Source organism: Hyperolius riggenbachi, chromosome 3 (genome assembly GCF_040937935.1).
Source record: "Hyperolius riggenbachi isolate aHypRig1 chromosome 3, aHypRig1.pri, whole genome shotgun sequence".
In the NCBI taxonomy this organism is placed as follows: Eukaryota; Metazoa; Chordata; class Amphibia; order Anura; family Hyperoliidae; genus Hyperolius; species Hyperolius riggenbachi.
The window spans coordinates 341823848-341895936 of NC_090648.1; the positions used below are offsets into that span (position 1 = coordinate 341823848).

General features: G+C 43.7%; 2 protein-coding genes across 2 annotated transcripts; one reads left to right on the forward strand and one right to left on the reverse strand.

The window, feature by feature from the left end:
* Nucleotides 1-2402: 2402 nt before the first annotated feature.
* Nucleotides 2403-17119, forward strand: PMCH (pro-melanin concentrating hormone). Its single transcript, XM_068276943.1, has 3 exons — nt 2403-2651; nt 6159-6348; nt 16943-17119. The coding sequence occupies exons 1-3, from the start codon at nt 2403-2405 to the stop codon at nt 16990-16992; spliced, it is 489 nt and encodes a 162-aa protein (XP_068133044.1). The 3' UTR covers nt 16993-17119.
* Nucleotides 17068-51563, reverse strand: PARPBP (PARP1 binding protein). The gene is made up of 9 exons (XM_068276944.1): nt 51394-51563; nt 45213-45368; nt 44027-44248; nt 35766-35920; nt 26676-26856; nt 23345-23523; nt 20899-20980; nt 20001-20163; nt 17068-17498 (listed from the first exon to the last, which is right to left on the reverse strand). Exons 2-9 carry the CDS (start codon nt 45360-45362, stop codon nt 17236-17238), a joined length of 1395 nt encoding a protein of 464 aa, XP_068133045.1. The 5' UTR covers nt 45363-45368; nt 51394-51563; the 3' UTR covers nt 17068-17235.
* Nucleotides 51564-72089: the final 20526 nt, after the last annotated feature.

The following is a 72089-nucleotide window of genomic DNA, read 5'->3' on the forward strand; positions in this document are numbered from 1 at the left end:
AATCTTGACAATTAACAAGGTTGCCCAAACTTTCGCATCCCACTGTATACTCTGTAAAGGTCAAAATAAGATATTGATGCTTTATAAATTCTAAATAATAATAAAACCTCCATTAACCAGTTCGGCCTATCTGGACGAGCTTCCTCGTCCAGATAGGCACTGCTGCTGCCGCCGGCTGGTGCGCGCGATCGGGCTCCCGCTACCCGCCGCTAGCCCCCTGATCAGTGAATGGGAATATAATTCCCATTCACCGATCTACCTTCCCCGCAGAAATACCGACGCTTTCTCTCCAGAGAGCGCGGTATTTCTGCCCCCAGGAAACATCTCCCCAGCATTTTAGTTCCTTCATTGTGGCCATCTTGTGGCCAAATAGTAAACTGCACCAACATACAATTTTAATTAAAAAAAATATTATTTTACATTTAAAATTAGCAGTTTCCCCCCCACACCAAAAATTACCCACATACACTTTTTTTTATTAAAAAATAAAATAAAAAATACAATAAAAAAAAACAAAAACAACATAAATAGTTACCCAAGAGGGTCTGAACTTTTTAAATATGCATGTCGAGAGAATATGTTATTATATTATTTAAAATTATAAGCTTATAAAGAGTGATGGACGCAAATTGAAAAAATGCACCTTTATTTCTAAATGAAATATCGGCACCATAAATTGTGATAGGGACATCGTTTAAACGGTGTAATAACCGGGACAGATGGGCAAATAAAATACATGAGTTTTAATTACGGTAGCGTATATTAATTTCAAACTATAATGGCCAAAAACTGAGAAATAATGAATTTTTTTCATTTCTTTCTTAATCTTCCTGTTAAAATAGATTTAGAAAAAAATAATTCTTAGCAAAATGTACTACCCAAAGAAAGCCTAATTAGTGGCGGAAAAAACGAGATATAGATCAATTCATTGTGATAAGTAGCAATAAAGTTATAGGCGAATGAATGGGAGGTGAACGTTGCTCGGATGCATGAGATTTTCGGACTGCGGTGCTGAATCGGTTAAACTACTCATGTAAGATATTTCACACACACTAGATACTTAGTATGTTTTTAGGACCATTATTTTTGGATTGCTCTGTATCTTCACAAAGAAAGAGGGCAGTCTATGAAAGGAGTAGAAAAGGTCAAAGAGCAGTATGTGTAAATTTGTTGTGGGATTATGAAAGCAATAATGTAGTAATAAAAGTCCAACTCATTAAATATATGTGGAGTTACCTTGAAAGTTGTAATGTCTGATTACAGGCAGTCCCCTACTTACAAACAACACGAGTTACAATGTTTCATAGATACGAACACAGTTGTCTTCATGTACAAAACATACAATACATTTTTTTTTTTATTATATATTCTTGTTATTACATGTTACAAAATGTCCAAATCTAGAGGTGTCCGAACGTAAATCATTTATCCCCGTTTTATCATCATGTTTAACAAGACTCAGCTTACAAACAATCTCCCTGAACAGAACCTGTGTGTAAGTAGGCTACTGCCTGTACGGAGAGTGGAGTTACATTTTACTATTGTTGCAGAATTCCCACGACTGGCAGCTCTAAGGCTGAATTATCTTATATTATTATGTATTTACTGTATATCGCACTGACACCATCCTCAGCGTTTTACATAGTATGTATAGTCTTGTCCCTAACTGTCCCTCAGAGGAGCTCACAATATAATCCTGAGCTAGAACCACTGGCCATACATATATATGTCCATTGTAGTCTAGTTAAAAATACAACATGAAGCATTATACACCAATTAAAAACAGGACTGTACATTACAAATCCTGAATAATGCAAGAAATTCTGAATAAAAAGCATAAACCATGGAACACTAGACAATAGAAGAGGGCTTATATGGAAAGCTAAGACACTAAAAATGAATGTCATTTTCTAAAGTATTTGAAGGTTTTTCGTCTGAGCGGATGGATTAGTCAAAGCTGCTTCAAGAAAATGACCTTCACAGAAGGAGGTTCGGAAAAAATGAACTCACTTTCTAAAGACTGGTCCAAGCAATTATAAACCAGACGCTTCAAGTGCACAACCTTGATAGGAATTGTATGATAACGAAAATATTTTACACTATTTGATGGACAGTATCCTGCTGCTCTGTTGGGGGAAATGTTTTTGTAGCACTAAATTAGTAATGCACTTAGCAGGATAAAGTTTGGAACAGTATATATTCAAGTACTTCCTTAGGAAAGCTATTCAGAAACACAATAGGTTGTTTGAATAGCTTGCCCCAGCAGCCTTCAGATGAGGTGAGCACTAAGTCTTTGTGAAATAAATATTAATTATTCTGTAAAACATATAAAAGGGACAAGCACTCTCATAATATGGCATTACCAAAAAGACACTTACACCTGCCAGGCAGCTAGACATACAATGGTAAGAATGACTAACTTAGGGTATCATCTGATAATATCTTTATCCATTCTATCCCAGGGCTTCCTGTTTTCATTTTCAAAGTCCATCCGCAAGTCAGAGAATGATGATGTTTTACTTGACACAATTGCGCTAAGAAAAGCGCTGCGGAATGGAGACACGATAGACAAATCTGTAGCTGGGGAAGCAGACCATTACACAATGGACGACAGCTCAAATTTAAATGAGGAAGAAGAAAGAAGCATAAAGGTAAGAGGCAAAAGAAAACCTTGTATGTTTATATATTACGAACCAATGTATGCAGGATAACACCGGCTTAAAGCACACCTGAAGTGACATGTGACATGATAAACATAGGTATATAAAGTACTAGCTCTACTAAGAAATTGTCTGAAGTATCTTTATGTTTTCCAGTACAGTAAGTGTTTAAAAAAAAAGTTGTTATCTATGCAAATTAACTTGTCCAACAGCTTGTGAAATGCAGTCCATTTCCTGAAAAGTAAATAGTAGCCAAACCAAATATCTGCATGAGAAGCGGCTTCTGATAAGGTTTTGGTGCTGAAAAGTTTAAAGAGTCATTACTTCTATGTGTTTTTCATTCAGCAAAGAAGATTTGTCACAGCTGCCATTTAGAATCCAGTCTTAAAAGACAACTGAAGCGAGGAGAATATGAAGGCTGCCATATTTATTTCCTTTTAAACAATGCCAGTTGCCTGGCAGCCCTGCTGATCTGTTTGTCTGTGGTAGCGTCTGAATCACACCAAAAACAAGCATGCAGACAATCTTGTCAGATCTGACAATACAGTTGGGTTGAATGTAGGGAAAAGGCAATTTTGATTCTTGAGTTGAGTTTCTTCTGATTTTTTTCTGTATTATTTGGTGTCTCCTGTTTTATGGATTGGGCAACTATCCATTTTAGGGGCAGCTGTGGTGTGGTGGTTGTAGGAGCTGAGGCGTAGCTAGGTTTTTCAGCGCCTGGGGACAAATACAGTTTTTGCGCCACCTGGGCTCTCCTGTGGTGCATAGGTAGCCTATTACGGGTGAGTATATTTTTTTGCCAAAACTATAAGCAATAAGTGGATGGTGAACTAACTCAGTAATGAATCTGTGGGGCCAAATGACATATGTGGAGCATTGGATCATGGGCAAAAAAAAAAATAAGTGCACTGAAAGTAGGTACTTTATCAATGATGAGGAAAGGAGGGCTGCTGGGAGGCGGAAGGTAAATAAGGAGTTGGCAGAGAGCAGGTTAGAGCAGGGGAGAAGATCTGCAGCTTCTTTATTCTTTCTAAGGTGCTGCAGCGATTGGGTGGCATTGGGGAATGGTGCGGTCCGATCCAGCACCCCCCAGATGCTGTGCCCGGGGACAGATGTTCCTCCTTGCCCACTCTTAACTACGCCTCTGTGCGGGAGCTGTCATGTCTGTCCTAGTGCCTTTTGACAAACATGTTATAAATAATATATGATCTTTTAAGCCAAAGTATGAAATTATAATATCATTAAAAGATATTGGTTCAAATAGGAAAACTATGATGCAAACTGAACTCCAGACAAAGGAGTGTTTCAATGAAGCCCTTAATGACATCTGGAAAGGGATGGAAAAATGGCTGAGAGCTCAACAAAGAAGAAATCTGACAATATTGTGTGAACCACCTGACCTGTTGCATGTTTGTTCAGGGTCTATAACTAAAAAGTATTAGAGGCAGAGGATCAGTATGATAGCCAGGCAACTGGTATTGCTTAAAAGGAAATATATATGGCAGCCTCAATATACCTCTCACTTCAGTTGTCTTTTAAAATGAAGTCCTTAAAGGGAACATCCGAGCACTTTAAAAATAAAAATCCACTTACCTGGGGCTTTCCGCAGCCCCCTGCATCCATCCTGTGCCCTCGCCCCAGCTCCGGTGGCTCCTGATACTCTTCGGTGGAGATGCCGACCTCGCCAGGTCGGCTTCTCCTGCGCTCCAACATGCGGCCTACTGGTCACGCTGACTTCATCCAAACTGTACTGAGCAATACAGGCAGGATGATGTCAGTGCAATTCTGAGAGCCGCTCGCGCAGGCGCAGAGAACATCTTGCGCCGGAGGGGACCCCAGGCCACCGGCGGTGAGCGGAGCTGTGGCAAAGGCACAGGACGGCTGGCAGGGGCTGGAGGAAGCCCCAGGTAAGTGAATTTTTTTTTTCATAGGGCTCGGATGTGTCCTTTAAACTTAAAATAACAATATGAGACTCAGTTCTATGTTCATTTTAACTTTAGTAAAACACATTCCACTAATAATCTCATAAGTTTATTTTACTTCAGGTTTGCTTTAATCACTGATGGAGGATAATGAGGAATGATCTATGTAATGTAAGGATGGTCACACACAATCTCAGACATTTATTTGTAAAACAAAGTTTTGACAGCCTACATTATGCCTTCACTAATATTTGGGGGGCCGCACTCAGCTACGGGGACATCAGACCAGCGAGAGAAGCCTCAATAGGATTCTGAGGCTTCCCGCTCTTTAGGTAAGTATACCATTTTGTACCCGAGCTTTGGCTCGGGCACACTTTCAATGAGAACTCAATGTTTACAGGTTTGACAATTATAAATGTAGTTTTTTTTTGTTTTTTTTTAATTATGTCTTAAAATTCTGTAAAATTCAGCATCTGATGCCTCTTTTTCACAGGCAGCACTTGCTAGCACTCGGCACGGGCAGTGAACAGACGGCCTCTCCTCATGGTGTTGCATCTAAGTATGGCGGTTGCCATCCTCAAATGCGACATGAGACTTTATTTACGGCCAGTAAACATCACAGTTTGTCAAAAGTAACACTGAGGTTGTTACCAAATGCTGCCATTGGGCATGTAATTGCAGCTGAATAGCATTTGTGGCTTGCAGCCGAGACATTGAACTGACTGACAAACGAGCAGTTTAACCGCTTATGGAAAAGAGGCCTTATAGAACAGGAGGTAGGACAGAGAGAGATCACATTCTGCGTACCTAGACAAAAATATAAAGGACAGGCTAACTTTACTTAAAAACAAACCTGAACTGAAGATAAACTTCTGAGATAATTGTATGTGTAGTAGTAATGTTAAATAGAACTTTCCTAGACTCTCATTCTTATTTTCAATTTAAGGGGATAAAGACTGAAGTGCGAAGAGCAGCCATGTCAGTGTGACATAAAATCTAGTTCATTCAGCTTCAACACAAAAAACAGACCTTTTGAATTTTTCAGCAATATCTTATTCAGATTTAAGTGTTTTGGTCTGTAATTACTTTTCAGGAAAACTACCACTGCAATTTCACTTCTCTGACTGCACAAATAAAGCAGCAGTTTATTAACCCCTGCAATAAAAAAAGTCCACATTCTTAGAAGGAATGGTACTATAACTACTCTTGTTTATCTCATTTCACATGTCAGTTCAGGTATTCTCCTATTCACTTGAATGAGAATCGCAGCAAAATTGCAGTAAAATAGTTTGTGCCAATTTTGCTGGAATTTTACCATGATTCTCAGTGACTGAGAGAGCGTTTTCAACATGCAAAACACTGGCAAAAAAACACTTCTAGTGGGTTTGAGCCCTTAGTGGCTTCCATTTTGAGGCGGTCAGTGCAAATCTGCATGTTAGTATTTTTTTACACATCCTCAATCTCAGCCATTGAACACTGTAGTTCAAATACACATGAAAAAAGAAGCCGCATGCGTGGAATGCAAAAAGTACGAATATTACCCATTATTATGCTGAATTATTTTTTGCCTTTCCAGAGTCCTGGATCTCGAAACAGCTACTTCAGCCCAGATATGATTCCTGGAGTGAAACAAATGGCATTTACACCACTTAAGAATTTTGCCCGGCAGGCAGACACTGGAGATGAAACTGTTGAACTGATACATGAAAGGCGGGATATCGGAGAAGAGGAAAATAAGTTTCCAATAGGTAGACGGGATTTTGACAGTAAGTATTTATTAGGAATTCAAGATAATGTGAGAAGTTTATGACAGAAAAGTAATGCTCATAGGCTTCTGACATTTGTTTGCTTACAGTTTACATTCATTTTGACATTAGTTAATGTCGAGACTTCATTAATCAGCTCAAGTCCAAATGTTCTTGTTCTCCTGCATAGGTACTCATTTGCAGAATTCTTTTCTCTGCGTTGGAATTGAAGGGCTCAGTCACACTATGTGCAGGACAATGCAGTACACTACCAAATGTATTGTACAGTCTGCAAGGAAATCAGACATTGAATAGAAGGGTCCTTTCACACTTAGGCCCATATGCAATTCAATTTTTCACCTGACTTTTCTCCTAGTGAATATTTTGAAACTTGTCAATAAAATGACTTTCAAACCACCAGCCAGCAAAAAAATGCTCAAAATAATTGTGATAGTACTTTTTACCTACTTGTTGATACTTTTTCCATTGCAAAGTGCTAACATTTTATTTTAAATGGAAGATGAACATTTTTCTTGTAGGAGAATACTCAGGTGAAAAAGTGAATTGCATATAGGCCCTACACTGTTAAGTCGCGCCGCACAAATGTGTTGTATGCCGATGAAGAAGCAATGAAAGTCCTATAGGGCAGTGTTTCTCAAACCTGTTCTTGTGACTCCCCAACTGTGCATGTTTTGCAGGCAGCCTCACCTATGCACAGGTGGGGTAATTAGTGTCTCAGCTAGGTTGATTCCATGTAAATGAGACACTAATTACCCAGCTGTGCATAGGTGAGGCTGCCTGCAAAACACGCACCTTTGGGGAGGCATGAGCACAGGTTTGAGAAACACTGCCCTATAGGACTATTACATTAATCAAGGTGTGTCAGGATAATGCAAAGGATACTCTTGCGTTACGCGCATTTACAGTGGCAGTAAGGCATACTTTCATTGTACCTTTAGATTGTAAGCTTGCAAGGGCAAGGCTCTCTCAACCTTTTGTGTCTTGGAACTTACTACCAATTATTCTACTAATTACTTATTACAAACTCTGTATTTTGTACCATTGTCTGTATTATTATGTACCCATTTGCTTCTTACTTTGTACAGCGCCACAGAATACGTTGGTGCTTTATAAATCAACAGTAATTGTACTGTATGCCTCACTCATTGTATGGTTGCACCGCACCATTACCATGAGGTGAAACGTTTCGGGAATGTTGTGGTGCGATCGAAGAACAACCGCATTGCAACAGAATGTTTCAAGCGTGAAAGGGGCCAAAAGCAAAGCCTGACATTCCCACTTTATTGCACGAAGCATTATTACACAGACGTGCAGTGTGCCGCATTCAACGTAGTTGAATGAAATCAGTGCTGTACTGGACAGCAATGAAAAACGTACGCATGTTCATATGAATGCCGGGCGATGCCAATAGTAACAATACCGATGTGCCAGTTCCAGATTATCGGATTTGTGATGGTAGTGCCATAGTCCATTTTGTGGAGATAAACAGATCAGATCCTAACGGCGGTGAACAGAGCCTACGTTCATCAATAGGACCCTTTCGGCACGTTCCGTTAAACAGATCGCAAGTTTGGGGAGGCGTCAATAAATCCAGAGCGACAGACGCGTCGCATTGACTGTGTGCTCAGGGGAGAGTCACGGGTGAAAAACTGATGCCTCTTAAAAGCCCCGTCTACACGGGGAGAGGTTGTAGCGATCCGGCGGCTCGATTAGCCGCCAGATCCCCTCTTCCGCGTGCCCGCCGCATTCGATTCCCCGCTCGTCCCCGCTTATCTCCCGCACGATTCCCTGCCATTGTCCCCTCGCGGGGATCGAGCAGGGAATCAGCGGTGCGGAGATCCGTCCTGTCGGATCTTATCAATCGAGCCGCAGCAGCGGCTCGATTGATAAGGAGCATCGCGGCCGCATCTACTCGTGTAGATGCGGCTAAAAACTGATGTGCTCCACGGATCAGTATTTCAAGTCAGGTGCGTACACATGCACAATTTCCCTCAATTTTCATTGCCTGTCAGTAGTGAAATTGATCCTGTGGATGACACAGCAGGCCCTGAACAGTTGAATAAAAATCCCATAATGCCTGGTTAATTAAGCAACCTTGGCAGATATCAGGTTACACCCGTAAAAAAGCTAGATTTACATCTGAAATGGCTCCAATCAGATGTGGCTGAGAACAGTCTAGCGTGTGTACCAAGCAGGGTGCATGCAGACATCCAGTTTTGATTGGCCAATGTTATTACCTGCAAATAGATGTAAGTGCTTACCTATACAATATATTCATAGTATTCAAAATACATTGAGCCTCATACTACATAGAAGTGGTAAACCAGGCCAATAAAAATTGGATGTATATACCAGGTGTTATGAGGAACAAATTTGATGACACAAAACATTGAACTTAAGTTTTCAGGATTCTTATTTTTACCTTTGTTATCGTAGTTTCAGTGGCAGAAACATTCTTTACATTTATCAATAGTAGGATATTAGTATGAAGCCCCCCCCAATGATGATTTGCAATGGCAGTGATATAATTTGCTCTTCTTCCAAAAGATCAACTAACTTTTCTGCTCAACAGACAGAGGGAAGAAAAATAACAGTGACTAAAATATTATCTATCTCTCTCTCTCTCTCTATTTAAGTTATTTACAGAAAAGGGTGCTCTTAAAGCCTTATATACAACTACGGGGACTGTTACCTGAGGGAATCATAACTCAATGTCGAAGGACTCCACACACATACACGCTACAGTCTACAGCTACAGTTTAATCCAGTCCGTTTACATAGCGTAAAGGGTACCTGAAGCTATTTTAATGATACAATTAAGCACATAGCAGCACCGGAAGACACAGAAAACCACGCCAACTCCCCCCCCCCCCCCCCCAAAAAAAAAGACAGCACAAAAAGCACAGCATGAGTTTTTTTTTTTGTTTTCATCACATTAACAAAAAAATATTGGAATTGCCGGTAGTGTAAAAGAGGCCTCCAAAGGATCAGGGAAGCCTTTGAACCATCAAAATCCTTGCACAGTCTGCCTGCTTTCCCCAGGTTACGGGTTCACCTTAACTCTTATCCTAAAAGATCTCTGATACTAAGCTTCCAGGCTACTTTACTGGAAGAGTTGCACTTCTGTGATGATCATGTTCCCAAAACCATTGTGCTAATTTTAGGGCTATTTGGCAGTAAGAGTAAGGAGAGCTTCAGGTATGCAGACATTTACTGTAAGTAGGTGGCCATTAAACTATTATAATATAAAAAAAAGGGGAGGGGGGGGAACATACATATACTCCCATAAAACAATACCACAGTCTTATGCTTTGCATTATTATAGGACTCCTCTATGGCCCTACCACCGTCAGAGTGCAGACTGGGATGACACAACCGTATAAAATGGCAAAAACAAACCCCATTTAAGACAGATGTTTAAGACAGCTTCCAGAGCTGTGCTAAACCATGTGTAAAAGAAATGAAAGGCAGCACAGTTGTGCCATTTTCCATACTGTAACCGTTTGCTACCAAATGGAATACAAGGCAAAGCTGGTCAAAACATCTACAAAACAATGGCCGAGGTCCTACTTATCCTACCATTAAAAAAAAAAAAAAGTGCATCTGCATAAAACATTTAATGCAACTGCTCAGTAACAGAAAAAAGAATGTGAAAATAAACTATATTAGATTTGCCTTACACTAATTGTAAGCGCTGAGTGCAAGAAATGATTTTGTAGAAATTGCTGCAGTTTCTCAATTTGTACACCATCATTCAGAAAGTTTTATGCACACTATTAAGATAAAATGTATAATATGGATTTCCTGCATTATATAGGTTTGCATGGGTGCCCAATTGTGCATAAACCATACCACTCACAGGCTTCAAATATACTAAAAATTTCATATTTTATACATATCAGCTGTGTGGTGTAGGAGTGTGCACTCCATCCAGCATTGCACGATTGGGCCAATCACATTGGATCAATCAAATCGCATGATTGAACCAATAACATTGCACTATTGGTCCAATTCTGCAATTTGATTGGTCTGATTGGACTCTGTGACAGACTGTGCCAAGTTGGTGGATCCTACCATTAACATCCTAAAGTTAGCCACACACGATACAATAAATTGATCCAATTTTACAGCAATTCAATCAAAACAATCTGTAGCACAGTAAAATGAGAAAAAAAATCCTTTTTTGAGAAAAAGCAATTTTTTTCAGAGTTTTTTCAACTTGTAACCTCAGTCACTAGTCATGGTCATGTCTAGAACTCATGGAGAAGCAGGTGATGACATGCAAGTCTCTAATTTGCTAGTCATGATCATGTGCACAGGATGTGCGATCACTGCAAATCTATCAGCTGATCAAACAAATGATATATTTCTCCATGAGTTCTCCTAGACATGACCATCACTACCAGCCACCAAGTGTGCCAAGTTTGGGAACTCTGGCTTTAATACTGTGAGAAGGCTTTTTTTTTTTTAAACCCCAAAATGTAACTATATTTTTTAGATTGAGCCCATGACTATATGACCCAAGTTTGCAGCGTTTAGCTCCAGCGCTGTATGAGTGGCAAGATTTAAAAAAAAAATCCAATGAAATTCTATGGAGAAAAGTGGGGTCTTCAGTTGGCCATCACAGGTTGGACATGTTAATACGCCCCCCGGTCAGTTGGGCGAAGGGTGAGCCGAATGATGGCTCAACCTGCTGCTGCATCACTGGGCGACATTAACTCTCCTGGCGGTCTAATTAATTTCGCCAGGAGGGAGCGCAGCAGTTTTTTTTTTTGTTTTAAATCATGTAGCGAGCCCAGGGCTCGCTACATGATAGCCGCTGCTCAGCGGCATCCCCCCGCTTCGATCGCCTTCGGCGATCTCCGATCAGGAAATCCCGCCATGGCGACGGGGCGGGATGACGTCACCGACGTCATTGGAAGTCCCAATCCACCCCTCAGCGCTGCCTGGCACTGATTGGCCAAGCAGCGCACGGGGTCTGGGGGGGGGGCAATCGCGGCGCGATGCATATCGGCGATCGAGCGCAGGGCGGCGGCGATCGGTGTGCTGACGCAGCTAGCAAAGTGCTAGCTGCGTGCAGCAAAAAAAAAAAAGTAAGCAAATCGGCCCAGCCCAGGGGTTACCGCCAGGAAGGTTAAATACTACTATCCCCCCCGTGTCATAGCAACTCGGAGGAAGAAATAATTTATGATCCGTACTATAGCATTGCACCCAGATGACCTGCTTTGATCCCAGGGACTTGGAGGGTGGGATTATTAACATAGCACAAGCGACCTAGACCAAAAGCCGAAGAATGCAAAGTTTGTATGGCACGACAGGTCAGGATGAGGCATGTACGGGACAGAAGAACATACAGGGAGTGCAGAATTATTAGGCAAGTTGTATTTTTGAGAAATAATTTTATTATTGAACAACAACCATGTTCTCAATGAACCCAAAAAACTCAATATCAAAGCTGAATATTTTTGAAAGTAGTTTTTAGTTTGTTTTTAGTTTTAGCTATTTTAGGGGGATATCTGTGTGTGCAGGTGACTATTACTGTGCATAATTATTAGGCAACTTAAAAAACAAATATATACCCACTTCAATTATTTTTACCAGTGAAACCAATATAACATCTCAACATTCACAAATATTCATTTCTGACATTCAAAAACAAATCAGTGACCAATATAGCCACCTTTCTTTGCAAGGACACTTAAAAGCCTGACATCCATGAATTCTGTCAGTGTTTTGATCTGTTCACCATCAACACTGCGTGCAGCAGCAACTACAGCCTCCCAGACACTGTTCAGAGAGGTGTACCGTTTTCCCTCCTTGTAAATCTCCCATTTTATGATGGACCACAGGTTCGCAATGGGGTTCAGATCTGGTGAACAAGGAGGCCATGTCATTAGTTTTTCTTCTTTTATACCCTTTCTTGCCAGCCACGCTGTGGAGTACTTGGACGCGTGTGATGGAGCATTGTCCTGCATGAAAATCATGTTTTTCTTAAAGGATGGAGACTTCTTCCTGTACCACTGCTTGAAGAAGGTGTCTTCCAGAAACTGGCAGTAGGACTGGGAGTTGAGCTTGACTCCATCCTCAACCCGAAAAGGCCCCACAAGCTCATCTTTGATGATACCAGCCCAAACCAGTACTCCACCTCCACCTTGCTGGCGTCTTGAGTCGGACTGGAGCTCTCTGCCCTTTACCAATCCAGCCACGGGCCCATCAAGACTCACTCATTTCATCAGTCCATAAAACCTTAGAAAAATCAGTCTTGAGATATTTCTTGGCCCAGTCTTGACGTTTCAGCTTGTGTGTCTTGTTCAGTGGTGGTCGTCTTTCAGCCTTTCTTACCTTGGCCATGTCTCTGAGTATTGCACACCTTGTGCTTTTGGGCACTCCAGTGATGTTGCAGCTCTGAAATATGGCCAAACTGGTGGCAAGTGGCATCTTGGCAGCTGCACGCTTGACTTTTCTCAGTTCATGGGCAGTTATTTTGCGCCTTGGTTTTTCCACACGCTTCTTGCAACCCTGTTGACTATTTTGAATGAAACGCTTGATTGTTCGATGATCACGCTTCAGAAGCTTTGCAATTTTATGAGTGCTGCATTCCTCTGCAAGATATCTCACTATTTTTGACTTTTCTAAGCCTGTCAAGTCCTTCTTTTTGACCCATTTTGCCAAAGGAAAGGAAGTTGCCTAATAATTATGCACACCTGATATAGGGTGTTGTCATTAGACCACACCCCTTCTCATTACAGAGATGCACATCACCTAATATGCTTAATTGGTAGTAGGCTTTCAAGCCTATACAGCTTGGAGTAAGAAAACATGCTTAAAGAGGATGATGTGGTCAAAATACTTATTTGCCTAATAATTCTGCACTCCCTGTACATATAGTGAACAGCTTGGAAATTATTATTAGAGACACATAGTTGATACTGGAAGCATTTCAAATTGCAGAATGCTTAGAAGAAAAAGAAAAAAATGATTGGTCTTTAAAATGCACCTTAGATGTCAATGGGCCTTATGCACATAAAGGCAAAATATCGCCGCACACAGGCAGTTCATGGCAGTATTACATAAGTCAATGCCCGTAGAGTAATGCTACGTACACACATGCGACAACGATCGTTCATTGTAAACGACGAACGAACTTTTAATTGATGAAAGAACGACCTGAGTAAAGTTAGTTTTAAATTGTGTGTAACGATCTGATCGTTAGAACGAACGTTACATCACGTAAAGCAACTATTGCGCTTGCGCATAAAAATGAGAAGTTTCATGGAGAAATAGCGTCCAGATGACCAAGCCTCCTCCTTGGTCTGCGTCCATGGAACCCAGCAGTGTGCAGTGTCCGTGGGATTTTCTGCCTTGAGACATTGCCACCAGCAGAGCCCAGATTCACTATGATGGCCTTGGTGGTGATCCTTGGATTCTTTTTAACCTCTCTTACTATCTTCCTGGCCAGCACAGGTTTCACTTTTGTCTTCCGACCACATCCTCTGAGATTTTCCACAGTGCGGAACACCTAGTATTTTTTTTTTTTTAAAGATTCTTTATTTAGAATTTTCAAAGAAGGAACAAATCAATAATTACAGAATAACAGGTATAAAAATATAACCCATCTAAATGTCACATTGTTTACAGGATAGAGTGCTAGTAAAGAGTTAACATAGGGACCCCACAGTGGGTCCCCGTTTGAAACCAGTGTTATAACAATGGAGGGAAAAACCCGAGTACTAACCTTAAGACAAAAAGGCCTATGGCTCATACGAAAAATATACATAAATATGGAAAAAGAACATGTTCCACTATCTCCTTTGATTAAGTGTAAACACATAGCTGCCCCTATGTGTAAGAAGGTCCGACCCCAGCCCATCTCAAAAGAGCAAAGTCCGAGGTGGAGGTGGGAGCCCCGGGGCCCATAGGGAACTTGCACCCAGCGAACCCGTCTCCACCCCCCTATAAATGGGGGTCCAGAGAGTATTCAGAGAGAGCAGTAGAAACAATAGCACTCAGTCGGAGGGGTGTGTTTATGAGAAAAAACAAAAAAAGAGAAAATAAGACACTACAGAGTCAACAAAAAGAAAGGGGAAGAAGAAATATAGGAAAGAAAAAGAGGGGAGAAAAAAAAAAAAAAAGGGAAGAGAAAGAGAAGCGATCCAGACAAAGCACCCAGGGCCTTCAGGAGGGAAAGGGAATGTCCCCTCCCCTCCTTGGGAGGTGAGCAAAATAGATCTAAAGAGGAGTCAACACCATTCCATAAAGAGATAAAGACGCTGAGTCAACGTCAGGGAGACCAAAAATTGTTAAGCCAGGCTAGGGGTCATTAGGTTTTTATATAGATCAGTTTCTTCAAACTCCCACCATGGTGTCCAGGTGCGGTTAAATTGTTCAAGTCTATCATGAAGGGAATGTGTAAGGTCCTCCATATTTGGTGGATTGAATCTCTCTTAACCATTCTGCGATGGGGGGAGCCTGAGCCGACTTTCAGTGACGTGCAATAACAAGTCTAGCAGCATTAATTAGATGTTTTGAAAGGGATTTTTTATATTTGCCCAATCTTCTCGGAGTGTTATGCAGCAGGTAGTATGAGGGGTCATCTGATGCCTCCACGTCTGTGATTTTAGTAATAATAGACTTCACAGCATTCCAAAAGGGCACAATGACTGGGCAGCTCCAGAAAATATGGAGCATAGTTCCCTTGTGTGCAGAGCAGCGCCAACATAAGGGGCTAGAGTTAGGGAACATCTTGTGAAGTCTATCAGGAGTATGGAACCATTGTGTTAACATCTTGTACCCAGATTCTTGAATGCGCGCCGATATGGAAGATTTCTGGGACAGTATTAAAATCTTTTGCCACTGGGGGTCAGTAAAGGTCTTACCTAGGGTGGATTCCCATTTAGAACGACCTAGTATTTTTTTAATAATACTTTGCACTGTAGCCACTGGAACTTGAAAACATTTAGAAATGGCCTTGTAGTCCTTTCCTGACTTGTGAGCATCCACAGGTCCTCAATGATCTCTTTTGTCTTAGCCATGACTGTCCACAAACAAACTGCAGAGAGCTGCTGCTTTCCACCTGTTGAGTTGATGAAAATGGTGGTTCCTAATTAATCAGGGTAATTAGGATGCTTTAGAACAGGCTTTCTCAACAAGGGTTCCCTGGAACCCCAGGGTTCTTTGAGTACTTTGCAGGGGTTCCTTGGCATTTTTCCCAAAGGGTTGGTGGAAGTATGGTAGAGAGCATGCTAGAATAGGGAATACTGTAAAAAGAAGCAGTAAATTGGGTGTCAGAATAATGAGCACATCATTATGTCTCTTTATTCTAGTGCTTTTGAAGGGCACTGTAATAGGGGTAATGGCATAAACAGCCACACTAGCTTTTAAAGACCATGCAGGGGGTTCCTTGAGATAAAAAAAAAGGACTTGCAGGGATTCCTTGAGATCAAACACGCATTTGCAGGGTTCCTCCAGGGTAAAAAGGTTGAGAAAGGCTGCTTTAGAACAACTTGGACCATTTGGAATGGTATAGAACTTTGGATTTTCCCACAGACTGACAGTTTGTGAAGGGTATGAATAATTTTGGACTAGCCACTTTTTGCTCATATGTAAATAAAAGTGGATTCCTCCCTACCCCCACCCCCCATAATGCCTCATGTACATGGTCTTATCTTTTGGGAGAGACCTGTCATTTACTGTAAAAAAAAAAAAAAATAAATAAATTACTTGCTGGTAGAATAAAAAAAAAGTAACCAGGTCAAAATTTGCCAGGGGTATGAATAATTATGGGCAGCACGGTCTGCAATATAACTTGAAACACGTGAACTGCATGGAGATTCTCTATGACATTCACATTCTTTCAATTTTCACTGTCATTTATTATACATTTGCATGCAGCTTGGAACTGAGAAAGTCAAATTCACTTAATGCCAATGTTGATTGACCAAGTTTCTAAGATGCATACGAGTTTCATGCAAGTAACTAAACATCTCTATGGGCTGGGTTACACTGAATCAGTTGCTATCAGCTCAGCCCGAATGTTTACCGTAGTTATACAGACCAGCAGGTCTGTTTCTCTCTCATCTGCTCTCTAGCTTGTATAAGAAATAGTTTATTTCAGTAACAGAGCTGCAGGAGTTTCCCAGACCAGGCAAACCTAACCCATAACAAAACCATGTAGACACTTTGCATATTGTGACCCTGCGCCGCCGCCCCCCCCCCCTTCCCCCAGCAAGGTAGTGGGTGTGTCAGACTATTCCTTGGTGAAACTCAAGCTAGCTGAATTGCGATCTGAGAGCAAAGTTCTATTTGGCTGAAGCGGATAAGACGAGGACAGCCATATCGAAGAGGTGGTAGGATTATTGCCATTCCCAAATGTGTATGTATATAAAATGTAACATTATAAACAAGATAACTTTAATTAATGTGACCAATAACTCTTGTACCAAAAACAAACAGAATTAATTGGGCACTTGCCTGTTTGGAGTACCATTTTTTTTAATGCAGACTTAGATCTTTATTTAGGCGACCGCATCTGTTCGTGCAATGTTGCACAAGAAATTGAAAATAGCTGAAGAGTTGACTAATGTGTTCTCTTTAGTGCTCAGGTGTATGCTTGGAAGAGTCTACCGACCATGCTGGCAGATATGACAGTACCATACAAGAATGACAAGAAGACATCATTCCCCCACTTCTCTCTGGACTGAATGGACAGATAACCGCACATTTCATGTACATTTATTTAATGTAAATAAAGCAGTGACTTGTGCAATGTAAACTGGACCAGTTTCTAAAATCACAGTATGATAAAAGATGCAACAAATAAATAAAACAACAATTTTAGCAGAACTAGTAGTAAACATAACTAGGTATTATATACAAATTTAAAATAGTTTACAAACGGAAGAAACTTGTTAATTTGGCTTGTCCTACAATTAGCTTATTTTTAGCTGTGCCTTTACTGCTACTTTTACTAGAAGTTGCCTTTTCCTTCGTGGTCTTCTTCTGAGGTGGTTCATCAATGTTCTCCTGTTCTTCACTCGTGTCCGCCTGTTTTCTCTTTGAGGTTTTTCGCATTGGCTCTTTCTTGGATTTTTCTTTGATATTGGAATTTCCTGACTGTATGATTAATGAAGGTTTTTGTTTGCTTACATCATCTGTAGTGAGATAAGATAAGCAATTTGGTGAGAGAATAAAATAAACTCTGTAAACTCAAAGCTACCATTATGGTTTATGCATACATACATAATATGAGGAGGGGGGGGGAAAAGGAAAAAAAAAAATCGCCTAAATCAGCTTCCGTGTGCATTTTCGGCACAGAAAAAAAAACGGTATTTCAAATGAGAACTCATATCAATGGGCTAGGTCACACATGAATTGCAGATCATCAAAACGCTAGCGGTTTTTGGAGCCGATTTCAGAGCAATTCTAGACATGTTTAGAGAGGTTTTCTAAACATGCCTAGCATTTTTGGGTGAATTTTTTTGCGTAGCAGATTACAAATACTGTTACAGTAAAAGCGGCTACTGAACAGCTAATGTAACAAAAATGCCTGGAAAACCGCTCTGATGTAGCGTTTTCCACAGCGCTTTGCCCTTTTCCCATTGAGAAAGCCTATTTCCACTTCAGGTTCCAGGGTTTTTACCCCATAATGCCTGGTACACAGTGAGATTTTCTGGCAGATTTACTGCCAGATCAATGGTTTCCAACATGTACGATCTGATTTCTGAACTATTTCCCATTTACGTCTATTGATCAAAAATCAGATCAGACATTTTGGAAATAATCGATCTGACAGTAAAACAAAACACAAAAAAACAACAACAAAAAAAACTTTTTTTTCCCCCCTCAACTTTGACTATGCACTTTACTGAATGCATTAATGTTTTCACAAGCATGACAGGGTCTTGCATGTGCCCATTAGTGCAGGATGTGAGAGTCTCATGCCCAGAAACCTACAGGACCACTAATGGACACCAGATTCGCATTCTCTTCCTCCTCCCCCCCCCCCCCCCCCCCAAAAAAAAAAGCTAGACATCAGTACATTAAAGGGAACCTAAACAGAGGGACATGGATGTTTCCTGTTAAACAATACCAGCTGGCGGCAGCAGTGGCTGAATCACACACCTAAAACAAGCATGCCTCTAATCCAGTCTGACTTCAGTCAGAGCACCTGATCTGCATGCTTGTTGGGGGGCTGTGGCTAAAAGTATTAGCAACAGAGGATCAACAGGAGAGTCAGGCAACTGGTATTTCAAAAGGAAAAATCCATATTCTCAGTTTAGGTTCCCTTTAACCTCCTAAGCGTCAGCCCGACAGTGCCGGACAAGAAAAAAAAACAAAAAACCCTACAAGCAGTATGCCTGACAGTGTGAGGCATGCCGCTCAGGAGGATTTCTGCTTTATTTTTTGTCCTCAGCCTAAGTTAGGAAGCTATAGTGGGTTACAGTATGGAGCAGCGGGAGGTGGCGTCATGACGTCAGACACTCTGTACAGTGAAGACCGGGGCTGTGAACGGTGGGGGGTGCTGCGATCGGAGCTGCAGCGATCACCGCGAGTGAGAGGCTTGGTAAGTAATTGCGCAGGTTACTGCAGGAGGGAGTTCAAGGGCTGGAGGGCAGTTGTATTACAGTATCTATAGTTTGATACCTTTACAGGGACCCACTATAGCTTCCTAACTTAGGCTGGGGGCACCAATGATAACTATACCTGACTACCTATATCAGTGACACATATACCTGGCTACCTATGGTGGATCACCTATACCTTGCTAACTATACCTGGCTACCTATATCAATGGCACATATACCTGGCTACCTATTCTGGAGCACCTATACTGGAACACCTTTACCTGTCTTACCTGTAGTGGGGCACCTATCGCTGGCTTACCTATACTTGGTTACCTATAATGGAGGCCGTGCTGATCTCTCGCCGTGTACCTCCAATAGTGACCTGTTCCCCGGCGATCAGTGTAAGGCGGCAGATGCAGCAAATTCCCGATAGATTTCATGCTGAAATCGATTTGGAATCGGCCTGCGGTGTATGGCCAGCCGACAGGTCTCTCTCTAATCAGATTCCATAATGGTGCCCATACATGGTAGAATTAAAAAAAAAAAAAAAAAACTTTAGATTTTCCTGTTTGACCAAAACGATCGAAGTAAAAAATATTTTTGTGTTAGATCAAGAAAAATCTAACAATTATCCAGTTTTTACAATAAAAATCCAATCGGACATGTTGGAAAAATCTTTTTATTCAATCTAATGGAATAATCAAACATAAATCTAAATCGAAAAAAAATTGTACCATGTATGGGCACCATTAGAGAGGTTTGTTTCTTTGATCGAATCTGCCCATCGTTCGATGTATGGCTACCTTTACATTCAAAGATTTTGGTGAGTAAATTTTAAAATGTAGTTTTGATTTGATTCTGTGTTTCAGGCTTTTATTATACTCAAAATGAACACTAGACCCTTACTTGACACCTTTTGGTAAGGTACAGGGGGAAAAAAAAAAAAAAAAAAAAAAAAAAAAAAGTTATGAAAATTAACTGGATCACTTTTTGCACAGAAATCCAGGAAAAAAAAACTGACCGCCAAGATGTTTAAAACATCACTAAAACAGATTAAGCATGCTTTTATAACATTGCATTAAACCTTACTCATTGGTTCTTCATCGAAGCTGAGCACTGGGGGAATCTTGGGAGCTGGATGAATGCAGGTTGTAGCTTGGCTCATGCTAGGAAAGTCACATGGTTTATGCTGGGTTGATGAGCCATCTTTGTAAGTGCAAGAAAACTGGGATTTGATCAAGTTCTGCTTCAGCTGGGGAGAAAGAAACACATTTAAGTCAAATGAATGACACATTCAGACTCCACATTAGATGCGTGAGTGTATTATTAATTTTAGGATAGGGACGCTAAAAGGTGGCCACACACACTTTAAATATTTGTTTAATTCAAGAATAGCAATTTTTCTGACTAACAATTCAAAAATCTGACCAATGTACCACACACCTACGTTCAATGTTTCTCCAATCATGAATATAATTGAAAGCTCAGAAGAAAAAAGGAAAAAAAAGGAAAAGTCCACCAGACAAAACACAATCATTGGAAATGAACAGCTCCAATTTTGGCATCAATTAGAACATTGATAAAGTCATCACTGAATTAAGGATTGACTAAGCAACTACTCATGACATTTGTAAAAAGATATAACTGTAGTACTCAATGCAAACTACAACCAGTCCAGGCTATGACATAATGATGCCTTCTACGCGTACTGATTTAATGGGCAAACATTGATTTTATTCTGCCCAACTTGACCCCAGTAATCATTACAAGATATGAGGCACCCAAACAAAAAGACAAGCTTTATAGGCACGCTACATCTTCTGAATATCAGCGATGGCGCTTTTCATAGATCCAAGTCTATCACATATGCATGTGTCAAATGGGGAAGAGGGGTGTTAACAAAAAGCAGCATTCCTTACTATTAAATGATTACTGTAGTAATTGAATTGCATCATAGAATGGGGCTTGCATTCTGCTGTTACAGTACCTTAGGCTTGTCTTTACTAATGCACTTCTGGACACGCTGCCCAAGACTTTTGGGAGAAGATCCACCATACTGATCAGGAGTCCTGCATTTTCAAAATAGAGATCAGCTACATTAAAAAGACTAACAAAATGTTCTGCCTTATTTCTTCTATCCTGTTCTAATGTGGTGTGTGTCTTACTGCAGCCTTTCCTATTATCTCTGTTATATAATCTAATCTGCTTTCCTCTGGTGGCTTTGTGGGGCTCAGGCACTCAGGCTGGAATGTGCAGCTCTGCTTGTGATAGGATAGAAGCTATACACACCCTCTCCACGTCCCCTGCAGGCTCTGTGTTAGTTACAGACTGAGCTCCTCTGAGCCCATCACATTCTGGTAACAGCCATGTCTTTTGTTTGTAAACACTGCCTAAAACTGGCAATTACAAACCAGGATTGCAGCAAGGAGTGGCAGAAACAGCACAGAGGGGCCCAGGAGAACATAATGAATAGAATGGTATGCTTTTTATTGTAAGAATTTTAGAGTACAGATTCTCTTTAAACTTCACCAAAATGAAACAAAAAAACAAACACACAAACAAAACCGTAGATTTAATGCTGGGAATACACCATACAAATTTCTTTTAGATTTACCTGTCAGATAGATAAAGTTCAACATTTTGGAAATGTATCTTACCATCTATCTGCCAAGCAATTAGGCATTGTTCTACTCAGCAGGAGATAACCAGAAGACAATGCACCAGAGATAATGACCATTCTCTACAGAAAATCTAATTATGCATTCTAACAGAAAATTGTATGGTGTATTCCTAGCATGATGCTGGGGATACACGGTACGTTTCTGTACCGTGTATAGACCAGCTGATAAAATTCAGCTGGCCCGATCAAGCCGCTCGACCCTCGCCTGCTCGATCCCCGCCACCGGACAATGGAAGGGAATTGAGCGCTGATAAGGAAGCGCCGGCGGGGACGAGCGGTAATCGATCCGTGTGGACGCAGCTGGGGTCGATCCGGCGGCTAATCGGCCGCCGGATCGACCAGTGTATTCCCAGCATAAGATTGCAACATCCTCTGATGGACAGTTCATGACAAGACTATAAACTCAGTAAAGTGCTGTGGTAGAAGTGCTATATTACTAAAAAGACATACAACGAAATTGTGGCTGGAATCTGAATCTAATATCTAGTGCTGAAAGCTGGCATGCTAGTAAAAAGATTGCTGTCAGACAATGAAAGTTTATCTGATCTACTAGTGTATAGCCACCTTAAAAACACAATGAGAAGACAAATGGCAGATTCGGAAAAATGAGAGAAAAAAATAAATAAATAAATAAAAAAAAATTAAATACATACACACACACACGTTAGTGACTCCGCTTCTTTACTATGCATGGAATGAGGGTATATTACTGTTATGTAGACACATAGAAAGGTAGTTGGCACTGCAGTAAAGATAGCTGGTATCGTTTGGGGTAGGCAGTATAAGCACACCTCGCTCATTGGAATGTATATTGCGTGCTCTGGTCTTAGAGCAGATACATTTTACAACAAAAGAGAAGGAGAGGGATCGGCACTGCAGAGAAACATTTATTGTCCAAGGTGAGGCTCAGTACATGAAATGGCAAGTATGCAACAGCTATACAAGAGATAAACGTACCATTGCTGCGGGGTGTGGTAGGTGCGGTGGGTGCTGGGCACTGAACGCCTGACGGCCGTTTCGCGCTTCCACGGAGGCTCCATGGAAGCGCGAACCTAGCGCGAAACGGCCGTCAGGCGTTCAGTGCCCAGCACCCACCACACCCCGCAGCAATGGTACGTTTGTCTCTTGTATAGCTGTTGCATACTTGCCATTTCATGTACTGAGCCTCACCTTGGACAATAAATGTATCTCTGCAGTGCCGATCCCGCTCCTTCTCTTTTGTTGTAAAATATATTACTGTTATATTTGCATATATAGGCTTGTAATTAGTGACGTGCGCAAAACCGAAAAAAAATGCACCTTTAATTACAAATAAAATATTGTTGCCATACATTGCACTAGGGACATAATTTAAACGTTGTAATAACCGGGACAATGGGCAAATAAAACAAGTGGGTTTTATTAACAGTAGCACGTTTTATTTTAAAACTATAATAATGGCCAAAAAATGAGAAAATGATTTTCTACCCATTTTTTCCCCCTATTATTCCTGTTTAAAGGCATTTAGAATAAAATAATTCTTAGCATAATGTATCACCCAAATAAAGCCTACCGTAATTGATGGCGAAAAAAAACAAAATCTAGATCATTTTGTTGTGACCAGTATCGATAAAGTTATTGGCAAATGAAAGGCAAGAGCGCTGACAGATGAAAATTGCTCTGGTCCATTAGGGTAAAAACCCTTTGATGTGAAGTGGTTAAAAAGGGTGTTCTCTCTTCAGAGAGAACATGTATTTTGTGAAATGCAACATACCTAAACAGTGATAAGATAGAAATTGATCCAATAATTGTATCATCTTCATCGGCACACAGCAACTCCGCTTTGTTCTTGGTGGGCTGATTAGCAGCTTCTTCATCTAAAAGCATTATCAATATTTTTATCATTTCTCTTCCACATAATGCTGTGCCACGGTTGATTGCATGAATTCTAGGCTGTAAAAGACAAAAAGAGCATCACCATGCTGTAATACGGCAATCTGAAGTACGTACCTGTGAGGTAACAACAACTGTCAGGGGGTACAAAAGAGGCCATGCACAATATCTTGGATCTTATTAACCTCCCTGGCGGTAAGCTCGAGTTGAGCTCAGGCTATGCCGCGCAGGAGGATTTCTCAGGCCCTGCTGGGCCGATTTGCCTAATTTTTTTTTTTGCTTTTTTTTTTTTAGCACTTTGCTAGCTGCGTGTGCACTCCGATCGCCGCCGCTACCCGCCGATTGTCCGCCGCTCCAATCAGTGCCAGGCAGCGCTGAGAGGTAGCTCGGGACTCCCGATGAAGTCATGCCGCCCGTCGCCATGACGGGGGAAGCCCTCCAGGAAATCCCGTTCTTTGAACGGGATTTCCTGATCGGAGATTGCCAGAGGCAATCGAAGAGGGTGGGAGGATGCCGCTGCACATCGGCTATCTCGCTACATAATTTAAGAAAAAAAAAAAAATTAATAGACCGCCAGGGAGGTTAAAGAGACCCTGCAACAACCCCCCCATCCCCCAGGGATACTTCCTTGGGAGGGAGAAACCCCTCTGGATCCTAATGAGGCTTCCCTCATCCCCCTAAACCTCAGGAATCCAGCGCAGTCTCCCTGAAAATACAGCCAAGGATGTTGGCTGTGGAGCAGTAGCACCTTCAATACTTACCCCCCCCCCCCCCCCCCTGCACTGGTGCATTAGCAACTTTCTGATCCGGCTCAGGCGGAAATAGCCCAATCGATCAGGTCAGCTCTGCTGCACAAACAAGTGGCCTGCGTAGTAGATTGGAACCGATCGGGCTTGGCTATTTCCGCCTGACCCCGATCGGAAAACCTCTACTGTGCCTGCGCAGGATCGCAGCAGGTAAATATTTACCTCACCAGTGTTCGGGGGCTGCCAGGGCTGGATCCTGGAGGGTTAAGGAGGACAGAGGAAGCCACGTCAGGATCCAAAGGCTCCTGAGACAAGTACTCCCCCTCAGGGGTTGTTTATTTTGCTACAGATTTTCTTTAAAGGGAACCTGAGATGAGGGACATGAAGGCTAACATATTTACTTTCTTTTAACCTCCCTAGCGGTAAAGACAACCCTGGCTCATCCATCTAAAAGTTGCTGAAAGTGGTATTGACGAGCCAGGTCTGTCAATGCAAACAGGACCACCCAGCATTTGGAGCAGCACCCTGTATGCAAACCTCCTAATGGTTGAAGATAGCGCAGGGATTGTTCTTCAGATTTGTAGCTGCTGATCCCCCCCCCCCACCACCACTTTGCATCCCTCTTAATACCCAGCATAAGATTGTAACCCCCCCCCCCCTCCAGCGATGATGGAGTATTCTTCTCCTCTTGCAGCTCTGGGCTTCTGTATACAGTACCGATGTCATCAGCCGCCTCCCCAGTACTGTATACAGTAGCCCAGAGCTGCACATGGAGAAGAATACTCCATCATCGCTGGAAAGAGCCTTGGTGAGCAAAAACACCCCCTGCTCTATTCACAGCGCTGCCAGGGACAGTACAGGCAACGGGGGGGGGGGGGGGGGGGGAGGGTCAATCTTACGCTGGGGATCCGGGAGGGATGCAGAGCGGAGGGAGTCCAGAATGTTACACTGGGGGGGGGGGGGGATGGATGAAGAGAGAGCGAGTGAGTGAGCGCATGTGTGTGTAAGATCTGGAATAAAAACAGGAGAGGGGTAGAGAGCACCTACAGCTGACTAATACTTGGGAAAAATTATACCTGGCTAACTCGTACTGTAGCATTTATAGCTGCTAACTATACTGTGGACACTTATACCTGCCTAACCTATACTGTTACATCTATAGCTGGCCAAATATGCTAGGGACATTTATATTGGCTACCTATACTGTGACGCCTCAGTTTATGAAACCACCGACTTTGATTACGACTCCAGATACCCAAAATTGCTGACTCCACAGCCCTGGTACCTACATGTTGGCTAACCTATACTGGGGTAACTATGCCTGGATAACCTATACTGGGGCAACTATGCCTGGCTAACCTATGCTCACCATTCGTGTGCTGATCCCTCGTTGGGCACCTTTGATAGCTTCCGCAGTGTCTTCCATGTCCCTCGGTGGATTTGCTTCTCCCTCTGCGATTACATATTTCCCCCGGCATTGAGGGCCACGCAGCGTCATCTCCATCTGGCAGCAAACTTTTCTTTTTTTAAAATATGAATTCAATACAATAACCTGTATCGAATTCAATTAACAAAAAAAATAAATAAATAAAATTAAATTAAAAATTGAACCACTTTTTGCACAGAAATCCTGGGGAAATTGAACACTAGTTTTCTTGCTATCCTGCTGATCTTTCTGGCACCAGTAGTGTCTGTATCCCACACCTGAAACAAGCATGAGGCTAATCCAATCAGAAAACTCTGATCTACATGTTTGTTCAGAGTTTTAGATATGCGTTAAGCAATGGACCAGGTGTACCTAATACAGTGGGAGATTATTCCTCCAATTAAACAAAAAAATAAAAATGCAGCAGGTATTGGCAAGTCGACGTAAAATGTGAATTATTCAGATTTAGTTATGTGCCAGACACTTTTAAACAACAAAGGTAACTGCATTTCCAGTGACAGCTAAAGAAATATAATAAACCAAAACACTCTACTCCTTGCCAATACACACTAGCTCAATGCCAGGCAGCCAGCCTAGTTCATGGACTGTCATGAAGCAGTTCATTTCGGCAACCGCGTTGGTAGCCAAGCAATATACTGCAGAATAGACAATCTACTAGTAATAGCAGACATGCTACTGCATTTCATAAATTAGATATTAGTCAATCTACTACTACAGCTAGTAGTTGGTTGGGGGGGGGGGGGGGGGGGGGGGGGTGTTTGGTAGTTAGTGATATATTTCTGTAGAGGAGTTAGTGTTTCAGCACTTGGAAGGAGTGTTAGGAGGAGGATAGCAGAATGGGTAAGTCAATAGGAGAATAGACCAGATAAATTATTTTGAAATTATTTTGACTAATCTGCATTATCCAATGCTCAACCCACCAGGTGGCACTGCTATGCATACTCTATTATGGAGCCCTAAATATCTGTATATAAAAAGAGGTGGGGGGGGGGGAACAAAACCAAACAAACGCCCTGTACCCGAGAAGGACTTATTCCTGTGGAGTCGTCATGCTTTTCACTGGATAAATTAATGAGATTTTTAATTCTTAAATCCAAATCTTCTGCAGTCTCTAGCACAGCTTCACTAAATGGATCCCCAGAGCTTCGCCCTTTCATAAGACGCATCTTTATTGCAGATAAAAGCTTCTCAGTCGCAGTCCTGAAAGACACAGGCAAGGTCTGACATAAAGCTCTTCATATGCTTTGATGAAATTCACCTGGTTAATGATACGAGATGACACCGTATTTCATATATCCTAAAGTGAAATCATACTTTGAACAGAACAAAAATACAAAACAAAACCCACACAAAATATAAACACACACCTCTCCAGTTCAGCTCTATACATTGTGCAGATTAATGGCAAACTATCAGTTTGAGTTGAGGGGTGACCCTTTGTCAAGAGTCCTGGATACACGAGTGGAAAGTAGCGTCCAAAAAGAGGGACAGGAGCGTCATGCGAGTAGCAACTTTTTTTTTGGGTGACACCCACTTTCCTTGCTGAAGATTAGAGATGATCAATGAGATCCTAATTATCCCTAGTTGAAGCAAATTGTATTGCAATTTGAACACAGATTGGAAATGTGTCCATACAAATAGTCTGCAATTGCATTTGCTTGACTTAGTTCTAAGCTGCATGGCAATTACAGCAAAAAGTTTGTCAGGTCAGAAAAATCAGCATCTCATTGATCATCTCTACTATGTACCTTTCCATCCCCTCACTGTTCTCCCATAGAACAGAATCTACAGAAAGCAGCAATTCATGATCATTTGGTTGCCAGACCCATGTAAGAGATGTATGGGCTGCACACTCGCGTAGTGGCTTGCACTGTTGCCTTGCAGCACTGGGTCCCTTGTTCGAATGCTACTAGCTTCACAGAGTTAATACGTTATCTGTGTCTGTGTGAGTTTCCTCCGTGCACTCTGGTTTCCTTCCACACCACAAAAACATATAGATAAATTTATTGGCTTCCCCCTAGATTGGCCCTAGACTACAGTGGACATATGGCTATGGTAGGGATTAGTCTGTAAACCCGTCTGAGGGACAGTTAAGCGATAAGACTATATATTCTTTACAGCACTGCAGAAGAGGTTGTCATTAGACAAATACTAAATCCTATAGAATAAAACCCATAGGGTCCCTGCGTCATCCTCCTGTCCGAGTTTTAGCGCATGTGTTGGGACAGGAGGATGAGGAAGAAGGGGGGGGGGGGGGGGTTTACGGGCAGCGGGCGCACTAATATGCGGGACAGACCCAGTTTTTAAAACTGGACTTAGGTCCCCTAGTAATGATAAAAACTGAAGTATCTCTTTTCCTCTGTACCAGTAAGGGAGGAAAATCTAATACTAATGCTGGGCTTGTCTGGTTAACTGCTATTGTAATCCTCCGCAGCAGGATACTTCCTGCTCCTTCCCATACTATAGCACATAACAATTGGCGTGCTGCACTGTAACCTAAAATGTATGTGGAAAGAAGCATCAAGGTAGACAAAAGGCGCCAAAAGTATAAAATCAACGAACATTTTTTAAAACATGGAAGTGGCAGGGGTGAGCCCTTTTCCACTCCAAAGGACACAATACGGGAATGTGTTAGGTTATAACAACAATTTTTATTGATACACTCCACAGAGTATTGCAATGCGTTTCACGGGCGTGACCCTGCTTCATCAGGCAGTGAAAGAAGGAGTATACAGCAGATGTTGTCCTAGTCTTATGCTACGTACACACATGCGACAACGATCGTTCGTTGAGGACGACGAACGAACTTTTAATTGATGAAAGAACGACCTAAGTAAAGTTAGTTTTAAAAAGGTGTGTAACGATCTGATCGTTAGAACGAACGTTACATCACGCAAAGCAACTATTGCGCCTGCGCATAAAAATGAGAAGTTTCATGGAGAAATTGTGAAATGCGCATGTCAAGCCTAGTACGAACGACCGTTTCCAACGATGCACTACTTTTGCGCAAAAAAGTGGGATCAGCGCATCACCAGGCCGCCTCTGAATGGCCTCAGCTCAGAGATGCGCTGAGCCCCCCCAGAAACTGCAAACGCACCTTGAACCCAAACAGAGGCTCTGCATATACACCAAAGGAAAACTATTAAGTGGGAGCAGCTGACCAGAAATAAATCAATCAAACATAGCAAAGAAATGAACAGCGCTACTTAAAAACAGATGAGTGCTTACCTGCAAAAAATGATGATGCGCTGATCCCACTTTTTTGCGCAATTCTCAATTTTACTGGTAGCGCGCCCAGGCTATGCATATGCATAGGTAGAATTTAGTTAGTGTTAGGTCCCCTCCCATGGAGGAAAGACTTCTTCGACAGCGGGAGGGACGAGTACCTAACAAATTGCAAATTGTTAGTGGAAACTAACATCCTCCAAGTGGTAGACAGGTCATGTGTATGCTCATTGTGTATTTGAATCCCATGAGTGGGGTGTGCACTTTTTTGCAGGTAAGCACTCATCTGTTTTTAAGTAGCGCTGTTCATTTCTTTGCGATGTACTACTTTTGCAAACGATCGTCGTTGGTTAAAATCCGCCGAGACAGAACTTTTTTTTGTAGCGATTTGGCTCGTTCGTCGTTTGCCTTAATAGTCGGTGGTTCGTTTTTTGTAACGATCGTCGTTGGTAAAGATCGGGGAATGATCGTTACAAACGACTATAGTCGCATGTGTGTACGCACCTTAAGAAGGAGGTTACAGCACAATAATAAAAATTGTTGTGTTATAACCTAACACGTACCCTTATCGTGTCCTTTGGAGGGCAAAAGGGCCCGCACCAGCCACTTCCACGTTTTAAAAATGTTATTTGATTTTATACTGTTGGCGCCTCTGTCTACCTGCTAATCTGATCCACCCTGGGTGGAAGGGCGGAAATCCTCGTATTTCTTCCGATCTACAGAGAAAGACTTCTTATTCCTAAATGGGGACAGGCTTGTTCTCCCCACCTGCCGATACAGTGGTTGCCTAAGTGGTAAGCCTGGTTTGTGAGTATTCTTTTACTTACTCCTCCTTTCTCCAACCTTAACCAATACATACTGCACCATATTGGGCTCTCGATGTCCTTGTTCTTTTTATACCAGTATATGGAAAGAGGGAAAAAAAAAAAAAACAACAACAAAAAAACACTGTAGGTAGTTTTAAAAGAAACCTGAGGTGAGATGGACATGGAAGCCGACATTTTTTTTTATTTTTATTTCCTCACAAACAATGCAGATTGCCCGCCTCTCCTGCTGATCATCTGCCTCTAATACTTTTAGCAATAGATCATGTGCTCACTGCAGTTTAACCACATGATTCTTCAGGTGTGCAAGTCTGATTTTTTTTTTTGATGGGTCATGTACAATATAAAAAGTGGTACAGAGGATAATAAAATCTTTCTAATAGATATTTAGTAGAGGGATCTTCGTATGCCCCTCCTTCCTGCACTGGGACCCTTAGAAAAGGGTTGGATAATGTAAAAATGTGGGGCTTATGGCCACAATTCCCCCGTGTATAAGCGTGGCCGCACTCTGCAGGCGCAAACCACAGCACAGGCCTGCGCAGTAGCATAGAACAACTCGTGCGCAGCATTTTGCTCCGGGCATGCATAACGTGACACCTGCACACTGCACAGAGCAGCCGTGCTCATATACAGACGGGAGTGTTGGTACAAAGAGGAAAAGGTTCCTGGCAGGAAGTGGAGTATAATGAGGCTTTCCTCCAAAGTGTCTCTCCCCCCCCCCCCCCCCCACCCCCCCCCCTTCAGATTTCGGGTATACAATATTAGAAGTTCAGAGTAGACACAGTACATAAAAAGTGGTCGTCTTGTTACCGAACACAAGAGAATTAATTACACTCAATAAATGTCCAGGGACACAGAGTAGTCAAAGAAATGCATTGCACTTCTCCAAGTTAGAAGAAAAAAAAAAAAAAAAAAAAAAAAAAGACTGAAGCACTCTAGTGAGAGACTAAGATTATGAACCATTTCCAAATGCCTGCTAAAATATAAAAACAGATTCATAATTACAATTCCAAAAACCGGAAAGAATGTGACATTTTCTGGACAACTGTTAATGCAATTTATAAAGTCAGAACAAACAGATTGTCTGAAAAAGTGTTCATAAGCACCACGTCAATTTCTAGTCCATTCATATTTGAAGATTACGGTATGTTTAAAGCAAGTACAATGTAGGCAGACGTCTACTGCAGAATATCAGAGGCGTCTCTCCTTAGCAGAGCAGGATCATCCACCAGGCAAACTAGGCAGGTGCCTGGGGCCTAGAGGGTGACAAGGGGCCACTAGCCACCTTCTCTGACCTTTATTCACTTCAGCTTACCAAAGACCCCAAAGGGGGCCCCAAATCTCCTACCTTGCCTTACATCTTACCCCATCTCTGCTCCTTAGCATTACTGAGGGTACACATCATGATCAGAAACCCTGTGTCATGCTGGAAATATCCTGCCCCCAAAAAGTTCACTGTAAATGATGCAGATTCTACAACAAGATTTCAAATGGAATTTGCCAGTATTCACAGATAAAAATGTATACAAGTTTCCCCAAGTTTGTAGCGATCACACATCATTTACCAGAAGATCATACTTTATACAAGGGATTCTACGTATAAGGAGAATACACATACATATAGTGTATGGTACAGAGAGGGATAATTCATCAAGCCAGACTGCCCCGGGAATAAGGCTTTATTTAGTGCAGGGTTTCCAAACCCTGCCCTCAAAGGCCACCACCAGAACATGTTTAGCACAAAGTCACGGTGGCGTAGTGGATAGCACACTCACCTTGCAGTGCTGGGTCCCTGGTTCAAATATCAGTGTGGGCAAGGAGTTTGTATGTTCTTCCCATGTTTGCATGGGTTTCCTCCAGGCACCCCTGTTTCCTCTCACATCCCAAAAACATACAGATAAGTTGATCGGCTTTTCCCCTGAATTGGCCCTAAATGAAAATATGACTACGATAGAGATTAGAGATGGTTTGCCCCTCTGAGGGACATTGTGTGACAAGACTATGCTCTGTAAAGCACTGTGTGGAAGAGATTGGATAGAGACATATAGACAGATACACACACACACACACACAGTGTCTTGCAAAACTATTCAGCCCCCTTGAAGTTTTCCACATTTTGTCACATTTCTGCCACAAACATGAATCAATTTTATTGGAATTCCACATGAAAGACCAATACAAAGTGGTGTACACGTGAGAACTGGAACGAAAAATCATACATGATTCCAAACATTTTTTTACAAATAAATAATTGCAAAGTGGGGTGTGCGTAATTATTCAGCCCCCTGAGTCAATACTTTGTAGAACCACCTTTTGCTGCAATTACAGCTGCAAGTCTTTGAGGGCTCGTTTCCACTATCGCGAATCTGCATGCGTCCAACGCATGCAGATCCGCACATGTAATACAAGTGGATGGGCCTGTTTCCACTGTAGCGTTGTTGAGGTGCGTTTTTTTCAGCGTGAAAAAACGCACAAAAGAGCCAACGATTTCGCCTGCGTCGGGAATCCGTGCGAATCGCCGCTAATGTATTTAATAGTAAAACGCATGCGTTTGTTACATGCGTTTTTACCCGCGATTTCGCACCTTTTTCAATTTTATTTAGCCCTGGCAGTGTCATGGTTAATTTCGCATGGCACCCTGCCATGCGAAATCGCGGGTAAAAACGCATGTGGAAACGCATCCGCATGAGTTTTTACAAGCGTCGGAATGCGGCCGAAATCGCGTCGCAACAGTGGAAACAAGCCCTTAGGGTAGGTCTCTACCAGCTTTGCAGAGCTAGAGACTGAAATCCTTGCCCATTTTTCTTTGCAAAACAGCTCCAGCTCAGTCAGATTAGATGGACAGCGTTTGAACAGCAGATTTTAGATCTTGCCACAGATTTTCGATTGGATTTAGATCTGGACTTTGATTGGGCCATTCTAACACATGGATATGTTTTGTTTTAAACCATTCCATTGTTGCCCTGGCTTTATGTTTAGGGTCGTTGTCCTGCTGGAAGGGGAACCTCCGCCCCAGTCACAAGGCTATTGCAGACTCCAAGAGGTATTCTTCCAAGATTGCCCTGCATTTGGCTCCATCCATCTTCCCCATCAACTCTGACCAGCTTCCCTGTCCCTGCTGAAGAGAAGCACCCCCAGAGCATGATACTACCACCACGATATTTGACAGTGGGGATGGTGTGTTCAGAGTGATGTGCAGTGTTAGTTTTCCGTCACATATAGCGTTTTGCATTTTGGCCAAAAAGTTGCCACTCTTCCATAAAGGCCAATTTTGTGCAGCGCATGACTAATAGTTGTCCTATGGACAGATTACCCCACCTGAGCTGTAGATCTCTGCAGCTCGTCCAGAGTGACCATGGGCCTCTTGACTGCATTTCTGATCAGCGCTCTCCTTGTTTGGCCTGTGAGTTTAGGTGGACGGCCTTGGTAGATTTACAGTTGTGCCATACTCCTTCCATTTCTGAATGAGCTCTTGAACAGTGCTCGGTGGGATGTTCAAGGCTTTGGAAATCTTTTTGTAGCCTAAACCTGCTTTAAATTTCTCAATAACTTTATCCCTGACCTGTCTGGTGTGTTCTTTGAACTTCACGGTGTTGTTGCTCCCAATATTCTCTTAGACAACCTCTGAGGTTGTCAGAGCAGCTGTATTTGTACTGACATTAGATTACACACAGGTGCACTCTATTTAGTCATTAGAACTCATCAGGCAATGTCTATGGGCAACTGACTGCACTCAGACCAAAGGGGGCTGAATAATTATGCACACCCCACTTTGCAGTTATTGATTTGTAAAAAATGTTTGGAATCATGTATGATATTGTTCCACTGCTCATGTGTACACCACTTTGTATTGGTCTTTCATGTGGAAGTCCAATAAAATTGATTCATGTTTGTGGCAGTAATGTGACAAAATGTGGAAAACTTCAAGGGGGCCAAATGTATGTATGTATGTATGTATGTATGTATGTATGTATGTATGTATGTATGTATGTATGTATGTATGTATGTCAAAAACGTTGACCCCCATTAACCCATTACCATATTCAAATGAAAGGTTTTGTTTGAGGATGTGCACTCATTTCACATCAGCCGGCAGAACTTATTCAGGAAGTGAATATCTCAGTCGCTCATCAAAAGCGCAAAAAATTGCGCACAAAAAAACCCATCACTTGCGATTTAGAATGTGAACATAGCCTAAAAGGGAGTCTCTTCCATCGCGTCTTCCACCACCAGGTGGCGCTGCACCGCTGACAATCCTCTGACTCCCCGATCACTTGTTATAAGATGTGATAGGAAGTAGAAGCGGATGCTGGGAGTGCATCACTGTGGGTGGATGAAGAGAGGAAGCCAGTTCAGTGTCCAGAAAAGCTACCTTTGCGGAGCTAATCTAATTACTTTGTACACCGCTGCGATCCGCAGCAGCGCTGTACTGGGGACAGCCGTGTAACACGTGTGCCGAGTTGTACGGCCCTGCAGCTTTGCCTTAAAGCTGCAGTGGCCTATTTAACTAAAAAAGGCCTGGTCACTGGGGGGGGGGGGGGGGGGGGTTAACACTGCGGGCCTCAAGTGGTTAATACAGTTCTTTAAACTGGAAGGTTACAATGAATGGAGTACAGGTCTATCCATGAAACTTAACGGGCACTAGTTTAAGGAATTTCCCTGTGAGGTTTACAGCTGGGTCCTCTAAGGCTGGTTTCACAGTGGGACGTTAAAGTCCCACGTTACAGCAGCCAGTAACGCAGCCTAACTCACAGCACTGTAAAATCAATTGTGCAGTTCACAGTGCCCACGTCGCGTTACAGAGTAACGCAGCACGTTTAAACAAAGTGCTGCATGCTGTACGTTATACTGGGCTAAGCAGCGTTAGACTGCTTGCACATGCTCAGTAATGTTGGAGGAGGAGGTCTCCCCTCCTCCTCCGCGGCCAGCCACATGGCTAATTAATATTCACTGCACTGCAGAGACTCGTGGTAGGACTGTAGTGTTGTCCGGATCATGAAGAAATCGTTCATTTGATCCGGATGTTTTTTGTGAGTCGAATCATCCGGATCACCACAATGAAAGATTCGGTTCACAGAGAATGTCTGTCTGGAAGAAACAGGAACATACAGAATGTACAGTGCAGGGAAAGTCCTGTCCTGCTAGTCATTTCACCCCCAGTCTGCTTCCCTAGTAAAATGATTCAAATGATTTGGTTCAAAGATCCGGATATTTTCAATGATCCCATTCAAATGATCCGAATCCTTAAAAAGATCCAGACTGCCTATCACTAACCTGGAGCGGCTGCTTTGAGAGCTGCATAACGCAGCTCAATCTGACGTCCAACTTCAACACCACCATACGTTGCGTTAGGAGCACGTTATGCTACCTTAACGTCCCCTAAAACGCAACGTCTTGGTGTGTAAGTAGCCTAAAAGGACATCCAAAGTGAAAATAAACTGATGTGAAAAACAATTGTATCCATCCTCCACCTCCTAAAAATGACTACAGGCAGCGCTTTGCTGAGTGGATTGGAAACAAATCACTCATATGTGAACACTCTCATAGGGAATCATGGCACAAGCACTTTTAGGGCGGAAAAAAAAAATAAAAAAAAAAAAATAAAAAAATAAAAATCGCAAGTGGAAAACCGCTCTGAAAAAAAAAAAAAAAAAAAAAAAAAAAGCTAGATCAGAGCAGTTTTCCAGGCGTTTTTGTTACAGAAGCTGTTCAGTAAGGCCCCGTTCACACTGCACGCGTTTCCAGCTGCGTTTTGGAAACGCGTGCAGGAGGCCAACTCGCACGCATAGAGTGCACTGTCTGATGTTCACACTGCATGCGTTCCGGACCTGGCTGTCCCATTCACGTTTCAGTGATGGGATCAGCCACGCAACGCACACAAACGCTGCCTAACAGCTTTTATTGTAATAATATTTGTAATCTGCTACACAAAAACCCTAGGCATATTTAGAAAACCTCTAAACATGCCTAGAATCGCTCTTAAATCTGCTTCAAAAACCTCTAGCGTTTTGCAGATCTGCTAGAAGTTTTTGGTGTGCACTGGGCCTAAAAGTTATTTACCTTGTGTCATGGGTTTCTCCAAGAATCTCATCCAGTTTGTCAATGAAGTGAACAAACAGAGAAAGTCCTTTCAAATGTTTTCTTAATGGATCAGATTCACATGGCGCATATCCCTTCCCACCAAGTTCCAACATCCTTATAAATGAAGTTGCCACCTAGAACAAAATGTCAAGACAACACTGAGCCAGAAACCAGAAAGTTGTGTCTACAAAGCATTGAGAAACACACACAAAAAAAAAAACAAAAAAAAAAAAAAAAAACTAATTAACCCTTTATACACACACCCTAATTAAAAGCAAAACAGATCACTTGTCAAGATTAAAGGAGCTACTGTGACCAAGGATTGAACTTCATCCCAATGCGTGCATGAAAAAAAAGGGTGCTGTGAAAATTGGGCCCGACAACAACCTCTCCTCCTGGTGGTGCCTAACCACTCCCTCTGCAGAAACACCCTTTACATATATTAACGATAACACCTTTGAAAACGTAAAATCTGTACTTAACGAAATATGACAAAAACTATAACGTTATACACTTCTAAAATGATAACTACCTCAAAAACTATAATGTTCACGGCACCCTTTTTTCTGCCATATTGCATTAAAGTCTATAGCGGCGCCCTTTTCGTCCACCCTCAGCCGGCGCACTTTTTCCTGCTACTATCCCACTCATTAGAACACCTTTCCCATAAGAAATATTTTCTCAAATGGCTCAGGGGGGCTCTGTATGGCGGATTGTGTTGAATCCCCTCCCACAGTGTGATGTCAGGACCATGGTGCTGATATCACACTGTGGGAGCCTTGTTGCATTGTGATAAGTAACCGCTGTTTCCAACGGCAATAAAAAAAAACAAAGAAAAAAAAAAAACGCAAGGAGCAGCTACTTCCACTTGCATCACCAGAGGAAAGATTTCACAATGGGCAAACAGACAATCATTTATACTTAATCATTGAAAAATATCATTGATAATACAGTAGAATCTCGATATAATAAACTCAGGCCTCAGCACATGTGTCTGTATAGCCAATATATGACCAATTCTGATATAGTAAACTACTTTTCATGGTCCCTTGGAGTTTACTATAAAGGGATTCTACTGCACTGATATTCTACTATTCCTCACTATAATCTCTATTCTTGTGGCTCATAAAAAAGGGCACCAGGAAAAGTGATAAAACATTTACAAATATCCTACTACAGTCATAGTAAAATAACAGTAATATTTACAATTTACAATGATCTAAGGCAAGGGTGCCCATTAGGTAGATCGTGATCTACCGGTAGATCGCAAAGGCCTTCATGGTAGATCCCGACCCCCACTACATATTCCATTCTGTATATATGTTACGGCCAGAACCCGAAGTGTGGCCACTTCTAGTTCTGGCCGGCCACTTCGGGTTCTGGCCGGCCAATGTACGAAGTGGCCGCAGCGCAGCGGCCAATGTAGAAATGGAATGTTTCCTTTGATTATTAATGTAGTTTTCCGGCCGTCTCTGGCCGCAAATGTAGCAAAACAGTTAGTTCATTGAATGAAATGAAGCTGGCGGCTCCGCCTCCTCTCCTCCGCCTCTCTCTCTTCTTCGGGCAGCCGGCGGGGACACGCGTGTCCCCGAGAGTCGTTCGTGGCGGCAGGAAAGCAGAGCGGGGAGGCTGCAGACATTGCTTCTGCCGGCACCCCGCTCTGCAGGACGAACGACAGGATATTGCCTGCCGCGACGAACGACTCTGGAGGGGACACGCATGTCCCCCTGCTGCCAGTATCGGGGAGGAGAGAGAGAGGCAGGGGCGGAGGAGAGGAGGCGGAGCAGAAGCCGGGCGGCTTCATCCTTCTACATTGCCGCCAGCTTCATTTAATTCAATGAACTAACTGTTTTGCTACATTTGCGGCCAGAGACGGCCGGAAAACTACATTAATAATCAAAGGAAACATTCCATTCCTAACATTGGCCGCTGCGCTGCGGCCACTTCGCACATTGGCCGGCCAGAACCCGAAGTGGCCGGCAAGAACTAGAAGTGGCCACACTTCGGGTTCTGGCCGTAACATATACAAGTGTGTTCCTAAAATTGTGCATAGGTAGATCACTTTGACTTGCTAATTTTAAAAGTAGCTCACGAGACGAAAAAGTGTGGGCACCTCTGATCTAAGGTCTTCCTGCTCTTTAAAACAGAACCCCCTACCTTGACCGACCCCCCCAAGTGGGCATCTTAACCCCTTATCCTAACACAGTTTGAACATGATAAAAGCAAAGGTTGTATGAAATATACAGCATCTGGCAGCTACTAATGTCTTTGTATTTACAGAGGAGTATCGTTTGTGCATTAAAGAGAACCCGAGGTGTGTTTAAAGAATGTTATCTGCATACAGAGGCTGGATCTGCCTATACAGCCTAGCCTCTGTTGCTATCCCAAACCCCACTAAGGTCCCCCTGCACTCTGCAATCCCTCATAAATCACAGCCATGCTGTGAGGCTGTGTTTACATCTGTAGTGTCAGTCTCAGCTGCTCCCCCGCCTCCTGCATAGCTCCGGTCCCTGCCCCCGTCCCTTCCCTCCAATCAGCAGGGAGGGAAGGGATGCAGGCGGGGACTGGAGTTCTGCAGGAGGCGGGGGAGCAGCAGACTGACACTATAGAGATCAACACAGCCAGCTCTGACAAGCTGTTTGTCAGCAGCGTGGCTGTGATTTATGAGGGATTGCAGAGTGCAGGGGGACCTTAGTGGGGTTTGGGATAGCAACAGAGGCTGGGCTGTATAGGCAAATCCAGCCTCTGTATGCAGATCATATTCTTCAAACCCACCTCGGGTTCTCTTTAACTTTGTTCAGTATCAAAAAAAAAAAAAAAAAAAAAAGTTGACCATTGTGAAGCCAAAACTTCAGATATAAAATTACTTTTTGGAGAGAGCGTATAGGTCAATCTTTTCAATCTTTTAGAAACTAGAATTTGTAATATAAGGGTCATAACGCACATTCATTATTGATAACTGGTCACTGAAACCATAAAGTTTGTTGAAAAATGAAGGCTAATGATAAAAAGTGATATTGTTAAGATCAGTGCCTGCACAGTTTGAAAGCCTAAAGGCAGCACACCTAGACAGGTCTTCAAGCTCAGCTGTACTTCCTGATAGGGATGCCCAGTTACAAATTTGGTAATCTCCATCCTCTGCACCAACACAGAGATTGCCACCTGGGAAAGGAGCAAGCCTTATTCAGGTTTGAAGTGAACTTCTACAAGGAGAGCTCTATCTGGAGGAACCAACCAGCTTTAGACTACGCAATCAATAACAATAATTGTAAAGGTGGCCACACACACAAATTAAAAGATCCAATTTTTCGCCAATTCCCCCCCCCCCCCCCCCCCCCCCCCCCCACAAAAAAAAAAAAAGGTTTCGTAAGCTTTTTTGATCAATTTTTCTGACTGTAACAATTCAAAAATCTGACCAATGTACCACATTCAATTTTTGGAGATTGGACATGTTGGAAATTTCAGACCAACTTTATCAAGAATTGTATGGTGTGTGATGGATTCTCAATTACTGGATTGTACAGTTTTAATCTTTTTTTCAGAGCCTTCATTTTATTCTTGATTGGGGAAAAATTGAACATAGGTGTGTGGTACATTGGTCAGATTTTTGAATTGTTACAATCAGTCAGAAAAATTGATTGCTATTCTTGAATTGAACAGATATTTACAAAAAATTGTAATGCGTGTGCCACCTTAAAGGGAGCCAGAGATGAACGTTTCACACAAAATAAACATATCAGTCGATAGCTTGTAAAGAATAAATGCTCTACCTGATCATTTTGCCGCTCTGGTGTGCCTTTTTTAGTGTTTTTTTTTTATCCATTATTGCTCCAGGAAAAATCAAATATGGTCGCCCGCTCATATCCCTTCTCCTTCCGGGTTATGAGTTGTTTTGGATGTGCTGTCTAGGCTATAAGAGACTATGCTGCTATCTAGGCTAAATGCAGCCTTTCATTCTATGTGCTTTCATTTTGGTATGATGTGCAGCTGCCTGTAGGAAGGGTCTGTCATAGGAATGAAACTGCAGTCATCATCATTATCTAGTGCACACAGGGATCATATTGCAGCCACACTTGTCTGTTTCAGAGCTTCTCTCTCAGCAGCAGCCCCTCCCATGTCATCACAGCTCTCAGTATGCAAAGAAGGAAATCTGAGCCTGGAGGTGGCAGGCTTGGGCTTGAAAAGACTCCACAGAAGAGTGACTCAGCTATAATGATTCCAGGTCAAACCTAGACTGAGCCAGTCGGGGATTCTTATCACAGCTGCTAATAGACTAAGCAGATAACAATGCAACTAAAAAGCAGGGTAGGTGTTTACTGTCATATGTAATAAAATACATGAGGGTGCTTAGTCTCTCTCTCTTTAAGGGTGGAAACCACTAGGGCGTTTTTGGATTGCCAACAATCGCCGGCGATTCCCAAAAACGCTTTACTAATGAATGTGAGTGGGGGTGAACACATTGGTGCAAATGTGATTAGGAGCAATCGCAGGACATGCAGCATTCTAAGCACGTTTGCGCTCAATGCAAAGTATATAATCGCTTATCAAGACGATTATGCAGCACTTTGGGTGGCCGAGCAAAAACCTTTCAATATAAACTTTATCATACTTACCAGGTCTCTGCATTTCCTTCTTCTGTTTGTAGCCCCGCCCCCCTAAAGGAACAGGTCCCAGGCAATTCACTGATTGGTTATAGAGAAGTACCTGTGACCTCTTCAATTAGGGTGGAAGGAGGACGTCTGGTAACTATACTAAAGCTTTTATTTAAAAAAAAAAACAAAAAAAAACAAAAAAAAAACACAACACTGGAATCACGATCAAAGGCACCAAAGGGATTGCTGCACCCAGCACTGCAGCAATTCCTAGTGAGTTCCAGGCCTAAAGCCCAATGCCAATCATTTAGGACAGAATGAGGAGGAGGGGGCATAAGATGTTCAGTGAGCTCGTTGCCTGTCCCTGATGAGACTTCTTGTCCCATGAAAGCTCCTTAGAACATACCAAAAACAGGGACAATCTGCTTGCTTCTTGCAGCTCGCTTAAGGTCTGTAAAGGCTTCTCTTCCCAGGCTCTGTCAGGACAATTAAGGACTTGGGCAACGGCAAGGTCATTTTTAGAATTCACAGTAGACTTAGTATGACAAAAGATCCTCTTCACAACTGCTTTCCTCTGTAAAAATACAGGAATAATAAATCTGTAAGTAAATGCATTTTCAGAAATACAGCAGTTATATGTATGACAACTTACTTGATAAAATCATATTGTTTTTGCAGGGCGTTGAAATTGGTGTTAGACTGCATTCATCATCTTCCAGTCGACAACCAGAAAGAAATTCCAGTAACTGTTCCTGTTTGAAGGAGTATTATTATTATTATTGCTGAAGATTTATGTAGCGCCAGTACCTTCTGTGGCGCTGTGACTGACTCACTTCAGGGATCTCTCCAGCAGGCTGGCTCATTAGAATGGTGGGTAGGGTGGCAGCGGCCACTGAATATATATAGCTACACGGCACAGCCTCTACTTGTCCAGTAAGTGAAAATCCATGCAGCTTCATGGACTACAGAGAAGATTCAAGGTACACCGAACAAACAAAAGGGCAGGATGTGGCTTAAAATATAAAAAGACAAAATGTAAACAGTTACTACTGCTATTTACCGTCAGTATTTGAATACCCAGAGTGGTGGTAGTCACTCAATCCGCCTCTATCTTTTTTCCATTACAAACTGCAGCAGAGGAGTCTCAAGCTAGCCAGGAACCCGAATACTGGCAGGTAGAGTGAACTGCATTTCTCAGCATGCCCAAGATCTGATCATCCATAAGAATGTCCCCCCGTCCCTTTGTCCTGTTCACCTCTCCCAATGAGTTTGCATATAACACTAGACCCTGTCGATCAAGATTGTTAAAAAAGTATACGGACATAATCTGTAAACAAACTTGGTTAACAAAAAAAAACTATTCCTGGCTATTCCCTACCCATCAATTGATTACATCCAATTCTTTTTCAAAAAGCCCTTTACCTATAACCATAGCAATAATCCAACTGGGTTACTCACCACATAATCACAGAAGTCTAAAAGGTAGCCACTAATGGTCCAATTTCTAACGAAAAATCGTTTGAGCGATCAGAAATTCTGATCGAAAGTAAAATATTTTAATAAATTGTTCACTACACCTTCAACGAACCAATCTTTACTTCATATCTATCACAACCAACAAGAAAATCCAAATTGTGGTTCTATGAAAATTCATTCGGGCGACATTTTTTTTCCCACTCGTTCATAATCGATTGTGTCCACCAATGGAGATTATTTACAACCAATCCGATCAGAATTTCTGATCGCTCGAACGATTTTTCGCTAGAAATTGTACAGTTAGTGGCCACCTTTACTTACTGCAATGCCTTCATTAAGAAGGAACAGTTGTCTCTCTCTTCTCTTTCTCCTAGGCTATTAGGGTGGAAAGCTGCTAAAGCCACCACCATCCCATTATTTATATAGCGCCAACATCTTCTGCAGGCTTTACAGAGTGCATATATAGTCTTGTCACTAACTGTCCCTCAGAGGAGCTCCCAATCTAACCTACCATAGTCATATGTCCATAGTCATCTAGTGCCAATTAAAAGGGGAAAGTCAAGTAACTTAAAGTGAACCTTAACCTGCCTGGCGTTCTATTAAGATCGCCAGGCAGGCTGCGGGAGGGTTTTTTTTGAATAAAAAAAAAAACTATTTCATGCAGCCAACTGAAAGTTGGCTGCATGAAAGCCCACTAGAGGGCGCTCCGGAGGCGTTCTTCCGATCGCCTCCGGCGCCCAGAACAAACAAGGAAGGCCGCAATGAGCGGCCTTCCTTGTTTTGCTTATATCGTCGCCATAGCGACGAGCGGAGTGACGTCATCGACGTCAGCCGACGTCCTGACGTCAGCCGCCTCCGATCCAGCCCTTAGCGCTGGCCGGAACTTTTTGTTCCGGCTACGCTGGGCTCAGGCGGCTGGGGGGACCCTCTTTCGCCGCTGCTCGCGGCAGATCGCCGCCAGAGCGGCGGCGATCAGGCAGCACACGCGGCTGGCAAAGTGCCGGCTGCGTGTGCTGCACTTTATTTGAGCCAAATCGGCCCAGCAGGGCCTGAGCGGCAGGCTCCGGCGGTACTGGACCGAGCTGAGCTCGTCCAGACCGCCCAGCAGGTTAAAACACACACACACACACAGTTTCACTTACGTGGGGCTTCTGCCAACACCTTGCAGCCTTACTGTCCGGCACCGGCAGCTACTTTTCGGTATCACTGATGTGGCAAATGCACCTGCGCACACCGCAATATACTGCTATTAGCACAGAATACTATTGCAGGCTTGAATGCGTAGAAAGATATGCGTGGCTGCCGTCGACTTGTAAGACGACGGTAGCATAGTACCGAAAGCAGCTGGTGGCAGGAGAATGGATAATAGTTGAGGACAGGTGTGGGACAGGAAGGCTGCAGAAGAGGCTGGCAGAAGCCCCAGACATACACACACACACACACACCAGAGCAGTTCAGCAGAGTTTTCAGATCCGATTGCGGATATGGAAACGCTAGGGGTAACGTATTTCAATGGGGTGGTGCACACCAGAGCGGGAGGAGTTTTGCAGAAACGCATACTCCCGGGCTGCTGCAGATTTTGGATTGCGGAGGCGTTTCTGCATCAATGTAAAGTATAGGAAAAACGGCAGTTCAGAGCGGTTTTGTTACAGAAGCTGTTCAGTATCAGCTTTACTGTAACAATATATGAAATCTACTACACCAAAAACGCTTCACAAAACCACAAAATGCTAGGTGAAACCCTACAGATAAATAAGAAAAGGGTTTCAAAATCTGCTAGCATTTTGCGGATCTGCTAGCGGTTTTTGTGTGTGTGGTGTGTGGTGTGTGGTGTGGTGTGGTGTGGTGTGGGGGTGTGTGTGTGTGTGTGTGTGTATTTTTCCAGTTCCCCTTCTTTTGTTAATCGAAATCGTGATTTTGGACAGAAATTGCTTAAGTCGATTTTCTAAAGTCATTCAGGCCTACACCCAGCGCTGCAAAGCAAGAGTGCTAACCATGATGCCACTATGAAAGGGCACGGCTACAGCTTGCATTGCTTGGAGATGTGAGGGGGACAAAGTGTGCCATGCAACTAGATAGGGGGGGGGGGGGGGGGGGTTGGACTGGTCAATAGAGGTGCAAGAAGGGTAAGGGATTAAATGTATGGGCTTACAAGTTTTCTTTGATACTCACAGAAGAAAGGGCATTTGCTTCTGTAGGGCAGTTAATTTTTCCATGTAAATCAATAAGATCCAAGGTATTGCTGTTTTTCTGAAAAAGTTCATATGTTTTTTGAACCTCTTCATAATTCCCAGGAGCTTGTGTGCCACCACTGTTCAGACCAAGCTTATCCTTCATAAAGTGTTTCCAGATGAACAGCAAGTCACTAAGTGGGGCTGTAAATTCTTTGCCATTCTAAGGGGGGGAAAAATAAATTCAATACAGTATAAATCACAATATAGTAAACTTCTGGCTATAGTAAGCTCAGTCCTCAGACCATACACATTTATGAATATACAATGTATGATTAATCCTGATATTAGTAAACTACATGGCCAGGTACCTTGGAGTTTACTATAAAGGGATTCTACTATATACAACATAAAGAAATACATTTATGTGAACAAATAAATGCAAAGAAACAGAAGACACATAGATGGAGCATACATAAAACACCAAGGCCTATTCCAGGCCGGTAACTAACAGGCGGTGAATTCTCTGCCTGTCAGGTGCTCGGTACAGGTGCTAGATAGGCAGACACCCCCCCATAGAGTCACATCAGTGCATAGCCACAGCTATGCATTCTTCTGCCGCCTACTCATGCCATCACGTGTCAGCGATTGACGTGTGGTGTTACAACCGCATTTAAATTGCAGCGGCAGATGGGATGCTGAACTGCGCCTAGCATAATAATAAATAAATAAAATAAAGATAGATACATTTTATTTATATGCTTTGCTTTTAGTACATACATCCAATTTTGACTAGCCACTGGTTGGCCAATTTTACCACTTTCATGTAGTATGATAGCTGTCCTACACAATCTGTTCGCAGTATAAAAAAATCCCTTCATACTACATGGGAGGTGGTAAAATTGGTTAGTGGTTGGCCAATCAAAAATTAGATGTGTGTACCAGGCTTAATACTTTATGGATCACAAGTAGGCAGATTTTTTGGGCTCTCTTGGCTGCACACGTGGGACTTGAAAACTAACAACAACAACAAAAAAAAAAAACACACAACTGCCGTCAGATTGGCATATACTCTGATTATTTTACATTTCCTACAAACAACACTGGGACCAGCATCGACATAAAAGCAGTGATCTTACTCAGTGGGCTGTAAAACATCAAGGTACACATTTTCTCAAACGACTTACCTTTTTATTCACTTCAGCAACAGCTAACTGCAACATGAGCAGCATGTTGTCAGCGCTGCATACTGTGGTTCTCTCACTCTCACACACAAGAGACCACTGACATCTGAAACGTCTGATCAGATCCAGGACTGCTTGCTGCTGACTGGCCATCTCAATCTAAAAAGATGCAGAATTCCCATCAGCTGCAAAATACAACTCTATCCAACAAAAAACAAACAATTGCCAATGACTACAAACAGACCTTGAAACATATAGGATGTCAATTATATTCCCTTGAAAATAGATTACCTCTCTGCCAAACTGTAAATCTTGCTTAAGCAGGCTATACACTTGTTAGATTAGCAGCAGATAGATCATCAGATGGAAATCTGTTCCTAGTAAAAATGTTCCTATGAAAAAATGAAATCTACTTAAAATCGGTCTGATGGCATTTTTCTGCCATCAGATTTCCATTAGATTCAATGCAAAATGATATGCCATCACACAGATTTTCAAGGATTTCATACGAAATAGACTGAAAATCTATGTGTAGTGTGTGGAGAGATTTGAGCAGATTGACCCCTCTCTGATAATGATCGGATAGGAATCTATTTGTTGGCCATATTGACCAGTGTATGGCCACCTTTTACACTTAATCAGTTGCCGGGCTGGTGTACACCAAGAGTTCTTCTGAGCCCTTTTAAAAACGCTAGCGCTTTAAAAAGCACTTGGCTAATATATTAGAATGGGATGGATCACACAAGAGCGATGCGATTTTTCCCAAACTCCTGTCCTGCAGAATTTCTACAGGACCCAAATTAAAAAAATACAAGATTTCAGAAATAAAATCTATTTTCTAAATTAGAATGATAAAATAGTCTTTTTTCAGCTGCATGACAACAAATATAAAATATTTTACATAAAAATTTGAGGGAACCCCTCCCTTCCTTTCATATTGCCAGGAATTTCACACATTTTGTGTGAGATTTCACATAGACGATGCCCCTGTGAGGGAGGGTAGCTGATGACAAACACCCATGATCTAAATCCTCCTACTAGGCTCAAAAGTAATGGCTGCCACCTGTATAGTTATGAAAAGAGAAGGGTGAAAAGCATGCACTGAAATGCTCATAGGCTTGAAGGAGTGTGTCTTTGTATGTGTCAGAGTGGTGCAACTAAAGATTTTGAATAAAAAAAAAAAAAAAAAATGTTTGGTTTGGGTCCGCTTTAAGTATAGGAAAGTGCAAAGATCATCAGAGCGATGCAATATGTCAGGCAAACATGCTGGATCAGGTGCGCAGTGGTAATGGTGTGCAATATCAGGACAAATGACGATTGTAACAGAACCCCCAGCACTGTCCTCTAGTGTAAAATGTTTCCCTGATTCCCTGAGTAAAAAAATACATTACCTGTCTGTGTTCACGCTCCGTCCACGTGGGTGCATGTGTAAGGTCACACGCACCCATGTTTTGGACAGAGCACGGAGCCAGCAGCAGACACCAACAGGCAGCATATTCCCGCACAGGGCACATTACTCGGGGGGGGGGGGGGGGGGGGGGGATGTCGGATGCGTAAAAAAAAAAAAAAAAAAAAAAGCCAATTCCCATGAGATTTCATGCTTGCAGACAACAGATCTCCCTCCGATCAGATAGAGATCTGTCTCTTACGCTGGGTACACACTATGAGATTTTATGGTCGATTTACTGTCAGATCGATTTCCAACATGTTTGATTTGCTTTCCGATCTATTTCTGAGTGATTTCCTATTAAAGTTAACGAAAATCGCTCGGAAAATGCTTGGAAAGCAAAATCAGACATGTTGGAAATAATCGATCCGACTGTAAATAGACCATAAAATCTCATAGGGCTTGATTCACAAAAGAGTGCTAACTGTTAGCACGGCCGTTTTTGTGTTTGCGAATTTTCACGCGCAAACACAAATTCACGTGAAAACGATAAAGATTTCACGCAAAAACGTTTCATTGCACACAAAAATTCACGATCGCGCGCAAATGGTCAGCACTCTTTTGTGAATCAAGCCCATAGTGTGTACCCAGCATTAGTCATCGTCTGATGTATGGACTCCTTGGCCATCAGATTCGATCATCGGATAGATAAACCTGACAGGGATCTATGTGATGTCTGCCACAGACTAGGAGCAGATTTAAAAATATATTGAACCACAGCACTGCTCAAACCAGTGCAAAGATATGGGCCATCTACCTGCCGCTGCACTCAACCCACAGTTGATAAGCCTAGATTTTCTACAGAATGACATTTTTTGCATGATAGATCGGGCCACCCGATGCATTGATTGCTTGTTGATTCAATTAGAGCGATGACATTGGAGAAATATAGACGGGAGATAGAGTATAGCGACCTGTACAAACAACACTGGCTAAAATGTATGTATGCACCTTTGGACTTTAGATGACCTGGCAGAAAGCATTTCTATACCTCCTGCTATGTTAACAAAGATAAGTTCTATTTGTTCTTGAAGGTTACTCAGAAATTTTGACTGGAATGTCTAAAGATTAGTCTCAGTAATAATCTCTCCGATGTACCCAGCAGGGATCGGGAGTCAATCCCTCAGACAACAGTTTTGGGCCAAGGCTGTACAAACAGTTCAGATGCTATGGGAAGAAAAGAGATAGATAAAATAAGACAGCACGAACGATCGAAGCCCAAATCAAGCATGTCGGAAATAGTCAAATCGATCCCGATCGACCGGGAAACCGCATGGTGTGAACCCAGCATATCGATCTATAGCCATCTATCTCCTGGTGAACGCGGTAACCGGGTCATTGCAAGACACCCTATGAGACCACTCATCTCCCATGCTACAGTTAGCAAACTGCTTGCTAAGTGTCGTGAAACTGGTGTTGGATTTGCCAAAATGTGGACGCATGAAATCTGTCACTAATGAAGAAACATCTATATATGGAGTAGCTTCTATGAAGTAGGGCAAGTGGGAGAACAATGTGCTCAGTGGTCGCTATACATCCGGCATACTGGAACTTTAGCCAATGTTGGGAAAGGGGTCCGCGGGAGGATTTTTTTAAAATAAAAGTTATGCTATATGTGTAAGCTAGCACTTTGCTAGCTAACTATTTCCCGCAAGCTCCCTGGCACCGCTCTGATCCCCCCCCGATCGCTGCCAATATTTACCCGTCTGCAATCTCGCGAGAGAGTCGCAGCGTCACTCGTCGCTATGGCGCCGATCAGACATGACGCCATGAGCAGACCCGATCCTCCCCATAGCGAAGCCTGGAGATGAAGGCTGCGGCATTGCGGGATCCCTGGGGGGGGGGGGTACGTATTACGCCGGTGATCTGGGGTGATCGGTGGGGACCATTTAAGCTATACCAGTTACCTCGCTATCCTGCTGATCCTCTGCCTCTAATACTTTCAGCCATAGACCCTGAACAAGCATGCAGGAGATCAGGTTTTTCGGACAATCTTGACAGATATGACAAGATTCGCTACATGCTTGTTTCTGATGTGATTCAGCCACTACTTCAACTAGAGCAACAGGGCTGCCAGGCAACTGGTAATAAATATGGAAGCCTCCATATACCTCTCACTACAGTTCTCCTTTAAATTTCACTTCCGAGTAGCTATGTACTCGTAGCTCCTCGGTATGAGCAATAGTACTCGTTCATGTGTGCAATGCTTTAACCTGCTGGGCGGTCTGGACGAGCTCAGCTCGTTCAGTACCGCCGGAGCCTGCCGCTCAGGCCCTGCTGGGCCGATTTGGCTCAAATAAAAAGCAGCACACACAGCCGGCACTTTACCAGCCGCGTGTGCTACCTGATCGCCGCGCCAGCGCGGCGATCCGCCGCATGCAGCGGCGAAAGAGGGTCCCCCCAGCCGCCTGAGCCCAGCGTAGCCGGAACAAAAAGTTCCGGCCAGCGCTAAGGGCTGGATCGGAGGCGCTTGACGTCAGCTGACGTCCATGACGTCACTCCGCTCGTCGCCATGGCGGCGAGGTAAGCGAAACACGGAAGGCCGCTCATTGCGGCCTTCAGTGTTACTTCTGGTCGCCCGAGGCGATCAGAAGAACGCATCCGGAGCGCCCTCTAGTGGGCTTTCATGCAGCCAACTTTTAGTTGGCTGCATGAAATAGTTTTTTTTTTATTAAAAAAAAAACCCTCCCGCAGCCTCCCTGGCGATCTTAATAGAACGCCAGGGATGTTAAGGTGGCCACACGCAAAACAGAGACATTCACAGTGCACCCATTGCAGTGTGGTCTGACAGAAAACTGCACCACAATGCACTGTGTTTACTGCATATCACCCGTATTAAAGCTAATGGGAACCTTTAAAAATAAACAGAAGAAAAAAAAACCTGATACTTACCTAAGTAGAGAGAAGGGTCTGGGTCCTATATAGCCTTCCCACTTCTCTCCTGGTCCCCTTGTTTAAGCGATGGCTCCCCCATTTGAAACCCCCACTGCGGGAGGCTTCAGGAGTACGAGTGCTTCCGAAGACTGGCAGCTCCATACTGTGCATGCGTGAGCACATGAGGGGGCCCGCTAGCGCAGACGCAGTACCGAGCGGCCTGTCTTCAGGTGCACACGGGCTCCATTCTGAAGCCTCCTTTCGGCAGCAGAGAGCATTATTTGACCAATTGGTCAAATACTACTACCATTGAAGCCAGAGCTGGCACGCATGGCCCCTGAGAGAAGTGGGACCGCTCTATAGGACCTAGAGCCTTCTCTTTGGTAAGTATGTGGTTTTTTTAGGTTCCCATTTACTTTAACAGTGCAGTAAAGCATTTTCATTTATATGCAAAAGGGGCACCAAGCAGGTAATGTAGAGTGCCGTTTTCCCATTCTGTTCCAGCAGTCAAAGGAAACACAAGGTAACTCCCACTGTGAACCCACCCTAACAATTGATTGCTAGGACAACAGCTTGGGGGCAACAGAGCACACACACACACACACACACAGAGTTAATAAGATAATAGGTTGATTCATTGCTCAGTGGTTGGCCATGATTCTTGGCTGAGACAACGCACAACAATTCTCTGGTGTGTGTACAAGGCTTTTCATTACACTTGCCTTGCTAACCTCTCCCAATATAATAGCAGCCAACATTCTGAAATAATTTCAGAGCCAGTGTTGTAAAAACCATATACACCAAAGGCTCCTAGAACCTCCATAAAGCAGAGCAGTGCTTTTCAGCGCTGCTAGATTTGGGCGCAGCCAGCGCCGCCATAGACTATAAAGGGAATCAGTCTATAGCGGTGCTCAGTGAGTAACATCGGTGCCGTCAGAAGACGGAGCCGAGGTTGCTTAAAAAACAACAACATAATAATTCGGCTTCCAGCAATTGCTGGAAGCCAAATTATTTCATTCCCCCACTATCCATGGCGGCCTGGTGGTGGTGGTGGTGGTGGGGGGGGGGGGGGGGGGAATAGTAATTCATTCGGCCCGGACTTGTGCAGACGCAGGATCAGCCATATACCGGCTGTATCCTGCGCCCAATTCAAATGTACTCCCATAAAGCCAGTGGATACATCTGTTCTTGATCACTTTGGTCAACATTCTGCTGGCAGGTCAGGGACAATACATATTAAAAGAATAAGTCTACAAATCTTATGTGAAATACCTTGGAAATAATGTCTATTTGCTTACTTGAAAATAATGTTCAAAATGTGAAATAAAAATACTTAAGAATAAAATTACTGGCATATACCAAACAAGGAAAACAACAATTATGAAAAATGCAGCAAGAGACATGGAATACATTTTGGGACATCTGAAAAAAAAATGGATCCTGTTCTTAAAAATCAGAAATAACAATGCTGTATACCAACAATAATTGCACAATGTATTTTCCAGGCACCCCTTATTGTGACTAACACCACTTCATGAACACCTTCACACTAATACGTATTTGTTATGCAGTGCTAGATTATTGTGTATGGATGCTTTCCCAGCATTCATTGACGCTTCTAAGTAAAATAGTTATTTAGGTTTATCTGTACATGACTTATATATGGTTTTAATTTCTAAACCTAATACAATAAATTACCTGAAAAAAGTCCAAGCATCCCCTGATCTCAACAAAAGTAGCCCCTGGTCTACATCATATACCAAGTGCTGAGAACCTTAGAAGCACAGCATCAGCATGATGCGATAATATTGCTAGCAGTCCTCCCCGTGTGACGCAACATGTGAGATGAACCTCTGTACTTACTGTGTCACACCAGTGGCAGAGCTCCCCTCAGTGCTGTCTGTGCTAATACTGGCTGCTGCACCTGGATCGCCTGGAATCAACCAGCAACGGCTGCTCCTGCTCTATGCTTCTGCAAGTGTTATTGAAGTTTAAATGCTCCGCACGTCATCAGCTCTCCAGCTAATCAGAGCGCACGACCCGTCTCCCGGAAGTAGAAGCGCTCGGAGGAGTGACTGCGGCCAGAGCTGTGAATCTGCTGGCGGGAGAGGTAAGTGGTGTGCGTGGTTTATGCTGTCATAATGCACGCCTGTATTAATTCGCGTATAAGCTGTCTGGTAACGAACAGCTGCGCTGGCCATGCAGTACAGGATGACAGTGTACATCTTCATTACTCTGCATGCAAGGCTCCATGCTTAAAGGAGAACTGTAGAGAGAGGTGTATGGAGGCTGCCATATTTATTTCCATTTAAGCAATACCAGTTACCTGGCAATCCTGCTGATCCTCTGCCTCTAATACTTTCAGCCATAGACCCTGAACAAGCATACAGCAGATCAGGTGTTTCTGACAATTTTGACAGATATGACAAGATTAGCTGCATGCTTGTTTCTGGATTGATTCAGCTACTACTTCAGCCAAATAGATCAGCATAGCTGTCAGGCAACTGGTATTGCTTAAAAGGAAATAAATATGGCAGCCTCCATATACCTCTCACTACAGTTTTTCCTTTAAGGTCCTCTCTATGTAACTGTTACATGCCACAGCATTTCTTCATTATATAGTGTAACAACACCTGGGGCAAGTTTTAGCATGACCCACAGAGTTTTGCCACTCAGAGGGGAAGACAGCAAGCAGTACATCCCTGCTCTTTTCAGAATGAGCTTAGGACTGGATTACACACTTCCTGTTCTGCTAGTTGACAGATGCAGCATCATGAATTTGTAGTCTTTGGGGTAAACAAAAGCAGACCCAAATTAAAAACTGTTTGCGCTTGCGCAATCGTTTAAAATAAAGTTTTAATATATAATCTTAATTCTTTTTTTTTTCAAACTATAAACATTAATAGTGGTGCGTTGTAGTATGGCATTGTAACACGGACCCTCACACCAAGGGTGAGTGAGCAAAGTTTCACCAGAAGCTTAACAATACCAACTAATGTTTGAGGGGGTAGGACAGTGAGTTAAGGTGGCCACTAACAATACAATTTGCCAAATGATCATTTACAAATGATTCTTTGTATGAACGATCCAAAATGGGACGTTTTGGACCACCAACACAAATTTCCTAAACGATTTGATCAGAATAAAATCCATCCAGAAATTGGATCAATTTCATTAATCTGATTGGATTGGTTAGGAGATTTTTGTCCATTAGTGGTCCCAAACGATCATTTCGAATCCTTCATATGAAAAATCATTTGTAAACAATCGTTCGTCAGATTGTATCATTAGTGGCCACCTAGAATTTACCTGGATGTCCGCCTCTTGCGGCTGCATTCCATCTTTCTGATATTCCCTATTTTAGAGCCTGTTTTTACACACAAACAGTATATTTTGTGAAAAATCGCATTTGAGAAATTATTTGCGTTTCCCACCGATACATGTGTGAATCCTCCTGCATACTACTTGCGCACTGGAGCATCGTGTTGCAATGGCCAATCCCCAGGCTCTTTTGGAGCATCTGGCTAGTTCTAGTGAACATCCGGCTGTCATCAGCACACCTCCTCCTCTGCTGTAAGCAGAAATGTGCAGAAAGGCATCGGCCCTGCACTCGCATCTCGCCCCACCTCGCTACTTTTTCATGCCACCCAGTTGGAAAAAAATTCTGGGGAGAACACTGCAGTACAATCTTGTTATAATAAACTCTGGTATAGTAAACTACCTTTCCAGGTCCCGACCAATCTCCTTTATAAGTCTATGGGAGCAACACCTGGTATAGTAAACCTTGTTTTTTGGCCCCTACGTGACAATGACTCTGGATATAATAAATAGAGATGGACGGAACTGTTCTATAGAGAACAGTCCATGGGGAATGACCTTGGGGTCGCTTCCTTGTTTGCCTGCTCCTGCATTACTGCGCAGATGCTTTCGCGGGGGCCGCGTGTCCTCGATCGCGCGCCCACAGCCGAGAACGCTGTTGTGCATGCGTGTAACGTCATACAGATGCGCAGAGCACTCCTGCCGAGTGCTAGTACTGTACCTCCAATGGAAGGACAGAGTTGGACTTTTGCAGCAGAGAATGTACCAGGGCACGCTGCGCCATTTCTAGGACAATTTCTGATTATAGTAAACCACTTTTCCTGGTCCCTTGGACTTAAAGCGGATCCGAGATGAAAAACTGACAATAACAAGTAACTTGTCTATATATCTTATCTAACGTTTAGATAGTTTACACAGCAAATCTAGCTGCAAACAGCTTTAATAGAAAATGATTATTTCTTCCTGTGATACAATGACAGCAGCCGTGTTGTTTGTAAACATTACACAGAGGCAGGCTTATCTGTATCTTGAGCACTCAGACTGTGAAAAAAACCTAATCCCCCCTACTCCCTCCTGCCCTCTGCCTCTGAAATCAATGGCTAGTAACACCTCCTCCTGCCCAGACTGCTCTCATGAGCCCTTGCTACTGCCAAGGCTCTCTGAAAACCTGTGGGCGTGGTTTATTTAGTTTATAGGGAATTAGAGTATTAAAACAAAAACAAAGTATTTGGCTTGAGGAATGCCCTATAATCAATAGGAAAGGAACACCATTATGCAGTGAGTAAAAGTTCACCTCGGATCCACTTTAACTATAACGAAATTATACTGTAATAGCATTGCAATGCGATTGATGATCAGTTAACTTCATGAAATGCCATCAAAAGGTTTGCATGGTGTTTTTAAAGAGAACCTGAGGTGGATAAAAACAAAGTTAACAGAAAATCTTCCAGAGGCTTCTCACCTGCTCCTGGAGACAACCGCCGCTGCCCAGGACCCTCTTTAAGACTGTGACCAATTGCAAAGTGTGCATGTAACTTGAGGGGGACAAACATCTCATGGCTCTTGAAGGGGGGGGGAGGAGCAGGCAGATTTCCCTGCGGCCTGCCAGTGCTATCTGCTGCACGGACAAATCTGCATGCAATGGTGTGGTGCAACATGGTGTAGTATGCACTTTTACCGCCTGCAAATCGCACTGCATCATGTTTGAAACTAGCCTAAAGCCCCAGTTTCCGGGTAGCAGGATGGAGTCAGACAATTACTCAACATCTATGTACTTGCATAGGGGATCCATGGTTTCTACTGTAATCAGGCACGGATTTACCATAAGGCACTGTAGGCACGTGCCTCGGGGCACCTCATGATGTAAAGGTGTCTCTCTCCCTCCTTTCCTATGCAAAATCCTGATGAGTGTAAATGAGAGGTTACTCACCCGCCCCTTGCATTCCACTGATGAGATCTCCCTTCAGCCAGGGCCACTTCTAGCTACTTAATACTGAGGTTCCTCTACCTAATACTTGGGGGCACCTCTATCTACTTCATGTTAAATGGGTTCGGTGGTTCTTTTTAAAAACAAAAACTGACACTTACCTGGGGCTTCTACCGCCCCCCTGCAGCTGTCCTGTGCTGTCCTCTATGATCCTCTGTTCCCTGCCGCCGATCACCGTATAATTATTCGTTTAACTAGGCAAATGCGGCAGCACATGTCCTACCTCCTGCTCACATCTCTGGGAGCTCACTGTATGAGAAAACTTCGTACTGTGCAGGAAGCTCCTAGAGATGCGCACGCCCGTGCAGGCGCAGTTGCATTCGTCTAGTTAGACGAATAATTGGACGGTGACCGTCGGCAGGGAATAGAGGATGGCGCAGGACAGGACAGCTGCAGGGGGCCGGTACAAGCCCCAGGTAAGTGTCAGTTTTTGTTTTTAAAAGGAACCACAGAACCCCTTTAAAGAGACTCTGTAACGAAATTGTCAGCCTTTTTTCTTCTATCCTATAAGTTCCTATACTCTGTCTTACTGCAGCCTTTCCTAGTTGCACAGTGGCTGTACTATCTCTGTTATATAATCTAATCTTCTTTCCTTTGTCGGCTCAGGCAGGAATGTGCTGCTCTGCTTGTGATAGGTAGAAGTTATACACACCCTCTCCAAACCCCCTCCAGGCTCTGTATGAGTCACAGACTGAGCTTCTCTCAGCCTATCACATGCTGGTTAGCAGCCATGTTTTTTGTTTGTAAACACTGCCTAAAACTGGCAATTACAAGCCAGGATTGCAGCAGAGAGTGGCAGAAACCGCACAGAGGGTCCCAGGAGAACATAATGAATAGAATGGTATGCTTTTTATTGTAAGAAATTTTAGAGTACTTTAAGTAAACATCTGGCTACCTAATACTAAGGGACACCTGTAGCTACCCATGACGGGCAAAGGAAGTAATGGAGAAGTGACAGCTGGAACAGCCAACACACTTGCAGTGCGGTTTGGTGGGGGTTTGTAGGTTCATGGAGGGAGAAGTCTAAGGTGCCAGTACATCTGTGCCTATAGGCTCCTGTGAGATAAATTCAGGCCTGACTATAGTGCAGAGATAATTGATTATGTACCCTGGCATCTGAAGTCACATGTGATTGACCTATCAGCATCTGTGCCTAATGCCCCATGAAGGAGACATTTTGCCCACTACTTTGTGTCTATACACTGAATTCACTAGTAAACTTGAATATTTTACCAACTAGCATGTTTCATTAATGTTCATTTGTTACATTTGATGCTATTCCACTTTTAAAAGAAATTGTATCACTTTTTATAGAAATGTATTTTCTAGTACTATACACAGTAAAACAAAGAAGGAATAACAAAGTATCTAACCTTGGATATATTGATAGACAGAAGATATTTAGTTTTGCCAGTGGTAATTTGACATTGATTACGGTTATTATTTTGACTTTTAGTACAGAATAAAATAGAAAACTGTACACCAGATGATGAAACAAGACACAAGCAGGCATGCCACTTACACAGTAGACTGTGAAGACTATGTCCACGTGGTGGAGTTTAGCCCTTTTGACTCCGGATGTTCAGGCTCATTAATTGCTTTTGGTGGCAATGAGTACATCGTTATTGCTTCTTGCAGATTCCAGGTAAGTGCACTGTAATTTTGTCTGTTCTTTACTATATGTAAAGTGTTGTTGGAGAAAGGCGAAGCAATGGCAGCTTAGCATGCAACCATACTGTAAAGGTGGCCATAAATCTGTAGATTTGGCAGCCATTCGACCATAGGATTCAATAATTATAATCAAATCGGATGAAAACTTGTGCCGCCAAAAGCACGCCCAATAATGCTACCAGTATTGGTCTGAAATTGGTTGCATCTATTAATTGTACATGCTGGAGAATCTCAGGCTGACATGCTTGATTGGTGCGAGGAGGTAGCAGCATGCGATAATCACAAGCACAACAGAAACCCCCTGGTCTGCCTTTCCAAATGTACATATAACACACCCACCGTACCCTTGCATTAATACTTTACCTCTTCCATATTGGGGCCCCGCGCAGTTGCCAGAGCATTGCAAGTGGGGTGTGTGACGTAACACGTACCCAGTGTGTAATCAATGTGCTGACAGCCACGTGGGAATACAGAGGCTGCCATCTTATCTTCATCCTCCATGCTTACAAATGGAGAGCACTTTGTGGTATGGCCTGACTTCAAATTATGTAAGTTGTATTCAGCTTGGAACTGGGCCAATAGAAATCAATGGGAAGTGCATTTGATTCACTCCAATCCCATGTTGCATTAAATCACATGGAAGTCTGAATTATTTGCACTTTTTTGGCCATCTCTTCTGTTTTTGGATGACTGCCTTTGTCAAACTTAAATCCCCAGGGGGAACTAGAGTTCCTCACCTCTGATAATAAAAGCAGTAAAGTGTTGTATTGTGTTAGCCATGAGTAAAAGCAAGAAGTTTTGAATCAGGATGATACCATTTATTGGCTAACTTAGAGATGGATAAACAGTGAGCTTTCGACTTATAAAAAGCCTTCGTCGGACTGGTTCCTGACCAAAACTGAAAAACACAGCTTATATACACTGACATACAGAGGAGAAACATTCTTTAGCAAACATAAATGTAATTAGATGCCTTAACTGTTACTGAGGAGGCTTTCCCAGGTATCCTATCTAAATTGATAAGATCAATAGAATGTTGAATGTTGAGGATTCAATTGATCTTATTTGCCCTGCTGCTTCTCCCTCCCCTCTCCATAGCACGCGCTGCTGCTTCTCCCTCCCCTCTCCATAGCACAGCACGCACTCCTGCTTCTCCCTCCCCTCTCCATAGCACAGCACGTACTCCTGCTTCTCCCTCCCCTCTCCGTAGCACAGCACGCACTCCTGCTTCTCCCTCCCCTCTCCGTAGCACAGCACGCGCTGCTGTTTCTCCCTCCCCTCTCCATAGCACAGCACGCGCTGCTGCTTCTCCCTTCCCTCTCCGTAGCACAGCACGTGCTCCTGCTTCTCCCTCCCCTCTCTATAGCACAGCATGCCCTGCTGCTTCTCCCTCCCCTCTCCGTAGCACAGCACGCACTGCTGCTTCTCCCTCCCCTCTCCGTAGCACAGCACGCGCTGCTGCTTCTCCCTCCCCTCTCCATAGCACAGCATGCGCTGCTGCTTCTCCCTCCCCTCTCCATAGCACAGCACCCGCTGCTTCTTCTCCCTCCCCTCTCCATAGCACAGCACGCACTCCTGCTTTTCCCTCCCCTCTCCATTGCACAGCACGCACTTCTGCTTCTCCCTCCCCTCTCCGTAGCACAGCACGCGCTGCTGCTTCTCCCTCCCCTCTCCGTAGCACAGCACGACCTGCTGCTTCTCCCTCCCCTCTCCGTAGCACAGCACGACCTGCTGCTTCTCCCTCCCCTCTCTGTAGCACAGCACGCCCTGCTGCTTCTCCCTCCCCTCTCTGTAGCACAGCACGCCCTGCTGCTTCTCCCTCCCCTCTCTGTAGCACAGCACGCCCTGCTGCTTCTCCCTCCCCTCTCCGTAGCACAGCATGCCCTGCTGCTTCTCCCTCCCCTCTCCGTAGCACAGCACGCGCTGCTGCTTCTCCCTCCCCTCTCCATAGCACAGCGCCCACTGCTTCTTCTCCCTCCCCTCTCCATAGCACAGTACGCACTTCTTCTTCTCCCTCCCCTCTCCATAGCACAGTACGCACTTCTGCTTCTCCCTCCCCTCTCCATTGCACAGCACGCACTTCTGCTTCTCCCTCCCCTCTCCATAGCACAGCATGCGCTAGGTATAGCCAGGGATAGGTGTAGCCAGTATTAGGTGGCCACAGCATAGGTAGCCAGGGATAGGTGTAGCCAGTAGTAGGTAGCCACAGCATAGGTAGCTAGGGATAGGTGTAGCCAGTAATAGGTGGCCACAGCATAGGTAGCCAGGGATAGGTGTAGCTAGTAATAGGTGGTCGCAGCATAGGTAGACAGGGATAGGTGTAGCCCAGGGGTGCCCACACTTTTTCGGCTTGCGAGCTACTTTAAAATTTGCAAAGTCCAGGAGATCTACCAACATTTAGGTAGCAGGTATACGTGTCTTCAGTATAGGTAGATAGGTATAGGGGCCTTCAGTATAGTTAGCCAGGTATAGTGTAGGTGCCTTCAGTATAGTTAGCCAGGTATAGTGTAGTTAGGTGCAGGGACCTTCAGTATAGTTAGCCAGGTATAGTGTAGTTAGGTGCAGGGACCTTCAGTATAGTTAGCCAGGTATAGTGTAGTTAGGTGCAGGGACCTTCAGTATAGTTAGCCAGGTATAGTGTAGTTAGGTGCAGGGGCCTTCAGTATAGTTAGCCAGGTATAGTGTAGTTAGGTGTAGGTGCCTTCAGTATAGTTAGCCAGGTATAGTGTAGTTAGGTGCAGGGACCTTCAGTATAGTTAGCCAGGTATAGTGTAGTTAGGTGCAGGGGCCTTCAGTATAGTTAGCCAGGTATAGTGTAGTTAGGTGCAGGGACCTTCAGTATAGTTAGCCAGGTATAGTGTAGTTAGGTGTGGGTGCCTTCAGTATAGTTAGCCAGGTATAGTGTAGTTAGGTGCAGGGCTGTGGAGTCGGAGTCGGAGTCTGGCAACTTTGGGTGCCTGGAGTCGGGAAAAAATGCACCGACTCCGACTCCTAATGAATTTGTAAGTGTAATTAAAATAGAAAATATGATAAAATGTTCTATTTCTCAGATAAGTCATTAAAATAATGTGTATATATATACAGTAATAGCTGTGCTTAGTCCACAAAAATGAAATTAACCAATCAAAATTAGTTACTTGTGCTGCTTCAATAAAGCAGTCCCCGTATTTTTAAGGTCACATACATATCTGATTGTGACTGTATATAGGATGTGTACGCAGGAATCTCTTATATATACTAAATAACATCTATGCTGTAAGAATAAAGCCTGATGTGTAGCTGTGTCACTAATAGAGATGGTCAATGAGATGGAAATAATTCTGCATTGATGCTGATTTATGCAAATGTATGCACTCCCTTTGCTGATGAAATCAAATAATTTGATATGTTGTTAAATTTGGTTTAGTGACTGCAAATTAAAGGGTACCTGAGACGGATGAAAAGTAAAGTTTTATACATACCTGGGGCTTCCTCCAGCCCCCTTCAGGCTAATCAGTCCCTCGCTGTCCTCCACCACCCGGATCTTCTGCTATGAGTCCTGGTAATTCATCCAGTCAGCGCTGTCCGGCCGCATGCCGCTCCCACAGCCAGGAACATTCTGCCCCTGCGCAATAGTGCTGCACAGGTGTAGTATGCTCCTGGCGGTGGAGTGTGTGCATGCGCACTACACCCGACTGGCTCAAGTACCTGGACTCATAGCAGAATATCCAGGTGGTGGAGGAGGACAACGAGGGACGGATTATCCTGAAGGCGGCTGGAGGAAGCCCCAGGTATGTATAAAACTTTAATTTCATCAGTCTCAGGTTTACTTTGTTACACAGTAGTACTATACTCTACATATGCACTCCCCACAGAGCTGCAGGGAATCCACTGAGAATGCTGTGCACATTGAACACAGAGGTGTTGTCTGTCACCCATAAACCTTGTTCAGATTGTGCATGAAGAATGTGTAATAGAGGAAGAATCTCCTCATTCCCCTGCAGAGTACCTGCACATCATTCTTACATGTACCTACACTTACATTGCCTAGGGCCTGATAGATGTTCTTTGTTCCGGTTTGTACCTTTTACAAGTACTCTTACCAAGGACTAGTTTTAGTCTAAAGAATAAATATAGTAGTCTACATATCCTTCTCACTTCAGTTGTCTTGTAAAATTCCTAAGCGTTGGCAGTTAAGAGACGAATTTCACGTTACATACTTTTAATCAACAAAATTGTAATATTCGGAGTCGAGGAGTCGGAGTCGGTGGAATCCTAAACTGAGGAGTCGGAGTCGGTGGATTTTTGGACTGACTCCACAGCCCTGGTTAGGTGCAGGGACCTTCAGTATAGTTAGCCAGGTATAGTGTAGTTAGGTGCAGGGACCTTCAGTATAGTTAGCCAGGTATAGTGTAGTTAGGTGCAGGGGCCTTCAGTATAGTTAGCCAGGTATAGTGTAGTTAGGTGTAGGTGCCTTCAGTATAGTTAGCCAGGTATAGTGTAGTTAGGTGTGGGTGCCTTCAGTATAGTTAGCCAGGTATAGTGTAGTTAGGTGTGGGTGCCTTCAGTATAGTTAGCCAGGTATAGTGTAGTTAGGTGTGGGTGCCTTCAGTATAGTTAGCCAGGTATAGTGTAGTTAGGTGTGGGTGCCTTCAGTATAGTTAGCCAGGTATAGTGTAGTTAGGTGCAGGGACTTTCAGTATAGGTAACCAGGTATAGTGTAGTTAGGTTTGGGTGCCTTCAGTATAGTTAGCCAGGTATAGAGTAGTTAGGTGTAGGTGGCTTCAGTATAATTAGCCAGGTATAGTGTAGTTAGGTGTGGGTGCCTTCAGTATAGTTAGCCAGGTATAGCGTAGTTAGGTGCAGGAACCTTCAGTATAGTTAGCCAGGTATAGTGTAGTTAGGTGCAGGGACCTTCAGTATAATTAGCCAGGTATAGTGTAGTTAGGTGTGGGTGCCTTCAGTATAGTTAGCCAGGTATAGTGTAGTTAGGTGTAGGTGCCTTCAGTATAGTTAGCCAGGTATAGTGTAGTTAGGTGCAGGGACCTTCAGTATAGTTAGCCAGGTATAGAGTAGTTAGCCAGGTATAGAGTAGTTAGCCAGGTATAGAGTAGTTAGGTGCAGGGACCTTCAGTATAGTTAGCCAGGTATAGTGTAGTTAGGTGCAGGGGCCTTCAGTATAGTTAGCCAGGTATAGTGTAGTTAGGTGCAGGGGCCTTCAGTATAGTTAGCCAGGTATAGTGTAGTTAGGTGCAGGGACCTTCAGTATAGTTAGCCAGGTATAGTGTAGGTAGGTGTAGGTGCCTTCAGTATAGTTAGCCAGGTATAGTGTAGTTAGGTTTGGGTGCCTTCAGTATAGTTAGCCAGGTATAGAGTAGTTAGGTGTAGGTGGCTTCAGTATAATTAGCCAGGTATAGTGTAGTTAGGTGTGGGTGCCTTCAGTATAGTTAGCCAGGTATAGTGTAGTTAGGTGCAGGAACCTTCAGTATAGTTAGCCAGGTATAGTGTAGTTAGGTGCAGGGGCCTTCAGTATAGTTAGCCAGGTATAGTGTAGTTAGGTGCAGGGGCCTTCAGTATAGTTAGCCAGGTATAGTGTAGTTAGGTGCAGGGACCTTCAGTATAGTTAGCCAGGTATAGTGTAGTTAGGTGCAGGGACCTTCAGTATAGTTAGCCAGGTATAGTGTAGGTAGGTGTGGGTGCCTTCAGTATAGTTAGCCAGGTATAGAGTAGTTAGGTGTAGGTGGCTTCAGTATAATTAGCCAGGTATAGTGTAGTTAGGTGCAGGGGCCTTCAGTAGAGTTAGCCAGGTATAGTGTAGTTAGGTGCAGGAACCTTCAGTATAGTTAGCCAGGTATAGTGTAGTTAGGTGCAGGGACCTTCAGTATAATTAGCCAGGTATAGTGTAGTTAGGTGTGGGTGCCTTTAGTATAGTTAGCCAGGTATAGTGTAGGTAGATTCTGACAGCCGCAAAATGTTATATGACGCGATACCGGTAGATCGCGATCGACCTATTGGGCACCCCTGGTGTAGCCAGTAGGAGGCCGCAGCATAGGTAGCCAGGGATAGGTGTAGCCAGTAGTAGGTGGCCACAGCATAGGTAGCCAGGTGTAGCCAGTAGTAGGTGGCCGCAGCATAGGTAGACAGGGATAGGTGTAGCCAGTAATAGGTGACCGCAGCATAGGTAGACAGGGATAGGTGTAGCCAGTAGGAGGTCGCAGCATAGGTAGCCAGTATTAGGTGGCTGCAGCATAGGGAGCCAGGAACAGGTGTAGTCAGTAGTAGGAGGCCGCAGCATAGATCGTTAGTATTAGATGGCCGCCGCATAGGTAGCCAGGGATACCCAACCCTACCTCTGGCTGTACATCATCACCTACATTTGCTGTATAACAAGCATTGAACAGTTGTTGCATGAAACCAAAGGTATATTCTTTCAAAGTCAGTGTCCAATTTTACAAAGTTAATTATTGTTCATTGACGACATAGTTTTCCTGTTTTTACAGGTTGTGTAAGAAATAAAATTTATTAAAAAAATATTTCAGCACAAAAGTTTTTACATTAAGTACAAAGTAAAAAAAAAAAAAAATTACAAAACATTTAAATTTTCATGGGAACAAGAAGACATTCAACTACAACATGAGGATTTTGCGCAAGAGTTTGTATCCACAAAATCTACCATGAAGCAAGAAGTCACTTTTTATCCTCATCCAACCTAATTAAATCCTAAGGTGGCTGCGTCCACCGGTGTCCATGTTTTCTTCAGTGCCCAGGCATCTCAGTGTCCGCACCTGTGCACTTAGTTCCTCTGTGCCGCCACACCATCCCATTCCGATGCTGGTCTTGCTCTGTGACCCCTCCAATGTGACCGGTCCCCCAGTATGAGTGTAGGCAGCTAGGTCCCCCCAGTCTAAGTGTGGCCAGCAGGTCCCCGGTCCCCCCAGGATAAGTGTTGCCAATGGGTCCCCTGTCCCCCCCAGGATAAGTGTTGCCAGTCGGTCCCCAGTCCCCCCAGAATAAGTGTAGCTAGTGGGTCCCCGATTCCCCCCAGGATAAGTGTAGCGGATAAGTATAGCCAGTGGGTGCCCGGTCCTCCCCAGGATGTGTAGCCAGTGGGTCCCCGGTCCCCCCCCCCCCCCCCAGGATAAGTGTATCCAGTGGGTGCTAGTACCTCCCCAGGATGTGTATCCAGTGGGTGCTCGGTCCCACCAAGGATAAGTGTAGCCAGTGGGTGCCTGGTCCCCCCCCCCCAGGATAAGTGTAGCCAGCGGGTGCCCGAGAGCGAGTGTGAGCGAGAGAGAGAGAGAGAGAGAGAGTGTGTGTGTAGATTTTTTTTTTTTTCAAGGCTGGTGTCTTGTAGAAGAACCCTGGAAAGACAAAGTGATCTGTAGCAGAAACATATCTTCTGGGGATTAACCTTCCTGGCGGTAAGCCCGAGCTGAGCTCAGGCTATGCCGCGCAGGAGGATTTCTCAGGCCCTGCTGGGCCGATTTGCTGTTAGGAATCCGGCTCTATGTGGTTGCACATGCTGGTGGCACTTGGTTTCGGGACTATGCTAACATCTATCACCAGCAGGTGGCATTGTGCAGCATGTCATGGACATTTCTTTGCCTGCAGTTTCCTGGTTCACCTGCTGGTGGCTCTCTGCATCTGGACAGCAGTAATTCTATCATTCACCAGCAGGTGGCCCTCATGCTATCCATCCTGGACAATTATGCATCATCTGATGGGATTTGCATTTAAGGACTCCACCCGCCTCAGAACCTTGCCAGAACCTCAGTTCAGCTTGGCTGTCCTGATTGCTGTGTTCTGTGCTCCCTGCTCTGAGAAGCTCTGTTCTGATCTGATCTCCTGGTTTATGTCCTTTGCTTACTCTGACTCTGATTTGCCTTGCCCTTGTCTGCTGTTCCGCCTGGTCTGTATATATTTCTGTATATTGTTGTATAGTTAGTTAGTTAGGATTGCTGTGTTTATGTGGGTTGCACTGTGGGATTTACCATTTGCTAATTTGTATATAATTGCACTGATTGACAATAAAACTGTTTATTTCACATTCATTGGTTTCCGTCTCAGTTCTGCTGCACATTGTGATCTATCAAGTCTGCTGCTAAGAGCAGCCGTAACATTTGCATAATTTTTTTTTTTTTTTTTGTCTACGCAGCCAGCACTTTGCTAGCTGCGTGTACTGCCTGATCACCGCTGCGCCAATCAGTGCCAGGCAGCGCTGAGGGGTGGATCGGGACTCCCTTTGACGTCACGACGTCGGTGACGTCATCCCGCCTGTCGCTAATGGAAATCCCGTTCAGAACGGGATTTCCGGACGGGCTTGATCGGCGGAGGCGATCGATGAGGGTGGGGGGATGCCGCTGTCATGATTAAAATAAATAAATAAATTTTTAAAAAAAAATAGTGCTGCGCTGCTCCTGGCGGTTTTAATTGACTGCCAGGAGGGTTAAAAGGTCACCACCGCTTTTTGTTTTAGTGATTTTAACCACTTCAGCCTTCGGTGTCGTTTCACCTTCTGCATCCGAGCAACTTTCACCTCCCATTCATTCGCCAATAAATGTATCACTACTTATCACAATTGATCTATATCTTGTTTTTTCCGCCACCAATAAGGCTTTCTTCGGGTGGTACATTTTGCTAAAAATTATTTTTTTCTAAATGCATTTTAATGGGAATATTAAGAAAAAAATGGAAAAAAAATTAATGAAAAACAGAATGAAAAACCCAAAAATTACTGCGGCCAACTTGTGGCCAAATAGCAAAACCACATCTGCATTTTAAAAAAATAAAAAAATATATAATTTTATTTATTATTTTTATTATTATTATTATTATTATTATTATATATTTTTTTTTTTTTTTTAAATGCAGATGTGGTTTTGCTATTTGGCCACAAGTTGGCCGCAGTAATTTTTGGGTTTTTCATTCTGTAATCGGGGCAGTGGAAGGCAGGGGTATATCCGTCCAGATAGACCTAAGTGGTTAAACTTGTTATGAAGTATTAGGTCCTTTTGTGTTCATCTTTTCTATGAACTAACAAAGGGAGGAGGCATTACTATTTGATAAAAATCTTCTCTTAACCCTTAATATGTCTTCTGGAGTTGGTGGAAGGGGTAATATCTTCTTTGATACTTGGAAATCCTGTCTAGTTGCAGATTGCCCAGTAATAAGAGTCCTTAATGCGTTGGTATGCGTTAGCATGGGTTAGTACTCGTTGGTATGTGTTTTTCCCATAGCAGTGCATTGTGAAAAAGCTTTCTGTTAAAAAGCGTATAGTGGGAATGGGGCCATAGGGAAACATGGACATTACTTTAAAAATCAAGTTTTCTTTCAGTTACAACTGAGAGCAACTGATTAAAGAGAAACCGTAACCAAGGATGGAACTTCATCAAAATCAGTAGCTGATACCCTCTCTTCCTTTTCTCACACGGATCATCAGGGGGCTCCGTATGGTTGATATTGTGATGAAACCCCTCCCACAGTGGGATGTCAGCACCAGTGTGCTGACATCACACTTTGGGAGCCTTGTTACTGTAATGCTGAGGGGTCATACTTTCTGACCACCCAGCTCAACAAGGCTAAGTAGCTGGATAATGGAAGAGGCTCCACAGATGGACACAGGAGTAATGAACAAGGGAGCAAGATTGGCCAGAGCTACTGCAGCTCGGGGCCGCCTATCAGACTAGATGCTATGTGATACAATACACAACAGACGTAGTTGGTAACAGGCTTGGGTCATAAACGTTAATTCAGATGTCAGTCGTATTGGAAGATTTAGGCAGATTCGTAGACGAGAGGCAGGCAAAGGTCGGTACACAATACAATATTACAATAATACAATACTAACTGACTTGAGTACATATATATCGTGCTAATGCGCAATATGTAAAATTTAGCTCTCAAATAACTCATTACCTAAAGCACAAGTAATGACCATTAACAAGACAGACAGACGGAATGCACAGCTAATCTAGTCGCTGTTTCAGCGACGACAACATTCACACTGAGATAGACAAGACTAACAGGTTGGAGCGAAACTAATGGCAACCGCTGCTATAGTTTGTCCTCAAGAACAAGGCTAGAAGGAATACTACCAGTCACCAACGTGGTGCTGGCAGAATCCAAATTATCAGGATCTCAAGGACTTCACTGACCCCCGCAGGTCAGCAAACGTCCAACAGACATGAAAATACAGAGACAAAAGAAAAATCCCTGTGCAGTCTTCAACTGATGGGGTGTTTAAGAATTGGATGGATGCAGCTCCACAGGCTGGGTGGTGCCAGCAAATCTAATAGAAAGTACAAGAAAAACAGGAGCACACCGCTGGTGCAATAAACTTTTTTACTTTGTATAGACACGCATTAAAATTACACTTACAGTGTGTAGGAATTAAAAGCGCCTGTCAAGCCTGCCGGTAGTCCTCTCCTCTCACCCGCGCTTGGCCAGAGCGACGGGGTGCGATGATGTTTGGCGTGGGAGCGGAGGCGGTGGGCGGAGCCAGATCGCGGAAGTGCCGTCTGACGTCACGACGTTTTGGCGTTAGCCACGCCTTCATCAGGTGACGTAGCGGCAAAGACGGCAGTGTTTTATACCCACTTATGTGGGCGGGGAGCAAATCCCAGGGATCCTCCCTGGGATGCCGAAGCAGCTTCCAATTGGCTGTTCAGTGTTTTATAATAGACCTTACATTACGGGAAAAAGGATCAATGCTAGACCTTATATTACGGAAAAATAAATCTATGCTAAATGCAAAATTGGTTTTAACTGTTAAAGAGTATTTTTAAAAGGTACTTTAAAAAGTTTCTTTAAAAGCTGAGGTTAGACCCGGATAATACTCACGGCAATACGCTCCTAAATAGTGGCAGTTATGAACTGGACCGGTGCGTACTGATTTGGGACACTATGGGCCTGATTCACAAAGCGGTGCAAAGTGTTTGCACGCCTGTGAAAAGCCCTTTATCACGCCTAAACTCAGTTTAGGCGTGATAAAATAAAACTCGCGCGAAATTCCGTGCGCAAAGTTTTGCGCGCGCAATCGCCCGGCGCACGGTGCAGTTCGCGCGATGTGCCCATTAAACCCTATGGGCGCTGCGCGCGGAATTGCGCGATTGCGCACGCAACTTTGCGCGCGATAAAGAGCAAAAGCGGTGCTAACTCAGCAGTGCACAGCTTATCACGCCTAAAGTCTTTTAGGCGTGATAACTCAGTTATCACCGCTTTGTGAATCAAGCCCTATGTGTTACATAAAAGTGCCCGTTAAGGTGCATCTGTGCTGTAATTTAAATATAAAAATAAAAAAGCCTTACTGTTTAAGTTGCTGCCTAGATAAAGGTTGCATGGGACTAGTAGGAGGAATGACAGTGTGCAGAGTTTGCTGTTGATCCTAATGGTCTCCGCCCACTGATGTTGAATACTCCTATGAAAAACAAAATCCAGCACACGGCTGGTGTTTGTTAATGCTAGAATCAGGCTTTGTTTTGTTAAAGGGCTCCAATTGATGACAATTAACCTGCTGAGCGGTCTGGACGAGCTCAGCTCGTCCAACACCGCCGGAGGCTGCCGCTCAGGCCCTGCTGGGCCGATTTTAATGAAATAAAAAGCAGCACACGCAGCCGGCACTTTGCCAGCCGCGTGTGCTGCCTGATCGCCGCTGCAGCGCGGCGATCCGCCACGTGCAGCGGCGAAAGAGGGTCCCCCCAGCCGCCCGAGCCCAGCGTAGCCGGAACAAACAGTTCCGGCCAGCGCTAAGGGCTGGATCGGAGGCGGCTGACGTCAAGACGTCGGCTGACGTCCATGACGTCACTCCGCTCGTCGCCATGGCGACGAGGTAAGCGAAACACGGAAGGCCGCTTATTGCGGCCTTCCGTGTTACTTCTGGCCGCCGGAGGCGATCGTAAGAACGCCTCCGGAGCGCCCTCTAGTGGGCTTTCATGCAGCCAACTTTCAGTTGGCTGCATGGAATAGTTTTTTTTTTTGTATTTAAAAAAAAACCTCCCGCAGCCACCCTGGCGATTTTTATCAGAACGCCAGGGTGGTTAAAGGGACTGCTGGTATATCTAAAAAGTGTGTCTATTAAATCCCTTATGAACAAGGGAAGTAGAAAAATCCCTTTACCCACTATTGTTAAGCAAGGTATCATATGGCTACTACAATTCAGTTCTGTGCGACTTTTTTTGTCGCACAGTTCTTTAAAGAGAGCCCGAGGTGGGAATTACTAATACTATTGGGGCACAGAGGCTGGTTGTGCACACTAAGACCAGCCTCTGTTGCCCCATCGTATGCCTCCATGTCCCCCCTGCTCGCCGCTATAGACCCCGCAGTGCTGGCGACACGCAGCGCGTCGCCAGCACAATGTTTACCTAAGCGCTGTCTATCAGCGCCGCTCCCCCGCCTCCTCCGCATCGCCGCTACCCGCCCGCGTCACTTCCCTCCTATCAGCAGGAGGGAAGGGACACGGGCGGGTGCGCCGATGCGGAGGAGGCGGGGGAGCGGCGCTGATAGACACTCACCGTGTAACGCACCGCAAACAGCTGTTTGTGTAGTGACGGCAGTGGCGGGTTCACTGAACAGGAATACAGTGGTGGGTTCACAGAACAGGTATGCAGTGGCAGGTTCACAGAACAGGTATGCAGTGGTGGGTTCACAGTACAAGTATGCAGTGGCGGGTTCTCAGAACAGGTATGCAGTGGCGGGTTCTCAGAACAGGTATGCAGTGGCGGGTTCACTGAACAGGTATGCAGTGGCGGGTTCACTGAACAGGTATGCAGTGGCGGGTTCACTGAACAGGTATGCAGTGGTGGGTTCACAGTACAGGTATGCAGTGGTGGGTTCACAGAACAGGTATGCAGTGGTGGGTTCACAGAACAGGTATGCAGTGGTGGGTTCACAGAACAGGTATGCAGTGGTGGGTTCACAGTACAGGTATGCAGTGGTGGGTTCACAGTACAGGTATGCAGTGGTGGGTTCACAGTACAGGTATGCAGTGGTGGGTTCACAGTACAGGTATGCAGTGGTGGGTTCACAGTACAGGTATGCAGTGGTGGGTTCACAGAACAGGTATGCAGTGGTGGGTTCACAGAACAAGTATGCAGTGGTGGGTTCACAGAACAGGTATGCAGTGGTGGGTTCACAGTACAGGTATGCAGTGGTGGGTTCACAGAACAGGTATGCAGTGGTGGGTTCACAGAACAAGTATGCAGTGGTGGGTTCACAGTACAGGTATGCAGTGGTGGGTTCACAGAACAGGTATGCAGTGGTGGGTTCACAGAACAAGTATGCAGTGGTGGGTTCACAGAACAGGTATGCAGTGGTGGGTTCACAGAACAGGTATGCAGTGGTGGGTTCACAGAACAGGTATGCAGTGGTGGGTTCACAGAACAGGTATGCAGTGGTGGGTTCACAGAACAGGTATGCAGTGGTGGGTTCACAGAACAGGTATGCAGTGGTGGGTTCACAGAACAGGTATGCAGTGGTGGGTTCACAGAACAGGTATGCAGTGGTGGGTTCACAGAACAAGTATGCAGTGGTGGGTTCACAGTACAGGTATGCAGTGGTGGGTTCACAGAACAGGTATGCAGTGGTGGGTTCACAGAACAGGTATGCAGTGGTGGGTTCACAGAACAGGTATGCAGTGGTGGGTTCACAGAACAGGTATGCAGTGGTGGGTTCACAGAACAGGTATGCAGTGGTGGGTTCACAGAACAGGTATGCAGTGGTGGGTTCACAGAACAGGTATGCAGTGGTGGGTTCACAGAAAGAGGAAAGTGGTGAGATGGACAGGGAAGAAAAGGTAGAGTGATATCAGGACATCTGTGGAAGTCCAGAGATACTGTTCAGATGTTTCTTTAGGTACTCATTGTAGGAAACTCCGTACTTCCAGGTCTTCATTTAGTCCTTTTGGTGTTGGGGTGTCCAGTTTGAAGATCCAGAAGATTTCTTGTTCACATAATTTCTTGTATCTTAAGCCCCTAGATAGAGTTGGCGAGATGCTTTCTAAGCCCACTATCTTGAGGCAACTGGGATCTGATTGGTGGTATTTTGTGTAGTGCCTTGGTACACTGTGTTTCTCAGATTTTGCTAAAATGTTACACTTGTGCTCTCCCAACCTTTTTCTAAGGGTCCTAGTTGTTCTTCCTACATATAGTTTCTTGCAGCTGCAGGTTAGCGCATATATGACAAAGTCTGTTGCACAATTGATGAACTGTTTAAATGGTACAATTCCCCCATTGGGATGCTCCAGTTGTTTCATACCATGCGAAACAAAGGGGCAACAACCACAACGGGAGTTTCCACACCTAAAGTTCCCCACGATAGTGGATCTCAACCATGTTCGTGGGGGATCTTGTTTCCTGTTGCTGGGCGCAATGTGTGTATGATGATCTGCAGATCTCATAGACATAGACTATCATTGCAATTTGCAGGAATGGATTTTTGGCATGAGCAGATCTTTTGCAGATACTGATCTTTTGTGTCTGTGCAGCATCTTGCAAAGATTTTTTTCTGATGGTTAGTTCAGCTCCATAGAAAAGACTGTGTAGAGTATGGCTCTCATACTACATGAAGGGTGGTAAGATTGGTCTGTAAACTTTAATTTTCCAAAAACTATAGTCTGATGTGTGTATGAGCATTTAGGCTTACTGCGAATGCCCAACCAAATGCAAGCAGACAAGTCAGAACTGCCCAGTTGCAGCTCCACTGCAAGCGACAGAACATGTTACAGGAGAGAACCTGACAGTTACATTTTGGGAAATAACAGCTGTTTCCAACTGCCAAAAATGCATAATCTCTTTCCACAGAGATCACCTGCCAGCAGTGAAAATGTCGCCAAGTGATACATTTTAGAATGTAAATCAGGGAAAGGAAAGATTTTACAATGGGCAAACATTGACAAAATAATTATTGTAAAAATTAAGCCTTTTTTTCATTTCCTTATTTTTACTGCAGTTCCTCTTTAAAGGGAACCAGAGACGAAGCACCCTTGTGTATTTTACCATATATATCAGTAAGAACATTAGAGAAAACACTTACCATGCTCTCTGTTTCATCCTCACTGCTAAAAGTGTCTTATCAGCTGTGATAAGAATCCCAGACTGAGCATTCAGTCTGGCTTTGCAGGGAATCATTATAGCTGAGTCATTATAGCAGAGCCACAAGGGGGCAGGTTTGGGCTTGAAAAGACACCAGAGAAGACAGACTCAGCTATAATCTTTCCGTAGCAAAGCCAGACTGAAGGCCCATACACACGTCGGATTTTTCTGAACGACGGGTCGTTTGAACGTCCCGTCGTTCAGTTGTCTGCACGCCAAATCGGGCGTGTGTACAGTCCGTCGTTCGGGTAATAAGACTGATTTTGGACCAGTCTTATCACCCGAACGACGGACTGTACACACGCCCGATTTGGCGTGCGGAAGACTGAACGATGGGACGTTCAAACGACCCGTCCAGAAAAATCCGACGTGTGTATGGGCCTTGAGTGCTCAGTCTGGGATTCTTATCAGACGTGATAACAGTCAGATTAAACAGAGAACAAAGAGCAGATTAGGTGTTTACTATCATGTTCCCACTGATTTTATAAGGTAAAATACAAGAGGGTGTTTCATCTCTG

Bases quoted from the DNA above. Each gene is read 5' to 3' on its own strand.
- PARPBP (XM_068276944.1), bottom strand. From the start codon at position 45,362: ATGGCCAGTCAGCAGCAAGCAGTCCTGGATCTGATCAGACGTTTCAGA. The intron at 26,857-35,765 runs GTAAATAACTTT...TGTGTCTTTCAG, and splicing joins GGAGAAACCCATGACACAAG to GACTGCGACTGAGAAGCTTT. The intron at 23,524-26,675 runs GTACAGGGCGTT...TGTCTTTTACAG, and splicing joins CAGGAATAAGTCCTTCTCGG to CCTAGAATTCATGCAATCAA.
- PMCH (XM_068276943.1), top strand. From the start codon at position 2,403: ATGGTAAGAATGACTAACTTAGGGTATCATCTGATAATATCTTTATCC. The intron at 2,652-6,158 runs GTAAGAGGCAAA...TTGCCTTTCCAG, and splicing joins AAGAAGAAAGAAGCATAAAG to AGTCCTGGATCTCGAAACAG. The intron at 6,349-16,942 runs GTAAGTATTTAT...TGTTCTCTTTAG, and splicing joins AGGTAGACGGGATTTTGACA to TGCTCAGGTGTATGCTTGGA.